We start from the raw sequence: 72,089 nt of genomic DNA, 5'->3' as shown, positions 1-72,089 counted from the left end.
ATGTCTCTACGACATCGGGAAGTTGGAGAATTAGGGGTGAGTCTGTCAGTCAGTCAGTGAGGGCTTTCGTCTTTATATATATGTAGATATAATTATATATGTACAGCTGGTATAACCTGGGTATATACTGTATATAATTACATATGTACAGCTGGTATAGCCTTGGTATCTCTATATATATAAAGACGAAAGCCCTCACTGACTCACTCACTGACTGACTGACTCACCAAAAATTCTCCAACTTCCCCATGTCCTAGAAACATGAAATTTGCCACGAGCATAGATTATGTCCAAAATAGGAAAAGTAAAGGAGTCCCAACTAGAGATGAGCGAGCACCAAAATGCTCGGGTGCTCGTTGCTCGAGTCGAACTTTCCGCGATGCTCTAGAGTTCGTTTCGAGTAATGAACCCCATTGAAGTCAATGGGCGACTCAAGCATTTTTGTATATCGCCGATGCTCTCTAAGGTTTTCATTGGTGAAAATCTGCAAAACCCAAGAAAGTGATGAAAATGACACAGAAACGGATAGGGCAGGCGAGGGGCAACATGCTGGGCTGCATTTCAAGTTACCAGGTCCCACTATTAAGCCACAATAGCGGCAAGAGTGCCCCCCTTCCCCCCCCCGCCTAACAATTTTTACTTCGGAGAAATCCTCATTAGCATGGCACACCTTAGCTAAGCACCACACTATCTACAACCACGCATAATCACTGCCTGCGGGACAAACCGCTGCCTCTTCTCCTGGGTTACATGCTGCCCAACCCCCTGGCATGACCCTCCGTCCACAGCGCACACAAAAGTGCCCCTGCCCAGCCTTCAGCTGCCCTCATAGCCACACCACCCTCATGTCTATTTATAAGTGTGTCTGCCATGAGGAGGAACCAGAGACACACACTGCGGAGGGTTGGCAGGGCCAGGCAGCGACCCTCTCTAAAAGGGGGGGGGGGGCGATAGCCCACAATGCTGTAGAGAATCAATGAGAAATTGACGCTCAATCTTCATTCCAAATCTGTGCCACCTCCGTCAGGAGCTGCAAATGTGGGCATAAAGGGAACTCAGCTGCCAGCCCAGCACTTCTCCACATCTCCACAATGCAGCAATACTCTGTGTGGGAAGTATGTGAGCAGGCCCTGAGTCAGCCTCTGTCATAGCAAACACCTTGTGTGGCCCAAGGTGCTGCGAGTGACATAGCAATGGGGAATCCATGTGTCCACACACTACTCATTCTGTTTGGGTGTCGGATACCTCATCGACAACGCAAGGGATAAACCATCTGCACTTTGCACCCTATCCAAGTCTGTCAGTGTTTTGGGGACAGACAGGTAAAATACCTCAATGGCAAGTCTGTGTGCACCCACAGCATGGGTGGCTAGCAGGAACCCACAGACGGTACATAAAGAAATCCCATTGCAGTGCCCCGGATAGCTGACCCCCGCCCCTAACAATTCTTACTTCGGACAAACCCTCATTAATAAGCCACACCTTAGCTAAGCACTACACTACCTCCAACTAAGCACAAGCACTGCCTGCGGGACACACCGCTGCCTCTTCTCCTGGGTTACATGCTGACCAACCCCCCCCCCCCCCCCCGCGCACCCAGTGTCCACAGCGCACACTAAAGTGTCCCTGCGCAGCCTTCAGCTGCCCTCATGCCACACAGCCACACCACCCTCATGTCTATTTATAAGTGCGTCTGCCATGAGGAGGAACCGGAGGCACACACTGCAGAGGGTTGGCAGGGTCAGGCAGCGACCCTCTTTAAAAGGGGCGGGGCAATAGCCCACAATGCTGTACAGAAGCAATGAGAAATCCAATCCTGTGCCACCCTCATCAGGAGCTGCACACATGGGCATAGCAATGGGGAATCCATGTGCCACACACTATTCATTCTGTCAAGGTGTCGCATAGCTCAATTGACATTGCAAGGGGAAAGCCGTCTGCGCTCTGCCCCCTACCCAAGTCAGTCAGTGCCTTTGTGCCAGACAGGTCAAACACCGCGATGGGAACTAAGTTTGCACCAACAGCATATCTGAGCGGCCAAACATGGTAGACTTGCACCGTGCCCACGGCATAGGCCTCGGCCCACATCTTCAGCAATCCTAGGCAGGAAGCGGACTTTCACTGCACCCAGGACATAGGCCTCTGCACAAACCCTCAGCAATCGCGGGCCTACAGCGGACTCCAATGCTAGCGTAGCTGTGCACGTCTCATTAGCGCTGTATTGCTCCTGTAGTTTGTCCCAATGCAGTGCCCCGGATAGTAGAGCTAACGTCAGATTAAATACAGGTGGGCTTCAGCCCACACTGCATGCCCCAGTCAGACTGGGGTTTTTTATAAGTATACACAGGCAGGTACAACTCCCTAATGTGAAGTCCGTGTGGTCCCACAGCATGGGTGGGTCTGGGGAAGCCAACGGCGATACTTAACCCCTTAGTGACCAAGCCTGTTTGCGCCTTAATGACGAGGCCAAATTATGCAAATCTGACATGTGTCACTTTAACATGGAAAAACACCAGAAAGGTTTTGCATATCCAAGCAATTCTGACATTGTTTTTTCGCCACATGTTGTACTTCATTTAGGCGGAAAAAATAGACCGACAGAATTTGTGTTTATTTATTAAAAGCGCCAAAATTGGGAAAATTTTGAAAAAAATCATCATTTTTTCACATTTCTAACTGCAATATCTTAAATATGTGCAAACATAATATAGAAATTTTTGCTAAGATTTATATTTCCACCCGTTTACTTTATTTTGGGCGCACATTGGAAAAACTTTCGTTTTTTTTTTAACCATTTAGGAGACGTGCAATTTTAACATTACTTTTTAGCATTTTGAGGAACACTTTGTCTTCCTACACCAAGCCAAGATTGGAAAGGCTCATGAGTGTCAGAATAATAGATACCCCCACAAATGACCCCATTTTAAAAACTACACCCCTTAGTGTATTCACTGAGGGGTGTCATGAGTATTTTGACACCACAGTCTTTTTTCAAGAATTAATTCAATTTAGAGGAGAAAAAGTAAAATTTCATATTTTTGCAAATCTATCATTTTAAAGACATATTTTTTTCCTATAGTTTACATGAAAATGAGGATTTACACCCCAAAATGGATACCCCTGTTTCTCCCGTGTTCAGAAATATACCCATTGTGGCCCTCATATTATATATGAGTCCACAACGGGGCCCAAAACGAAAGGAGTAGTCAGTGTCTTTCAGAACAGAAATTTTGCTTGAAGTCCTTTTAGACCCCATAGCACACAGGTTTTTTCGGCAATTCTGTCATTTTAAAATCAGCTTTTTTTGTACAGCACACATATGAAGGAAGACTTGCACCCCAAAATGGATACCCCTATTTGTGCTGTTTTTAGAAATATACCCATTGTGGCCCTAATCTTATGTCCGCATGCACAACGGGGCCCAAAATGAAAGGAGTAATCGATGGCTTTCAGAACATAGATTTTGCTTAAAGTCCTTTTAGGCCCCATTGCCCACTTGTAGAGTTCTTGAGCGCTCAAAACCATAGAGAACCCCCACAAATTACCCCATTTTAAAAACTAGACCCCTTAACGAATTTATCTAGGGGTGTACTGTGTATTTTAACTCTACAATTTTTGAATAGATCTAAGCAAAGCAGTAAGGAAAAATTACGATTTTCATTTTTTGGGCTATTGCGTCAATTTAAAAACAGTTTTTTTTGTACAGCACACATATAAATGATGACTTTCACCCCAAAACGGATACCCCTGTTTGTCCCGTGTTCAGAAACATACCCACTGTGGCCCTAATAGACTTACAGGACACATGGCTAGGCCTACAATGAAAGGAATACCCGTTGGATTTCGGGGTACAACTGAATAAATTCCAGGCCCCATTGCCCACTTATTGAGCCATTGAGCGGCCAAAACTATGAAGAACCCCCACAAATGACCCCATTTTGAAAACTAGACCCCTTAACAAATTCATCTAGGGGTGTACTGCATATTTTGACCCCACAGTATTTGAATGAATCTAAGCAAAGCAGAAGGAAAAAGTTACGATTTTCAATTTTTTGGGCAATTTTTTAAATTTAAAAACAGTTTTTTTGTACAGTGCACATAGGAATGAAGACATTCACCCCCAAATGGATACCACTGTTTGTCCCGAGTTCAGAAACATACCCATTGTGACCCTAATTTACTTACAGGACCCATAGCAAGGCCTATAAAGGAGGGAACACCCGTTGGATTTCAGGGCATAACTGAATAAATTCCAGGCCCCATTGCTTATGTGTACGGAATAAAAATTGACTCCCTAAAAATTCCCCCCCCTTCCCACCCACACACACTCTGCGCCCTTTTTGGCGTTCGCAAATCTTAGATAAAAGTAATAATGTGAACTGTGTGGTATTTCCGAAGACAGGGGTAATTACGGAGGCTGGTTGGAATGGGCCCATGGGGCAATAAAACCGGTATCCCCCCTCCTCTCATGCTTTTTGGGGGTGATTTCTTGACCTCAGTAGCGGGTATGGGGTATAAAAAGTGGCGTTCCATGAGTCTCCTTAAGCTTGAAGAGGTGCGGCGGTCTCACATAGAAGGCGCTCAACAAGCTGCCCCTGGAACTGCAGGAAGGCGAGCGTTCCCGGGGCTTCTTGTAAATTACGTATTACAGGTAGCGGTCTGAATAACGCCGGGCTCACGCAGCCGTAGGCGGTGACCCTGCGTAAGGACGTGTTATGTACTGCGCATAACTGCCTACTCACACGGGCGGTCATGCACAGTGCACCTTTTTTTTGCTTGTGTTTCCCGCACCATCACTTAGCGATGACACGGGTACCCGCAGCCCGTATAAAAGGTAGTTGCGTATGGGCTGCGGGTATATCCACGACCATGGAGCACAATGGGCTCTATGTTGCGGACATCCGCGGTAAAATAGAGCCTGCTGCGTTCTCTTTTCTGCGAGTGGATTACACAATTCCGACCCGCTAATGTGAGCAGAATTGTGTAATCCAATGCGATTGAGCTGCGTATTACCGCGGATCAGACGCATGCGGAATCCGCAATTCCTATCCGGTCATGTGAGACCGACCTAAGGTAGATCTCTACCTTTTTATCACGTGACCGGGGACCGCTCAATGAGGCCACCGGTCACTGCCCCAGCCTCTCGGCGACCGTTGATCGCTGGGAGCAAGGAGATTTTAAGTTTCCTGGGCTCCCCGACTCCTGCACATGTGTCCGGTGTTTTGCCGGCGGTCGCATGTGCAGAATCCGGGTAAGTTCACGGATGAGGATCGCGTCGGGGTGCAAATACGGAGGCCTCCGGTAAAAAGTTTCATCTCCTCTCACCGATCGCATCGGTGAGGGGAGATGAAACTTCAAATTTTTTTAAAAAACTTTTACGTGATCGCCATTATCCATTGTATAACGGCGAACACGTGACCAGGAACCGCTCCCCGTGAAATCTCCAGGCTCTTGGCTCAGTTTTGTAGCCAGGAGCAGGAAGTTTTTTAATTATCCTGGCAATCCACAGCTTTTGCGAATGCGTCCGCCATTTTGGCGACAGGCATGTGCGCAGAAGCTGGGGTAAGGTCCGCAGATAATTCTGGGGGCCTTATGTGCGTACTTTCATCTTCCCTCACGTATATGATCCGTGAGGGGAGATGAAACGTACGTTTTTTAAACTTTTTTTAAACTTTTTAAAACTTAAACTTTTTTTTTTACTTTTTCACACTTTTTTTTAACTTTACATGATCACTGTCATCCATTGGATGGCAGTGATCATGTCCCCAGTGACATCCCTCTGCTCCGGGCTACACATGGCAGCCAGGAGAAGAGGGATTTTGAATTTCCCGGGGCTCGAGCCCCTCTGTGCACGCACCCGATGTCAATCATCGGGCGCGCATGCGCAGAGGGGGACTTCGGGTCCCGGACCATTGGGACATCGGGGAGGACTTTCACCTCCCCTCATGGATCGGATCCATGAGGGGAGGTGAAACTAGCACTTTTTTTTACTTTTTAAACTTTTTCGCGATCGCGGGCCGGGAACCGCTCACCGCAGTCCCCAGAAACACCTACTGGTTCCCGGCTACCTTCAGGATCCGGGAGCCAGGAGGTTTTGAATTTGCCGGGGGCTCCCGGGCTTCTGCGCATGCGTGTGACGTAATCGTCTGGCGCGCATGCGCAGAGGGCTGCCGGAGGGTCTGGGAGGACCAGATCTTCAGCGGGCAGCTTGGAGAAGGCGGGTGAGTATTTTCAGCTGCCCTGATGGATTCGATCCATCAGGGCAGCTGAATATCTATCTTTTTTCACAGGTTTATTTACTTTTTTGCGATCGGCGCTATCCATTGGATAGCACCAATCGCAATGCCAGGGGGGGGGGGTCCCCGCAGTCCGGGATGACAGCTCCATGGTGTCGGCTACCTGCGGGCACCGACAGCATGGAGCTGTCACGTCCATAGCCCACGGGGCTTTATTCTCTGTAGGACGCATTTTTTTTTACGTCCTCAGAGAATAAAGCCCACTTGGGCAGGATGTAAAAACACTATGGGCTGGTCGTTAAGGAGTTAACTAAATCCCATTGCATTGCCCAGCACAGCTGAGGTAATGTCAGATTAAATGCAAGTGGGCTTCGGCCCACACTGCATGCCCCAACCTGACTGGGGTTTTTAATACATAGACACAGGCAGGTACAAATCCCCTATGTGAAGTCCCTGTGGACCCACAGCATGGGTGGCTCCCTGAAACCCAACGGCGGTACATAAATATATCCCATTGCATTGCCCAGCACAGCTGAGGTAACGTCAAATTAAATGCAGGTGGGCTTCGGCCCACACTGCATGCCCCAGTCAGACCAGGGTTTTTATAAGTCAACACAGGCAGGTACAAATCCCCTATGTGAAGTCCGTGTGGACAATCAGCATGGGTGGCTCCCTGGAACCCACCGGCGGTACATAAATATATCCCATTGCAGTGCCCTGGACAGCAGAGCTAACGTCGGATAAATGCAAGTGGGCTTCGGCCCACACTGCATGCCCCAACCTGACCGGGGTTTTTAATACATAGACACAGGCAGGTACAAATCCCCTATGTGAAGTCCCTGTGGACCCACAGCATGGGTGGCTCCCTAAAACCCACCAGTGGTACATAAATATATCCCATTGCATTGCCCAGCACAGCTGAGGTAACGTCAGATTAAATGCAGGTGGGCTTCATCCCACACTGCATGCCCCAGTCAGACCGGGGTTTTTTATAAGTATACATAGGCAGGTACAACTCCCTAATGTGAAGTCCGTGTGGACCGACAGCATGGGAGGGTCCCAGGAAGCCACCGGCGGTACATAAATAAATCCCATTGCATTGCCCAGCACAGCTGAGGTAACGTCAGATTAAATGCAGGTGGGCTTCGGCCCACACTGCATGCCCCAACCTGACCGGGGTTTTTAATACATAGACACAGGCAGGTACAAATCCCTAATTTGAAGTCCCTGTGGACACACAGTATGGGTGGCTCCCTGGAACCCACCGGCGGTACATAAATAAATCCCATTGCAGTGCCCAGCACAGCTGAGGTAACGTCAGATTAAATGCAGGTGGGCTTCAGCCCACACTGCATGCCCCAGTCTGACCGGGATTTTTAATACATACACACTGGCACGTACAACTCAATAATGTGAAGTCCGTGTGGACCGACAGCATGGGTGGCTTCCTGCAACCCACCGGCGGTACATAAATAGATCCCATTGCAGTGCCCTGGACAGCAGCGCTAACGTCAGATTAAATACAGGTGGGCTTCAGCCAAGAATGTTTTCATTGTTGGAGGAGGAGGACGGGGATGTTTTTGAGGCAGTACGTGTCCTGTCCCAGTGTCCGTTGTTATATGTACCTTCCCAGTGACCACGTTGCTGAAAAGTTGTCGTGCCTGGGTACCTAGTAGCTCGGCCTCGCCACCATCATGTCTTTGCCTCCGTTTCCACAACCCTGTAACATAGCAGTAGCAGCAGTATAGGCAGACCCCAGTAACAGTAACGTTGAAGCAGTATGGGCAAAGCAGCAGATTCAAATTACCTGGCAGCAGTGTAGGGAGAGCACAGCATTTGTAACATTTCAGTAGTAGCAGTATAGTCAGACCCCAGTAACATTTACGTAGAAGCAGTATGGGCAAAGCAGCAGATAAACATTTCCCTAGCAGCAGTGTAGGGAGAGCATAGAATTGGTAAGATTTCAGTAGAAGGAGTATAGACAGGCCCCAGTAACATTTACGTTGAAGCATTATGGGCAGAGCCCAGTATTAGTAAAATTACAGTAGTAACAGTATACACCAACCAAGGTAACATTTCAGGAGCAGAAGTATCGGCAGACAGAAGTAACATTTCTGTTGTTGAAGTATAGTCAGACCCCTGTAGCATTACTGTGGCAGAAGTATAGGTAGGCAGAACAGAGTTACATTTCTGTAGCAGAAGTGTAGGCCAACCCCAGACACAGTGGTGTACCATGAGTGCAGGCGTAGCCCATAAAAATTACTTGGATTACATTGTAGGCGAGGGCCCGAAAAATTGGTGTACCAACAGTACAAATGTACCCCAGAAAAATTGCCCATGCCCAACCCAGAGGGCAGGTGAAACCCATTAATCGCTTAGCGTACTGTGGCTTAATTTTTAACTAGGCCTGGAGGCAGCCCAGTCTAAAAAACAATTGGTTCAGGTGGAAGTTTCAATGCTTAAATGAGAATTGAAACAGATAAATATTATTTAGAAAAGTTATATGAGCCTTTTGGCCCACAGAAAAATTGCCCGTTCGTGGTGATTACGAGAGGTTTTAGGAGGAGGAGCCGGAGGAGGAGGACGAATACCATACACAGATTGACAAAGGTCTTTAGGTAGCGCTGCTGTCCGCTGGTGGAGAAGAGAAGTCTGGGGAAATCCAGGCTTTGTTCATCTTTATGCGTGTAAGCCTGTCGGCACTGTCAGTTGACAGGCGGGAACGCTTGTCCGTGATGATTCCCCCAGCTGCACTAAACACCCTCTCTGCAAAGACAAATAGAAGAATGAGATTAGCACTCCAATGTGAGGTGGAGAAAATGGCAGGGTGAAGAGAAGTAGAAAGAGAAGGAAAGGGAAATGCAATTGGACTCACCCCAGACGTACCGGACCCTGTGTAAGGTCACGGTGCGTTTAATGATCCTGGAAGGCAATAATATCCACGGTCGGAGCTATGGTGTCATCAAGGGGTCCTGTTCACTGGTCAAAATGACATCCCAATGGGGGAGAGCATCGCAGGGTGACTCTAGGTAGAATGTATACCAGAGGCAGCAAAGGCAGTAGACAATAAATTAGAAAAAAAACCCGTGCTCCAGTAATCGGATAGGTGAAATGAGAACGCAAGAGGAACTTACTTAGCAGGGGTGTCAGTGCAATTGACACCCCTGAAAATCCAGGTCAGCTCGTAGAAATAAGTCTTGTCCAAGTTATGATGAGAAAAGGTTCTTTATTCACAGGGTGCAACGCGTTTCGGCTGAAACATCAGACTTTATCAAGCATACAGGGTGGTAAAACATGGTTACATTTATAGTGAACATGACTGAATGAATGGAGGCAGCGTCTGCTGGTTACCGCCCCTTGCTGGTCACGCGTGCGGTCACGTGGCTTGGGGGGTGGGAGGAGGGGGGAAGGAGGATGATATAGAATGGTGAAAAAAAGAAATAACTGATGGCTGAATAAATCCCCTGGAGAAATGACAGAGGAACGCTATGTGAAATGAGCTCTAGGAGGAGCAGGGGAGTCACTGCAGGAGAACGTTGGGTGTCACATGACCGCTCGTATACTGAAGGGGCGGGTGTTGGGCCGGAGAGTGACACAGCAGGGGCACATGACTTGTCGTGTGCTCCATAGGTTCTATACACACATAAATGTATCAAGTATCCTGTATCCAGACGTGGTAACGTCAGAGCTTCAGTGTGTGACTACGTCAAGGCTGAAGGAATGTTGGGGCTGTCAGCTGGTAGGCTTTGACAGCGCATTATGCAGTCTATATGCACAGAGGATCTGATTTGTCTGAAAAAAGGTGGATTTGATGAGTAACACATGATGATAGCTTTAGAATATGCTTGGTTAGAAAATGCATGTGTTAGAAAGAAAACACTAATAGATAGGAGGTGTATTGTTTTAACAAGCATGCTCTAGGATAACGGGGGGGGGGGGCAGAAGGTGAGCTATGCTGCAAAAAATGTAATCAATGACAAGACTGCTTAGAGTAAAGAAAAATAAAAAAAAAAAATATATATATATATATATATATATATATATATATTTATTTATATATAAAACAGCTATATAGCATGTTAAGGACTAGTAAAACTGTAAATACTTATGGGTGCAGATATTAAAAATGTATATAATTACATATAGATATAATTTAAAAATTATTATACATAAAACGAATAGGATATAAAAACTACGACGCATCGAACAATGGATCCATGGGAATGAGTATGCATAAAAAATAATAATAATAATATTATTGCATAAAAGACTAAAGCTAATACTAAAGCAGGCAATTAATATAAATAATATACATCATAGTGGTAGCATGAATATAGTGGATACATATAGCTGAAATGTTACACCAAACTTATATAGATAATTAGATGGTTGGTTGTTATTAGATTTGTTCTCAAGTTTTTCTTTTCCTCAGATTCTTTTACTCTTAGATTTTTTCAAGGACCTCATTTAGGCCATGAGGATCTAACGTATTGAAATGATATATATAAAACATCTCCTTGGCTGTTAGTCTAGAGAATTCACCCTTGGGGATTTGCTCAATGGGGGTGACTTTCAATAAAGAAGGATCAGAATTGTGGTGTAAAAAGAAATGTTTAGATAAACTATGTTTGAGAAAATTTTTGTTAATATTGTGTCGATGGTGGTTGATGCGTGTGTGTAGTGAATTGATTGTCCGGCCAATGTATTTGTTCGGGCACGGGCACTCAATCAAATAAATCAGGTGCTCAGAGGCACAATTTAGATATTGTTTTATTTCAAAGGGGTTGTTCGGTTGCTCCATATCCACATGTTTTCTCCTATGGCAGATGTTCATACAGCATTTGCATCCTGAAGCTCCACACTTATAAGTCCCTTTTATGGTGGAAAAAAGTGTGGGATTAGTGTTTGCATTTCTATTTCTATTCTTGTTTCTAGGACATGATGGAGCTAAAATATTGCCCAATGTTTTGTTACGTTTGAAAATTAGGTTTGGGTTAGTAGCTAAGCTATCCATAATAAAAGGGTCACTCTTTAAAATTTTCCAATGTTTTTTAAGAATATCTCTAAGGTCTTTTTGTTTACAGTTATACCTTGTTATAAAACAAAGATCGGGGGGATTAGTCGAATGTGTAGGTGTCCCCTTTTTGGTCGAGAGGGATCGTTCTTCAAATTTTGCTCTATTAAGGGAATGATCTAGGAGAGTTCTGGGGTATTTTTTCTCCTCAAATCTTTTATATAAAATTTTGGATTGTTCATCAAATGTCTCCATGGTTGAGCAATTTCTACGTATCCTCTTAAACTGGCTAAATGGTACATTTGTCTTCCACTGTTTTGCGTGGCAACTCGTAAAATCCAGGAAGCTATTTGCATCCACTTGTTTGAAATGGGTCTTTGTATGTAGGTTTCCTTCTTTGATATATATATCAAGATCCAAAAAAGTGATTTCCGTCGGGCTGAAAGTCCCAGTGAATTCTAGGCCACAGGTGTTCGTCTTTAATGTGTGTAGAAATTGTTTGGCTTCTTCGGTGTTGCCATTCCAGATGATAAAGATATCATCTATGAAGCGTTTGTAAAGGACCATTCGAGGGTCTTTGATCTGCTGCTCAAAGTCCCCCTATGAAGAGATTTGCGTAACAGGGCGCGCATTTTGTACCCATGGCGGTCCCTTATACTTGCAGAAAAAAATGGTTATTGTATTTAAAATAGTTGTTATGAAGGATACATTCTAAACTGTCTAATAGGAATTGTTTTTGTTTGGGTAGTAATAGAGTGTCATTTTTTTAGAAATGATGCGATGGCTTGGACACCTAGAGAATGTGGGATGCTGGAATGCAGGGAGCAGACATCTAAAGTTATCAGGGTATAAGTGGCCTTCCATGTAAAGTTTTCTAGTAATTGTAATAAGTGAGAGGTGTCCTTTAGATATGCTGGTAGTTGAACCACAAATCTCTGCAATTGTCGATTGACATACTCTGAGAGGTTGCTGGTGAGGGAGCCTATACCCGCAATGATCGGTCTTTCTGGTGGTTTTTCTAGGCTCTTATGGATCTTTGGTAAGATATAAAAGTAGGCCACGTCTGGGTGAGAAGGAGATAGAAAATGTTTTTCATCCTTAGTTATGCATTGGTTGGCATAAGCCTCTTCAATCAAGAAATGCAGGTTCTTACAGAGGGAGGTGGTAGGGTCTACTGTTAGTGTTTTGTATGGTTTTTTTATCGTTCAGGATCCTGTTGGATTCTTCTTGGTAATACTCTATATTCATTAATACAATCCCCCCCCCCCCCTTATCTGCTTGTTTGATAACTAAATTATCGTTCTTGGTTAGTTTTTTGATGAGATTCCACTGTTTTCTGTTGAGGTTCCCCTCTTTCTTTATTTCGTTGTAGTCTTTTTCAGTATTTTTTGTAAGGCGTCTGAAGTCTTCTAGAACTTTATTATAGAATGTGATAAGGTATGGGCCTTTAGCATCAACTGGGTAATTTTAAGTTGGTAGTGAGTGGTTTGTCAGCAGTATTACTTGGATCTATAATGGTGATAGTATATGTATGGATCAATTTATCTAATCCCTCATTAGATGAGGCGGTGGGGTGAATTTTATTGCTGTTAATTGCAAAATACCTTTTTAGTGTGAGTTTTCCTATAAAGCGGTTTAAGTCTAGAAAAAGTTCAAATGAGTCTGGGTTGCTCGAGGGTCTCTTGATAAGATTTCTGCATCTCCAATTTTTAGAGGATAGTCAGAGATGTTAAAAATCCCCATCTTCATGGCTTGGCTAGGAGAGATAGGATTTTCCGAGTTGTTAGAGGTTTTCTTACGTTTTTTTCTCCCAGCCCGTTTCCCCCTTTTGGTGCGTCTTTTTCTATTCGGTTTGGAGATGAATAGAAGTGTGTGATCTTGGATGATCCCACTGCATGATTCCCCATTGGTCGGGGCAATGTTTTGCCTTTTTGTTGTACAGATTGCGTTGTGCTTCTGGTGATTCGCATGTTGGTTTGTACCTCGGTTGGAGTTGACCGAGGTATCTTTTCCCCTAAAAAAGGCTCCATCGTGGAAATATTTGAATTAACAACAATTTCTTCTGTGTTACTCACGGCTCGATGAGTTATAGGATTAGTGGTGTTAATTTCGTTATGGTGGGTGGAAATTTCAAAAGGGCCTATCGTTTCCGTATTCTTATCCCCAAGAGATGGAGCACTTGGATATATATTGTTGTTCAAAAATTTAATTAGATCAGATGGGCTTCCTGGAGTATTGTCAAAAGCTGGTGCAATACAATTAAGGGTTGGTATCAATGGTGGTTGTACAATGATTGGTATAGGCATATCTAGGAAGCCCTGAGTAGTCTCCTGTGTGGAGAAAATGGGGGCTATATTATGGTTATTGGCTAGCATGGGTGTTATTGTAGATAGAGGGGAAAGAGGATTCGAGGTAGGTGGGTGGCAAGGCTCAGTGGAAGAGCTGGTATTATTTGTAGAACCATTTAAAGAACCTGTTGTAGTCCTGGGGTTCCTATTTGTAGGAGGATTCTGTGTGCCATGTGATCCTGTGTTTAATCGATTATTATTGGTCGAGTGTTTTGACCAAGCTTGAGACCTCAGTTGGGCTCTACGAGTATATTGATTTCTTGGTGTCCAAGAGGAGTTGGTTCCATATGGAAAATCCTGTTCATAGATTCCAAGAGGAGTAACAGTGTGATTATCGAATTGGGGGTGGGGGTGGGGGACATAAGGGTATTGATTGGCCCGGTAGGGGGGTAGACAATCACGTCTAATATTCATATAGTTATATTCTGAAGGATAGACCTGTCTATTGTTTCTCAGATGTGGATAATCATCCTTAAGGGGACGATCATGTCTTCTATTCATGGGATGATGCTTGGGGAAGTTGTTCCATGTCATATCTTGTGATGTATTGTTCATGTGAGTATTTTTGCGTGGGTTGGATTTGTATTCCCATGCGAAATATTTTTCACTTTTTTTATCATTCCAATCCCTCTGAAGTGTTTTTATTATCCTAGTTGTAATTTCTTTCTCTCTTTCTAAAAAATGACACTCTATTACTACCCAAACAAAAACAATTCCTATTAGACAGTTTAGAATGTATCCTTCATAACAACTATTTTAAATACAATAACCATTTTTTTCTGCAAGTATAAGGGACCGCCATGGGTACAAAATGCGCGCCCTGTTACGCAAATCTCTTCATGGGGGCTTTTGAGCAGCAGATCAAAGACCCTCGAATGGTCCTTTACAAACGCTTCATAGATGATATCTTTATCATCTGGAATGGCAACACCGAAGAAGCCAAACTATTTCTACACACATTAAACACGAACACCTGTGGCCTAGAATTCACTGGGACTTTCAGCCCGACGGAAATCACTTTTTTGGATCTTGATATATATATCAAAGAAGGAAACCTACATACAAAGACCCATTTCAAACAAGTGGACGCAAATAGCTTTCTGGATTTTACGAGTTGCCACACAAAACAGTGGAAGACAAATGTACCATTTAGCCAGTTTAAGAGGATACGTAGAAATTGCTCAACCATGGAGACATTTGATGAACAATCCAAAATTTAATATAAAAGATTTGAGGAGAAAAAATACCCCAGAACTCTCCTAGATCATTCCCTTAATAGAGCAAAATTTGAAGAACGATCCCTCTCGACCAAAAAGGGGACACCTACACATTCGACTAATCCCCCCGATCTTTGTTTTATAACAAGGTATAACTCTAAACAAAAAGACCTTAGAGATATTCTTAAAAAACATTGGAAAATTTTAAAGAGTGACCCTTTTATTATGGATAGCTTAGCTACTAACCCAAACCTAATTTTCAAACGTAACAAAACATTGGGCAATATTTTAGCTCCATCATGTCCTAGAAACAAGAATAGAAATAGAAATGCAAACACTAATCCCACACTTTTTTCCACCATAAAAGGGACTTATAAGTGTGGAGCTTCAGGATGCAAATGCTGTATGAACATCTGCCATAGGAGAAAACATGTGGATATGTAGCAACCGAACAACCCCTTTGAAATAAAACAATATCTAAATTGTGCCTCTGAGCACCTGATTTATTTGATTGAGTGCCCATGCCCGAACAAATACATTGGCCGGACAATCAATTCACTGTGCACACGCATCAACCACCATCGACACAATATTAACAAAAATTTTCTCAAACATAGTTTATCTAAACATTTCTTTTTACACCACAATTCTGATCCTTCTTTATTGAAAGTCACCCCCATTGAGCAAATCCCCAAGGGTGAATTCTCTAGACTAACAGCCAAGGAGATGTTTTATATATATATCATTTCAATACGTTACATCCTCATGGCCTAAATGAGGTCCTTGAAAAAATCTAAGAGTAAAAAGTCTGAGGAAAAGAAAAACTTGAGAACAAATCTAATAACAACCAACCATCTAATTATCTATATAAGTTTGGTGTAACATTTCAGCTATATGTATCCACTATATTCATGCTACCACTATGATGTATATTATTTATATTAATTGCCTGCTTTAGTATTAGCTTTAGTCTTTTATGCAATAATATTGTTATTTTTTATGCATACTCATTCCCATGGATCCATTGTTCGATACGTCGTAGTTTTTATATCCTATTCGTTTTATGTATAATAATTTTTAAATTATATCTATATGTAATTATATACATTTTTAATATCTGCACACATAAGTATTTACCGTTTTACTAGTCCTTAACATGCTATATAGCTGTTTTATATATATATATATATATATATATATATATATACTTTTTTTTTACTCTAAGCATTCTTGTCATTGATTAAATTTTTTGCAGCATAGCTCATCTTCTGCCCCTCCCCCCCTCAGGTTATCCTAGAACATGCTTGTTACAACAATACACCTCCAATCTATTAGTGTTTTCTGTCTAACACATGCATTTTCTAACCAAGCATATTCTAAAGCTATCATCATGTGTTACTCATCAAATCCACCTTTTTTCAGACAAATCAGATCCTCTGTGCATATAGACTGCATAATGCGCTGTCAAAGCCTACCAGCTGACAGCCCCACCATTCCTTCAGCCTTGACGTAGTCACACACTGAAGCTCTGACGTTACCACGTCTGGACACAGGATACTTGATACATTTATGTGTGTATAGGACCTATGGAGCACATGACAAGTCATGTGCCCCTGCTGTGTCACTCTCCGGCCCAACACCCGCCCCTTCAGTATACGAGCGGTCATGTGACACCCAACGTTCTCCTGCAGTGACTCCCCTGCTCCTCCTAGAGCTCATTTCACATAGCGTTCCTCTGTCATTTCTCCAGGGGATTTATTCAGCCATCAGTTATTTCTTTTTTTCACCATTCTATATCATCCTCCTTCCCCCCTCCTCCCACCCCCCGAGCCACGTGACCGCACACGTGACCCGCAAGGGGCGGTAACCAGCAGACGCTGCCTCCATTCATTCAGTCATGTTCACTATAAATGTAACCATGTTTTACCACCCTGTATGCTTGATAAAGTCTGATGTTTCAGCCGAAACGCGTTGCACCCTGTTAATAAAGAACCTTTTCTCATCATAACTTGGACAAGACTTATTTCTACAAGCTGACCTGGATTTTCAGGGGTGTCAATTGCACTGACACCCCTGCTAAGTAAGTTCCTCTTGCGTTCTCATTTCACCTATCCGATTACTGGAGCACGTTTTTTTTTTCTAATTTATTGTCTACTGCCTTTGCTGCCTCTGGTATACATTCTACCTAGAGTCACCCTGCGATGCTCTCCCCCATTGGGATGTCATTTTGACCAGTGATCAGGACCCCTTGATGACACCATAGCTCCGACCGTGGATATTATTGCCTTCCAGGATCATTAAGCGCACCGTGACCTTACACAGGGTCCGGTACGTCTGGGGTGAGTCCAATTGGATTTCCCTTTCCTTCTCTTTCTACTTCTCTTCACTCTGACATTTTCTCCACCTCACATTGGAGCGCTAATCTCATTCTTCTATTTAATGTTCATAAATTTTATGGTAACAGTTGGCCACTGAAACTATGGTGTTGTATTGTTTGGACACGTGACATAAGTTCTAGAGATGAGCGTGCGTACTCGCTAAGGCAAACTACGCAAGTGAGTAGCGCCTTATGCGAGTACCTGCCTGCTCGTCTCTAAAGATTTAGGTGCCGGCAGGGGAGAGTGGTGAGTTGCGGGAGTGAGCGGGGGGGGGGGGGGGAGAGAGAGTGATAGAGGGATCTGCCCCCGCCGCTCCCCGCCGATACCCGAATCTTAGAGGCGAGCAGGCAGGTACTCGCATAAGGCACTACTACGAGTACGCTCGCTCATCTCTAATAAGTTCGCCTTAGTTGTCAGACGCATCCCCATACATGGATGTTCCATACAGCAAACTAGTGCCAATTTGAGATTTGAGAAACAATTCCATAGGCACTTCTGTTCAGCATTGTAACTGTAAAATATTCTACACTGTTGCAGAATAGAATGGGCACACGTAATGAGCTGCAGAGAATCCAACATATTGGCAAACTTATCGACGCACGCCATGATGTTGAGGGGCCGACATGGCCAGATTCCACACTGTGACTTTGTGACTCTTCTGCTGAGACATTAAAGTTAAAAAAACATTAGCCACAATTCACACAAGAGCAGCATGCTTGTAATAACATGTTAAAGGAAGGACTTGAAATATTCTGCAACATACAGACACAGAGTATGTGGCATGCCTTTTTTCCTACCTTCTCCAACATTGGCAACGTGTGTATCAAGCAACGTTGTTTTTACAGTAAAAATGTAACATTTTAGAAGAACCCTTTAAAACCCTTTAAAAGTTAAAAACCCTCCCATGGGCAGGGGCATGGAACAGTCGTCTGACATTCGCCTCTAATATTTGCTGCATACACACTCCATGGCTTCCCACACTTCACACTCCATGGCACAGAGTGCATCTCAAAGTCTGAGCAAGCATGTCCCTGTAGCAAATATTTAGTTTTTTTTCTGTGTTGAACTAGGGCTAAAGCTCATAATCCACAGCCTAAATATTCACATAATTGGGCGAACTAAAGCTCTGCTTTTTGGCAGGTGTTGTGCAGGTCCTCTAATTTGATGTCGCTCCACCTCTTTTGCAATTGGAGCAGGCTCCGCACAGTCCCATACTTGCGCACCATCACCCGAGTGATCTTCCTCAAAATGTTTTTTTTATGCCTGTTGGGGTACAGGTATGACCCGTGTTTGCCATCGTAATCCAGTTTGTCCATCCTCTGTGTATTGCACCGCCCCAGTGGTGAGGTGCAGCCAGATATGGTTTTTGCTCAGATTAAAGATCCAAAATGGCGCTGCCCAGGCACTTTCCAGTGCAACAGGCACGCAGGGGACACAATGTTAGTGTGCGGGGTTGGGTACGCACATATGACGCAAGACGCACAGTTGACTCCTCCTATTACATTTGTCTCCTACTCAATATTTGCCTGTCAGCTAAGGCTGGTATACATTTGTGCCACATGGTTGTCCAAAGAAGCGAAAATAAGAGGGGTGTGGGGGAAACCTTTAGAGGGAGATGACTTTAGAGGGAGATGTCTGCGTCCGTTTCTCTCCCCTCAACATCCGCCCTTCATCACACAAAGTCACATCCATAGTTATCTGTAATGGGGGGGAAATATTACAATCCCCACGAGCGGGTCGCCACCCAAAATGTTCTCGAGAATATTCCCTCACCCCGGCCATCAGATATTGGAACCAACTCTCATACATTGCCTTACTGGGGTGTCTCCCCCTGCCATGGAGGCGCCAGTGGTCTAAAAACCAGAGGTCCTTCATTGCCAGCTGGTCCTCAGGGGTGGCATCTAGCACCGTCTCCACGTCAACCTTCACTTTCCCCTGTAGCTCAAGGGCAGCTGGCGCAATCGGCTGGCAATCGACCAGCCAAACAAATCTGCCCAATTATAATCCATCTGAAATTTCAAATATTGCAATATAGCATGCTCAGTATCTCTGGACAGATGATGATGGGGCTGCTCTGCTCATTGGGGTTGAGGGGGGAGACCTAGGGTGACCCCTAGGGGGCCGCCATGGGGATTGCCGAGGGGTAGTTTAACAGAGAGTCCTACGGGGACTCTGGTGGAACTTGTAGGGGGACACCTAGGTGGACTCCTAGGAGGACCTGTAGGGGGACACCTAAGGGGAGTCATATGGGAACTCATGGTGATACCCCTAAGGGGCTGCCTAGGGGGAGTCCTACGGAGATTCCTCGGCAGAGCATTGGCTCCAATATCTGAGGGCTGCTGCTGAGGCCTCCTCTCAAACACAGGGTGCTGCTGAACCTAATTACACATTGAGGTACTAAGAGATGGTGAGGATGCCATCTCCCGGTCCTCTTCCTCCAAATCCCCCTGCCACGAATCGTCTTCATCAACATTGCTGTATCTCCCAAGGACATGAAAGGGGGAGGAAAAAATTTGTCTCAGCATAGCCTCAACATTTTGACAACTCACTTAAACAGGCCTTAGCTAGTGACACTAATTAGCTGAGTCTAATTTGTAGCCTCCATTGTGCAATAGACAAAACGGACCTTGCTAGAGGCAGGTGTATTTTTTCCTACGTGGGTCATGTGGACTTATGTTTCCCAAAACAAACCCCTTCTAAAAAGTGCTAACATGCAGCAGAAAGAGGTAGGTTTATCAAAAGAGCCATTAGCCAGACAGCGCATGACCCTTAAATATGGGCAAAGAGTATATGGCCAGGTGGCTGAAACATTAAATGAGTAGCATTTCTGAAGGACTTAAGCAGACTGCCACAAAGTAACAATTGCCTGGAGCAATTTTTAAGGCACACAGAAGCCTATTAGGGTGGGACGTCTAGTCTGGGACTATAGACACTGTGGGAGGACAAACCATGCATTTAAAGGGGTAGGCAAGCAATGTAAGTTGTTTAACCCCTTAAGGACCAGGTTGTTTTGTACCTTAAGGACCAGACAGTTTTTAGGGATTTAACCCATGTGGCGGTTTTACTGCTCCATTTTTTTTGCTTTAGCTACCAAAATTATTTTTGCTGCGTTTTTTTTTCCGTGACATATAGGAGTACTTTTTAAATATCTTTTTCACTGACTTTTTTTCCCATTTTTTAGCTTTATTGGGGGTAAAATGCTAAAAAAAAAAATGATTTTTTTAACATTTATAGTTTTTTTTTAAATTATTTTTATATTTACAATAAAATAAAGTATGGAAATGGGTTCCTCTATTTATTTCGGACGTTTTGATATATAGTATGTATGGTTTTGATTCACAGGGCGCATACGGCGACGGTTTTTGTTGGCGTCTGCTTTGTGTTATTCTCTTTCTTATGTATGTATTGTTGTTTTATTCTGTTGTTTTGTTTTACTGATGTATGTAATTGTGTTTTTTACTGTCTGTGTCCCCCATGACGTCATATAAGACCTCTGGGGGACATTCACTTTTTTTTTTTTTTTTAACTTTATTTGACACTTTCCACTATAGCTGGGGCGTCCATAGGAGCCCTAATTATAGGGGAAAGCAACCCCTGTGGTGACATTAGTCACCTGCAGAGCTGCCAGGGTCTAAGTCTGACCCTCCAGCTCTGCATAGCAGGGAATCCCGGGAGGTCACATGACCCCCCGAGGCTCCCATAGTGAAAGTAAATGTTACTTTCAGTTTCCCCACTAGCCGCGTTAATCGTCGCAGCAAAACGCCCGTCTGACCGGCGAAAAAAATGATTTTGGTGCGCACATAAAACGCAGAACGCAGATAGGCGCGATCTGCGAATCGTCGTGTCCTATAATTTTTCGCATATGCGCATAAAAAGCGGACATGTGACCGATACCATAGCGAACCATTGGTTGTATATATGCGCAAATCGCATGCGCATGCGCAAATCGCGCGAAAAAACACCCGTCTGACTAAGCCCTGAGGAAGCAGAAGGCAGGAAGGGTTAAAAACCCCTCCTGCCTTCTGCATCGGGTTATCAGCTGTCACTAACAGCTGATAACCCGTACCTGCTCTGACTGATTGCAGAGGGAGGAGGCTTAGAGCACCGCCGTATTTTTACTATCGGTGGTCCTCTAAGCCCAGGACCAGCCGCCGTATATATACAGTGGCTGGTCCTAAACGGGTTAAAGTGTAGAGTACCTAGGTCTTTACCGGAGTGGTTTATACTTATTGGTAGTAGCTAAAGCATACATACTATTAAACTTTACAACACGTGTGTATTAGGGGGAAGCTCCATAATAGGCCGCAGAAAATCCAACATGTTGGCAATCTTATAGCCACATCGCCAAAATGAACAATGCTCTTTGGCTTTTTGAAGTGATTTTCGGAAAGCATCCCGAATGGAGTGCCACAAAAAATATATATATACCCACCTCTCTGCAGCTGCCGAAGCTCAGGTGCATCCAGCTGGGTCTTCTCCTGCACTGCTCTGAAGTGCTTTTAGCAGGCAGGGACTTAAAGTCCCCGCCTGCTGAAAGTGCTGTTTCTGATTGGCTGAGCACTGTGACCAATCAGAGGCAGCTCTCAGCTATTCATTGAATTCAGCCATTGATTAAGTTCAATGAATGGGTGGGTGCTGCCCCTAGTTGGCTGAAAGCAAGGGACCAATCACAGGCAGCTCTCAGCTGTCATTTAATAGCTGAGAGCTGCCTCTGAATGGTCACAGTGCTCAGCCAATCAGAGGCAGCCCTTTCAGCAGGCGGGGATTTTAAATCCCCACCTACTAAAAGCACTACAGAGAAGTGCAGGAGAAGACTTGGCTGGATGCGCCTGGGCCTCAGCAGCTGCAGAGAGGTGAGTATATATATTTTTCAATTTTTTACACATTTTAGGGATGATTTTCAAGGAAGGGCTTACATGGGCTTGCCTGAATTCAATGGGAGAACATTGCAATCCTCTACCACAGCTGTCACAGCTGTGCCAGAGGATTTCTTAATCTCTGCAGGGAGTCCCATTGTCACTGCTGTCACAGTGTTCAGTGACAAGGGGACTCCCCGTGGAAATGAAGAAATCCTCTGCCACAGATGTCACAGCTGTAGCAGAGAATCGCAATGTTCTCTGTATGCCAATGGGGCCGCCTCTACTGCCGCTGGCCCCATTGACCAAAGGTGAAACCCTTGGATGTGACAGCATCCAGGGATTTCACATCCAAGGAATCCCCTGCTGTGGCTGTCACAGCCACAGCAGGGGATAGCGGTCAGCGGACTTTATGTGCAGAAAAATGCGGCTAAGTGCGTTTTTTTCTGTGTGCTGCCCGCTTGCGTTCTGCGCACAAAAAATTTGCACATTAAAATGCCCGTCTGACTGAGCCCTGATAGTGACAATTGATTTTTTTTCAGCTAATTGGTTGAGAATATCTTGTTATCAATATTATTGTTTTTGATAACTGGTTTTAATATATCCATGGTAATTTTTGGCTATATTTTTTACAATTTTTTTAATGAATGGTTTATAGGCAATTTTTTTAATGCACATAATCAAATTATTAGATAATAATATGAATGGAAAAATTGTAAAATATCATTGAATTATGCATTACAAAGAGCTTTTTTCTTTTTTTATTATTATTCCAGTATGTCTTGAATTACTGTACCAATATTTTATAATAATTTTATGTTAATGTTTTGTATGAATTGCCATATATTTCATTTCATTTATTGTATTCAGACTCCTATAATATATTTACTTACTTGATTCATGCAGTTGTTTATGGGTATTTGTTTTTAAGGCATTTAGGCCTCATGCAAATGGGAGGATTTGATGCGCAGAAGATCCACAAATCAAGCCCACAGGGAGACATGGGTGCCCGCTGAACAGCTAAAAGATTGGCGTATTCCTTTCGAAAAGTATACAATGCAAGCTGCGAATAACCTGTAGAAGGGCATGCACTTTGAAAACTGCCTTAGCCCCTAGTAATCTAAGAACCATTAAACCTCACCCAGCATGGGATCAGCATTTATTTCCTAAGCTGGTTGGTTGCTTCTGGTGTGGATAAAAGAACTGTAAGTGCTGTAGCAATATTTGCCACAATAAACAAAGTTTTACAAGCTGCATGACCAAAGAAACATTCCAAATCAGGTCGTTTGTTAACTGCTCTTCCATATTCATAATTTACTTAGTAGAATGTCCCTGTACATCCAATATGTTGAATGCACTACCCGGATCTTGAGATGCCGCATAAATAAGTGCAGATCAAATGCCACTAATGGTTTCCTGAACCATAGGCGTAGCGTCAGGGGTCGATGGGGTCACCGTGGCGACCCGCCCCTTGCACTCAGGGGGCCCAGAGGCCGCCCTCCGCCATCCATATATGCACTTTCAGTGCATTAATGGTTAACCGCTCTGCCTGCCGCACGGTACAGATCACGCGGCAGTCAGAGTCACATGGGCCGGCAGGGACTGATCATGTGCTGCCCCTCCTTCTTGCTGAATGGAAGCTGCAGTGTCTCCCTGCTGCTACCACATGGAGGAGAAGTGGTCCGGCCCCAGGGTATGTGTATATCTAAGAAGAACTGGTTGGTAAATCTCCGATCAGTGCAAAACAGTTGCCGAAGAAAAGGCTTGTTTCAAGGCTTGGAAGGTAGCTTACGCCTTTGGTGACCATTGCTTGGCATCCACCCCTTTATGGGTGAGGGGAGAGATAGATGCCGTCAAAGTGGAAAAGTGGTGAAAAAACATTTGGTAATAGTTTGCGAAGCCCAAAAATTGCCCAATAGTATGAAGACCAGAAGGACGAGGCTAGTTTAGCACAGTAGATACTTTGTCAGGGTCCATTTGCAGGCTCAGATTAAAAACTATATACCCTAGATAAGGAATAGAGCTTTTTTCAAAGACACATTTCTTGAGTTTAGCATAGAGTCAGCTCTCCCTTAGCCACTGGAGTATTCTACCGAGGTGTCTGCAATGTGAGTGGATATTTAGCAAGAAGATCAGAATATCATCAAGATACATGACAACACACTCATAAAGGAGGCCCCTGAAGATACAATTCACAAGATTCTGAAAGACGGCTGGAGCATTACTCAGTCCAACAGGCTGAGGTGAGGGGAGAGATAGATGCCGTCAAAGTGGAAAAGTGGTGAAAAAACATTTGGTAATAGTTTGCGAAGCCCAAAAATTGCCCAATAGTATGAAGACCAGAAGGACGAGGCTAGTTTAGCACAGTAGATACTTTGTCAGGGTCCATTTGCAGGCTCAGATTAAAAACTATATACCCTAGATAAGGAATAGAGCTTCTTTCAAAGACACATTTCTTGAGTTTAGCATAGAGTCAGATCTCCCTTAGCCACTGGAGTATTCTACCGAGGTGTCTGCAGTGTGAGTGGATATTTAGCAAGAAGATCAGAATATCATCAAGATACATGACAACACACTCATAAAGGAGGCCCCTGAAGATACAATTCACAAGATTCTGAAAGACGGCTGGAGCATTACTCAGTCCAACAGGCTGAGGTGAGGGGAGAGATCGATGCCGTCAAAGTGGAAAAGTGGTGAAAAAACATTTGGTAATAGTTTGCGAAGCCCAAAAATTGCCCAATAATATGAAGACCAGAAGGACGAGGCTAGTTTAGCACAGTAGATACTTTGTCAGGGTCCATTTGCAGGCTCAGATTAAAAACTATATACCCTAGATAAGGAATAGAGCTTCTTTCAAAGAAGCATTTCTTGAGTTTAGCATAGTCAGCTCTCCCTTAGCCACTGGAGTACTCTACCGAGGTGTCTACAATGTGAGTGGATATTTAGCAAGAAGATCAGAATATCATCAAGATACATGACAACACACTCATAAAGGAGGCCCCTGAAGATACAATTCACAAGATTCTGAAAGACGGCTGGAGCATTACTCAGTCCAACAGGCATTACTAATTACTTATGGGGCCCTTCTTAAGGGTCAAAGGTGGTCTTCCACTTGTCCTCTTTATGGATTAGATTGTCAAGTTTAGAAAGATACATGCACCACCCAAGGGGTCAAATAGCTAAGGGATTAAAGGTAACGGATATTTTTTCTTACTAGTAATAATGTTCAAGCTCCGATAGTCTACGCAGAGCCAGAGTGACTCATCTTTCTTTTTAACGAAGAAGAATCCAGTCCCAATAGGAGAAGGATTGCAAATGAATCATCTGGCAAGATTATCTTTGATGTATTCTGCCATAGCTTGGGTCTCAGGGAGCAATAGAGAGTATACCCTGCCTTGAGGAGGTAAGGTACCTGACAGCAGATCAACCGCACAGTCATAGGGACGATATGGAGGCAGACTTTCTGCCTCCATCTTGTTAAAGACATTAGAAAAACCATAGTAGGCCTCCAGTAGACCCTGGAGATTCTGAGGCACCGGAGGACATCGAACCAGCTGTATTGGAAGCATGCACTTGGAATAGCAGAACTTCCCCCAATGTAAAACCTCTCCAGACCTCCAATCCAAGGTGTGATTATGTAGATGAAGCCAAGGCAGACCCAACAAAAGGGAACTGGTGGACCTCGGAAGGACCAGCAAGTAAATCTTCTCTGAGTAGAGAATGCCCATGACAAACTGAATGGTCTCAGAAAGGGTACTTCTATTCACAGTTGTCACAAAAGGTCTCAAAAGGTGTTGAATAGGAATTCAGTTGCGGTCCACCACGTCCTGATGCAAGAAGCCCCCTGCTGAACCAGAATCCAGGAAGGCCGACACAGTGAACTGAGACAGACAAAGTCACAGGTAAATTCAGTCTTGGAGAGGACTGATGTTCACCTAGGGTAGCCTCAGTTCCATGGCTTAAGAGGACAGGTACGGATCTAATGCCCCTGGGCTTCATAGTACCTACACATATTGGAACATCTGAGCATGTGCTACTTCTCTGTTAGCTTGAGCCTATTGACCTGCATGGTCTCTGGACCAATAGTCAAGGGAATAATCGGAGAGGTAGAAAGCAGCCTCTGGAACTGGGGTGCAGAAAGATCTCTTCTCCTGGGCCGCCTCTTTGATCCTTTCCTGGAATCGAAGATCAATTCTTTAAGCCAGACAGATCAAGTTGTCTAGGGAAGACAGACTCTCATGATCCACAAATTCATCCTCAATGCGACTTGCCAGACCCTCCCAAAACGCCGCCACCAGGGTCCCATGGTTCCATTCCAACTCTGAGGTCAGGGTTCGAAATTGAATGGCATATTGGCCCAGCATTCACATTGTACAAGTACAACAGTATTTTCTCCTGGCGATCATGTTGTTGAGGTATTATCTGGAAACATTTCCAAGAGTCCACTACAGAAGGGATTAGTGAGGTCCATGGCCTGAGTGTACTGTTACAGACAGTGAGTGTGGACCCACTGTGCCAACCAACCGGTTTGGCATTGGGCTAATCCTAATAACAATGCAGGCAACAAATAGGAGAAGTTTAAAAACATCCTAATGACCTTGTCTGAGCAGTTCATACCCTTTAAAAATAAAAGAACTACAAGTAGAAGGAAATCAATGTGGCTCGACAAAACTGCAAGGGCGGCAATAAGTGGGGGAAAAAAAGCATTTAAATTAATTAAACAAGATAGAAGTGTAGAAGCACTAAAAAACACAGGGAAAAAACAAAGTATGTAGGGAAAAGATCAAAACTGCCAAGGAGGAGGCAGAAAAGACTGATCACCAAAGACAGCAAAAATAACCGTAAACTATTTTTCAATTATATAAATTGTAAAAGGATTTGCACTGAAAGCACCGCCCATTTAACAAATAATACAGGAGAAACCATAGAAGATGATGAGGGAAAGGCAAATCTATTAAATAGTTTTTTCTTAAGTGTATTCACAAACGAAAAAGAAGTGTCACACGAGATGCACGTGGATAAAACAAACCCCTGTAAAATATCACCTGCCTATCGCAGGAATAAGGGCAGAGCAGGTTAAAAAAGATTAAAATCGACAAATCACCGGCCCGAGATGGAAAACACCCAAGGGTTCTAAGTAGAGATGAGTGAGCATACTCGCAAAGGACGAATACTCAAGCGAGTATTGCCTTTTGCGAATACCTGCCTGCTCATCTCAAAAGATTCGGGTGCCAGCGGGGGAGAGCGGGGAGGAACGTTGGGGGGGGGAGGTCTCCCCCCCCCCCCCCGCTCCCCCTGCTCACTCCCGCAACTCACCGCTAACCCCCGCCGGCACCCGCATCCTTTGAGTGCACTTTCGGGTGCAATTTCTTATATTTATTGACTCTATTGTGAGTGGGGCTCTACCAACGGATTGGCAAATTGACAATATGGTTCCAATATACAAAAAGGGGTCTAAAAGAGAGCCTGGTAACTACAGACTGGTAAGTCTCACTTCAATAATTGGAAAAATATTCTAGGGATTTCTAAGGAATTCCACCCTGGAATACCTCAAGAAAAAACAATGGTATAACTCCTCATAAGCTTGGGTTCATGAGGGATCGATCAAGTCAGACCAATTTGATCAGATTCTACAATGAAATAAGTTTTAGGCTGGACATGGGAGAGTCTATTGATTTTGTTATTCTGGATTTTTCCAAAGTATTTGACACCGTGACACATAATAGGTTAATATACAAAATAAGACAGCTCGGTCTAGGTGAAAATGTGTGTAGCTGGGTGAAGAACTGGATCGGAAATAGAAAGCAAAATATTTAATACAACGGTGGACAATATACATTGCAAATGGATATAGATAAGCTGGGGGCTTGGGTAGAAAAATGGCAAATGAAGTTCAATATAGTTAAATGTAAAGTTATGCACATGGGCAGGAGAAATGAATGTCACCAATATACACTAAATAGGGTACTGCTGGGGGAAAAGAGATATGGAAAAAAAACCTGGAGGTACTAGTTGACAGTAGACTTAACTGGAACAATCAATGCCAGTTAGCTGCTGTAAAAGCAAATAAAGTCTTGGGGTGCATTAAAAGAAGTATAGGGACGAGAACATTATTCTTCCATTATATAAGGCACTTGACAGGTCTCACATGGAATACTGAGTACAGTTCTGGACTCTAGTACTCAGGAAAGATGTTGAGGGGGTTCAAAGAAGGGCAACTAAATTAATAAATGGAATGAGAGGACTGGAATACCCAGAGAGGCTATCAAAATTCGGGTTATTCACCCTGGAATAAAGACAGTTAAGAGACGACCAAAAACTATGTATAAATATATTAACACAAAGATCTCTCACATGATCTGTTTATACCCAGGACTGCGACAGTTACAAGAGGGCATCCCCTATGTCTACAGGAAAGAAGGTTTTATCCCCAACACTGTAAGAGCAGTGAAACTATGGAACTCTTTGCCGGAGGACGTGGTGATGGAAAAATCGATAGAGGAGTTTAAAAGGGGACCAGACATCTTTTTAGAGTGCTTTGATATTACAGGGTATAGCCATTAGGTGACCAGCGGGGTTGTTGGAATTAGGTATAAACTTTCAAACGTTGATCCAGGCATTATTCTGATTGCCATTATGAAATCGAGAAGAAATTTTTCCCCCAATTGGGCTATATTAGCTTCAGCCTCATTGTTTGTTTGTTTTTTTTGCCATCCTCTGGATCACCAAGGAGGGGGATGGAAATAGACTGAACTAAATGGACATTGTGTTCTTTCAGCCTGACATACTATGTTACTACGCTGACAGTTCCCCGATATTTAACCTTTAACCCCTGTACAGGGATCTGGACTTCGATGTGGAAACCGAGCAGGCCGCTACCTCTTGGAGTAGTCCTGGTGTGGTTGGCAGCTGACCCATGGGAGTCAGAGGTACCACAAAACAGGCTGATCTGTAATCAGATTCTGGTGCAATGTCGGGGCAGGCAGAGAAGAAACATTATCCAGGTAAAATTCCAGGAATCAGGCAGACACAGAAGTCAGAGACAGAAGACCTTTGCTGGGTGCCTGAGGCAAACTCACACAAGCACTCAGGCAAAGGAGGAGGATTTCCAGCTCAGCTAAATAGGAGGGCCATAGCCTATTACCCTACAGCTGGGATGAGAGCACTGGGGAGGATTAACTCCTGCAGTGCTGATGAAAGTACAGAGGTAAGAGTCCATTCATACAGAAGGAGCAGAGCGATGCCAGTGTCTGACCAAAATAGCAAGAGGGTGGAACACGTGGGTAGCCAGCCTATCAATATACATATGTTTTGTTTGTTTCTTTCCCTCATACATTTACACATCACAGATTTCTTTCTTTTTTTTGAACATTCGGTTTTTATTGAAACATTTTTCCAGATGTTTACAAAATATGGAAATATACATTCGCTAATCATTGGTGTGGTGTACATCAGGAAATCATATATAAAGCATATAAATTGCAAAACTTGAACATAATATATGTAAAAGAAAATAAATAACTAAACATATAAACTGGTGGATCAGGTCACCGAACCAAAATACATAATTGCATAGTTAGAATAATTAAAGTAAGAAGCTGGTATATAACTGAAGTTGTTTTGAATCTAAATTTCCCAATCCTTCATATATTTCCCCTTTTTGTTGGAAGCACAAGAGTGCATATACTCGAACCAGCTGTTACTATTCACGACTTTAACCCCTTAGTGACAAAGCCTGTTTGCGCCTTAGTCACGTAGCCAAATTTTGGAAATGTGCCATGTGTCACTTTGACATAGCATAACTCCGTAAAGGTTTTGCATATCCAAGTGATTCTGACATTGTTTTTTCACCACATGTTGTACTTGATTTAGGTGGTAAAAATAGACCCATAGAATTTGTGTATATTTATTAAAATATCAAAATTGGGAAAATTCACATTTTCAATTGTAATTAGAGATGAGTGAACCTACTCGGCCATGCCCCCTTTTCGCTCGAGCGCTGCGATTTTCGAGTACTTCTGTACTCGGGCGGAAAGATTCGGGGGCGCCGTGGGTGAGTGGGGGTTGCAGCGGGGAGTGGGGGTGGGGAGAGGGAGAGGGCTCCCCCCTGTTCCCCGCTGCTACCCCCCGCTCTGCCACACCTCCCTTCGCCCCCCGGCGCCCCCCAAATCTTTTCACCCGAGTACGGAAGTACTCGAAAATCGCGGTGCTCGATCGAGTAATTACTTGAAACGAGTACGTTCGTTCATCTCTAATTGTAATATTTCAAATATGTGCAAGCATACTGTACATACTGTTTGATAAGATAGATATTTCCATCTGTTTATTTTATTCTGGACGCACATTTGAAAAACTTTTTAACCATTTAGGAGGCGTACAAATTTAACATTGATTACACTGTGCAACAAATTTTTAACACATTTTTGTCACAGAAAGTAATTGATATGGTTCTATAAAATTAAAACATGCTGATTACACTGGTAAAACTGAAAAATAACAGCACGTCTCATTTTCTAGGTAGTTAACCCCTCAGTGACCAAGCATTTTTTTCGTTTTAAAAAATCGTAACTCCCATTATTTATTTATCAACATAGCTGTATGACGGCTTGTTTTTTGCAGGACGAGTTGTCTTTTTCATTGGCACTTTTTAATGTACCATATAATGTACTGAAAAACTTTTACAAAGTTCTAAGTGGAGTAAATTGAAAAAAAACTGAAATTCTGCCATTTTTCAGTGCATCTTGTTTCTATGGCCCACAAACTGCAACAAAAACGACATGATAACTTTATTCTATGGGTCAGTACGATTACTACAAGACCAAATTTATGTAGTTTTTTTTTTTGCTGTACTACTTGCATTTTTTTTCAAAGACATTTCTTTTTTTTGTATCATTTTCTGCCGCCATCTTCTGCACGCAATAACTTATTTATTTTTCCGTCCATATAGTTGGGCTTGTAATTTTCATTATGTTTTATTTTTCATCTTTAATAATTTTTATTTCCATATTTGGGATTTCATTTGTTTGGATACATGCTTAACATTTTATCTTAGACCTTTTTTCTTCTATAGTTTTTACTATTGTTAGACTGGCTCCACACGTGCGGATTCCTATTGCAGAATGCATATTTTGCTGCGGACAGGCTCCAATGTAGTCAGTGGAGGTCAATGGAAGTCAACAGGCTTCAATGAAGTCAACCCGTATGGGCCGCAGGTTCCTGCGTCATTGCTAAGCGACGGTGCAGGAAATACAAACAGTTTAAAAAAGACTACTGTGCATTCTGCTAATTTTATTTGTTATGCTTTGATATCTCATAAAAATGTGTTTTATTTTTTAATTTTTTTTCTCCTTTCATCTATTTTTTACAGCTAACTCTAACTTTATCCCCTATTATTTATTGCTTAGTTTCTATATTTTATCCAGCTAAACTGATGAAAATGTATTGGCCCAAAACATGTTTTTCCATGCTTGCTATTTACTTAACTAAATTAAGAAGAAGTTAACATGTAATCATTTGTATTCATTGTGTCTTTGGAGTGTTGCGCCAAATCACCATTTTTTTAGAGTTATCCCTTTGCTCATCTGTGCCCACTCAGGTGGTGCGCAGAGATGAGAGAGCGTACTCGGCCACGCCCCTTTTTCGCCCGAGTACCGCGATTTTCGAGTACTTCCATACTCGGGCAAAAAGATTCAGGGGGCGCCGTGGGTGAGTGGGGGGTTGCAGCGGGGAGTGCGGGGGAGAGGGAGAGAGGGCACCCCCCTGTTTCCCGCTGCTACTCCCCGTGCCGCCACGCCTCCCCCCGGTGCCCCCCGAATCTTTTTCACCCGAGTACTGAAGTACTTGAAAATCGCGGTGCTCGATCGAGTAATTACTCGAAACGAGTACGTTCGCTCATCTCTAGTGGTGCGTCATCTGTAGGCAGCACCTCTTTTATTTTTTGCACAATCTGATTTTCTATAGTCCATGCCTCCTTTCTGGACCAATCACAATCATGCAGGTTTTGCTCCACCCCTTTTTCTCTTTTTTGCATTTGCTGTGGCTCGAGTTTTGCTGCCCCCATTACTGGTGTGGTATTCTAGGGGGCCATCGCATACAACAGTCAGTCACCCCTAGTTGTGATACGAGGGACAATAATATTTCTGTGGCTGTCCATTCACCAGATTTATTGCCAAAAGAAGATGTATGGAACCATCAGGGATGGAAACTTTGACAACAGCTTACGAGTTTGCACAATCTAGAGGCTGTTACAGCAAATGTGGAGTGATATGCTGTAGGAAACCATACAGAACCTGTATGCCTCTATGATCACTTGTATTACATCTTGCATCCAAGCTAGAGGTGGAACAACCGGGTATAGGAGCCTCCATTCCCCCCACCCATATCACATCTTGTATCCAAGCTAGAAGCGGGCCAACAGGGTACTAGAGCCTCCCTTCATGGAGTCAGCTTTCTGCTATAAATGATCCTTGCACTGACATTATAATTACTTATATGAATGTTACAATCACACAGAGAATGTTTAATTAGATTCTGACAACTCCTTCTGGGTGCTTGACGTTTTACAGTGAGTGTACATACACTATTTGGACAAAAGTATTTGGACACTGCATGTTTTTCAGAAAAAAGTGCTTTGTTATTCTATTTAGTAATGTGTCCGCCCTCCTTTTGTTTTGTAGTATAGCGGCAACACGTTAAGGCAGACTTTCCACAAGCTCTCTAAGTCTGGGCAGGAATAGCTCACCATTCCTCATGCAAGGCTGTAGGAAGAGATTGTTGTGAGGATGGGCGTGGGTGGCTGTGTCGTACCCATCTCTCCAGTGCGTCCCACAAGTGCTCGATCGGATGAATAGTTATTACAAAATGAGCAGGATTTCATTTTAGCCATACCCTTCCCAGCATACCATTCGGCAAACTCAGTATTTTCTGATTTTCTGCAGTGTCTGAATACTTTTGTCCATATTGTTAGTGTACATTATTGTGCAAAAGCTTTAGGCGGGTGTGGAAAAAATGCTGTCAAAAACATGTCTGACTCCAAATTTTTTTCTGCTGCAGATGAATGACAGCTGAGAGCTGCCTCTGATTGGTCCCTGCGCTCAGCCAATCAGAGGCAGCACTCACTCACCCATTCATGAATTCATGAATGGGTGAGTGAGAGCTGCCTCTGATTGGTGAGGGCTGTGACCAATCAGAGGCAGCCCATTCAGCAGGCGGGGATTTTAAATCCCCGCCTGCTGAATACTACACAGAGCAGTTCAGGAGAACTGTCGGCCGTACGTGGCTGAACTCCGGCTGCAGGGAAAAGGTGAGTATACTTTTTTTTTTTTTTTACACATTTTAGGATGGTTTTCAGGGAAGGGCTTATATTTTTAAGCCCTTCCGAAAATTCATCCCGCGCTCGCCGGCAGCCCATTGCTTTCAATGGAGCCGGCTGTATTGCCGGCTCCATTGAATTTAATAGGCGAACATCGTTCTCCTCTGCCACAGCTGTGGCAGAGGATAGCGGGCAGTGCGGGGCGGTTTCACTGAAAATGCTGCTAGGTGCAGCTTTTTCAGCGAATCATCAGCCCCGGTCACGCAATTTGCGGATGCGCATCCGTTATGTGATCCGCAAATCGCGGGAAAAAACGCCCGTGTGACCGAGGCCAAAAGAAGAACAAGGAGTCCTGGAAGTGATGATTTGATCTGACCATCTTCAAGTCTGTCTGGGATTACATGAAGAGACAGAATGATCTGAGAGAGCCGACATCCACAGAAGATCTGTGGTTAGTTTGCCAGGGTGTTTGGTGATTATATTTTAGACAGCTTTCAGAAGAATGTGGTGCCGACCTTCATTTCTACAGTTCACCTTGTATTATCAGTCACACAGTCTGAAATGGCTGATAGCAGGCAGCAATGGATAACATTTAACAAGTACCTCCTTGTAGTCTCTCCATCCATTTCTGTGCTGCACAGTTGTCCATCCAGGATAAACTACATAAGAGTTTTTGCACTGGGAGCCGCCATCTTGATGTTCTGGACCACAGTCAGCACAGAAGCCACAGAAGACCACAGAAGCTGAGCCCGCATCATCCACAGCAGGAGCCAGATGAAAGGCCAACTGCACACGGGCGGAAATCCCGCGGAGGGATTTCCCTCGGGATTCCCGCCACTGAAAGCCTGCATAAGAGTGCATTACAATACGCACTCCTATGCAGACGGCCGTGGTTTGGCCGCGCGAAATCTTGCGCGGCAAACAAACCGCAGCATGTCCTATTTCTGTGCGGGGCTCGCAGAGCCTCGCACAGAAACGTCACTCACCCGGCCGCCGGCTCCAGTCTGCGCATGCGCCGGCTTCCCGGCAGCCGGCACATGAAAGAGCCAGGGCCGCCAGGCGCGGGTGAGTACGCGCTGCTCCCTGCAGGCGCTCGGGTCGGATCGCGCAGCGAGAATCCTCGCCGCCGGATCCGACCCGCTCGTCTGCAGGTTGCCTAACTGTGGGGATTTCTGGGAGCACTGATTCCCGCAGTTAACCCCTTACATGCCACAATCAATGTTGAGCACAACATGTAAACGGTTTACAGGAGGGGGGTTTTCTTTATGACACATCATTTGCCCTCCACTATGTAATTTTGGAGGGATAGTCCAGTTTTGCTATGGGCTATGATTGCTATTATTTGCAATAATACAGAAGTACTGCAATGTATTATCATAGCGATCATAGCTTCAAAGGTTCAAGTCCTGGGGCGTGGCCTGGCATCTGCAGAGCAAGGACACACAGTGCATCGGCTCCGGAGGAATCTTACATCTCTCCTCCTTTCCTGCTCAGTTTAAAACTCCTTATCAGCCCCAGTGACTGCCCGGCATAGGAGGTATGTGGAGGGTGTCTGCCGAGATCCTGAGGCAGCGCTGAAGGGCCGCGGCCCATTCACCACCAGGGACTGCACACTCTTCCGAGGCGCCGGCAGGGCTCCACTTCCAGTTTGCGGGCTCCCAGGAACTAGCGGTGTTTTAGAGGTGCTTCCATCTGCCACTGGGGAGCCAGAGTGACCTGTCAGAGGTTCCAATCCCCGTTGTGCAAATTACTGGGCCCCAGCAGAGGATCTCATCAGGGCAGCGGCTGCCATCTTTGTTGCTCCTGGCAGCGGGGAGAGACTGTGGGACACTGCCTGATAGAGGGAGACTTGAAGCCCTATAAATTAACCCCCTGTGGTCTGGAGGCCTAGAGCTGGGTCATGGGAGAGGAATCCCACAAACCATCACAGTCAAGTGCCCTCATAAGCTGCAGCCCAAAGCTCCTGTACTGTGACTACAAATTACACCTCTGCAGTAACACAGATTCAAGGAGTCAGCAAATAAAATATTAACTAATAAAAGAAACCAGCTACTAAGCACAACAGCCTAAACTATTATTGGTTGCCTTCCACAAATCTTACAAAGTTTTATAAAAACAGCAGCAACTCTCCCAACTCTGCTACATACAACCTTTATTAATAACAACTAACCAATCAGCTTTAGCACCACCTAGTGTCGAAAAGTGAAAATTGCAACTTGGCAGCCATTGTGAGCAGATACGTCTCTTTCAAGCGCCTGAGGAGAATCAGATCCCCCATCCGGGTAAAAGTGTTCCTGCTCTGAAGGCACAAGATCTGGCGTGAGTCCTACCCTACACAGACGAGGGGTGTAAACTGCAAACTAAAATCTATCAGACCCTATTACGGAACAATGCTTAATACTTATGCATAACTTAAACTAATGCGGGGCGAGCCTCCACAAGACCTCTGCGCAGGCTTCCTTTATCTTAAAAGGGGTTGTCCAGCAGAAGCAAGTGCAGTTATGCACTTCTGTATGGCCATATTAATGCACTTTGTAATATACATCGTGCATTAAATATTGGCCATACAGAAGTTATATACTTACCCCCTCCCGGTGCTGGCGTCCCCGTCTCCATGGCGACGACCAAACTTCTCCTCTGGTCGCCGGAACAGTCGCGCTTGCGCACTGAAGATTCCTCTTCTTGATGGTCTGGGCTCACGAGCTGCGTCCTGGCTCCTCCCTCTTCTCCGCATCATCGCGTAGCTCTGTCTCAGTCACGTGGTGCCGATCAGCCAATGGGGTGGCTGGAATCGGCAGTGGAGCGCAGACTGCAGAAGAACATCCATGGTGCACCGTGGGAGAAGATCAGCGGCAGCCATCTTGGACAGAAGATATTTTAAAGTTGCTGAACGGGGATTCAGGTAAGGGAATTTTTTTTTTTTTTTTAATAACACATGGCAGCGGTATTCCTTTACAGGTACTGGGGGACTGGGCAATTCACTACTCCAAGGTGCGGGTCTCCCTAAGCAAGCTCTCGAGGCCTTTATCACCTTGATCCCAAAAGAGGGTAAGGACTCAGAAATCTGCGGTAACTATCACCCTATCTCACTACTAAACACAGATCTCAAATGGTGGGCAAAGCTTATTGCACAGCGCATTTCCCCAGTAATCTCCAGACTTATTCATCCGGAACAAACGGGATTTGTCCCAGGTTGAGAAGGTAAATTGAATACAACCCGAATCATTAATGCCATCCACTTTGCTAAACCTAATGGAGTCCCTCTCACCCTCCTCAGCACAGACGCTGAAAAGGTATTCGATAGAGTGAATTGGACTTTAATGACTCACACTGACCAAATTCAGCTTTCTGGCACACTTTATAATGGCTGTATTAATTTATCATTATACTCTAAACCCTCAGCTAGAATCCGGGTAAATGGCTTACTATCGAACCCCTTCCCCATCAATAATGGTACTAGGCAGGGTTGCCCATTGTCACCAACCCTCTTTATATTATTTATGGAAACACCTCTACAGAAGATTAGGCAAACTCCAGACATTAGAGGATTAAAAGTGGGGAATAGCACCCTCACCACAGCCGCATTCGCAGATGATCTCCTCATCTTAATGTCTAATCCTAAAGAAGCACACCCCAAAAGCCTAGAAATCTTCGAACTATTCGGAAAAATCTAGAATTTTAAAGTGAACTATAGTAAATCTGAAGCCCTAAACATATCATTCCAAAATAACATAACTAACTATGTCCCTCTCCTTAAGAAAGTCTACTCTCAGCTACATCAATGAAATGTTCCGTACCTTTCTTGGATGGGCAGGAAAAGCTTGATCTCTACCTACATACTACCCTACATTCCCTACACCCTACAGACAGTGCCAATAGAAATACCACTATGTTTCTTCACTAAACTTAACCAAACCTTTTGCAACTTTATTTGGAATAAACGTAAACCTCGCTTAGCTTTCACATACCTAACTCAGAAAAGAGCATAAGGTGGCTTCAACCTTCCTAACATTCTACTCTATTACAAGGCCATACACTTAGCCAGATGGTTATTGTCTAACTTGGACAAAAACCCACCAGACACAAGGCTCGAAAAAATGTCTTACAGTCCCAAGATCAATATCTCCTCTGGTCAGATGGTCCCCTTACAACCACATTTTCAGAACTCAGCCCTACAATGAGAGCTACTATTAAGGTAGACCGTTCCCTACGCCTCGTTACAGAACCCCAGGCAAAACTGGCCACAATTATTCCAGCCTCGCTAATCCCAGCAATATTAGCTAATAAACCAATGGAGATATCAAGAGTCTGGACACACCTCAGCTCCACAACTATCTCCGATATATTGAAAGGTCGCCACCTTACCAACCCATCTCAAATGAAAACATTAATTCCAGATAAACTACTTAACTTTATCGAGACCCTAGATGTATTCAACTGCTTATTTATCCTTTACATCTCTTCCGAAGAAAAATATGACCCTCTTCTACAAAGGCTTACTACTTAACCAGGCTGCAGAAAAACCCTAGTTCATTAGGGAGTGGGAAAACGAACTAAAAATCTCCATAAATAAGAAAGAGATTCAGAGGGTTCTTTGTAACTTACATGGTTTTCCAGATGCGTCCGGATTCAGGAAAACTCTTTCAAAATTCTTACCAGATGGTATAAAACACCTGACTCCCTATACAAAGCAAACCTCTCGCCAACCAATAGCTGCTGGAGATGTGATGCCGACAAAGGCTCTCTATTACACATCTGGTGGCACTAACCAGCTATAAAACCCTTTTGGGAACAAATTACCGACCAAATAAATAAAATATGCAAATCTACGTATGTTTTTACTCCAGAGGAGGACCTTCTATGGAAACCTTCTCCACAATTCTCATCATCTAAGAAACCCCTTCCGACTCTACTTTTGTCAGCAGCCAAACTAATTATCCCCCTCCTAGGGAGAGAAAAAACTACCCCCACTCTGGACCTTGTGAGGGACAAAGCTTCTCAAATCTACAGGTTTGAGAAGTTGGCGGCTTGGGAGACAGCAAAAAGAGAGAGTTTTCTGACAATCTGGAACCCCTGGATCCACTACTTTGCATCAGCCTAACTAGGATCAAAGCTCCCCAACTGTAACTCTGATCACTGTTAAGTCTCAATTTGGTTTTCTTGCTACCTCTCTCAGCGTTATAAACTAACATCTCGTCGTTGTTCTTTGTTTTCTGTCTATATTGATTCTCTTTTACCTACCTTTTTTTTTGCAACCTAATGTTATTCTGCTGCGCACAATTAACAGGGCCCAAATCCATGAGCCTTACCTACTTGGCCGGCAACAGATATCCAGCCTTGTGGGTCAAGAGCATTGTTACTATGTATCTTATTTATAAAATGATCTTTCTCTGTGGATACATGTTTCTACCATGTCAGTAGCCCTGCGAGGCTCATTTCAATATCTTTCACATGTACTATACTGTGATGCGGATTTCTTTTCACCGTGAAATAAATACAAAAGAGATTGTTTAAAAAAAAGGTTCATGTCCCCTACAGGGTTGTAAAAATATATATACATTTTTTGCACACTTTTCCCTCTTCAAGTAAAAGTTAGAACAATTTTAAAACTCACGCTTCGTGTTGTAAAAATCCGTAACAACCTGTACAATAAATTGAATATACTTTTTATCCCACACAGCAAAAATCAGTGAGGGCTTTCACATTTGTATATACTTTATATATACAGATGTGAGGTTGATTCTCCTCAGTATATACATATAAGGGCTTCCTCACATGGGTGTGCTTTAGTCCCTTTATCCGGTCATGGTAATCATAACAGGACGAAAAGAAACCATTGATTTTAACGGCTTTGTTTTCATTAGCAGTATTGCAATCCGTTAATAGTTCGAGTGAGAAAAGATAGGACTTGCCCTACCTTTCCTGCATGTAGAATTAACTGTGTGTGAGAAAGATAGGGGAGGATCTATCTTCCCGCTGTATTTTTCAAACTTACGCGCTATGGCACAGAGTTTGGATGACCCGATAAAACAAGAAAACCATCATTCATGTGCAAACGGTGCTAGTTGCACATGCACCATGTGTTTTTTTGCCCAATAGGTAAGGTAGATTATCCTCAGTATATGCAAAGAGAGATGGGGCAGATTCTTCTCAGGATATACACATAGAGGTGAGGTAGATTCTCCTCAGTATATACATATAGAGGTGAGAAAGATAATCAGGTTGCAACCACTTTATTTTTCCTATTTACATACCAAATTACCAAGATTCATGTTTTGGTTGCAAATTATCGTGGTTCGACAATGAAATTCTCAAAAAGGCCTGCTTAGTATGCCTCCAGTGTGTGTGTGTAAAAAAACATTTCCCTCACCCCCTCCATGCCGCTTCCCTCTCCCACTCCCTCCTCTCAATGCTGCTTCTCTCTCCCTCTCCCCCCTCTCCCAGTCTCTCTCTCTGTATGACTCTCTGCTTCAACTGTTATTTTCCTTCAGCACTGATCCTCCGCTTCAACTGTTGCTCTACTTCAGTGCCAACCCTCCACTACAACTGTTCCTTTCCTTCAGCATCGACTCTCCACTTCAACTGTTCCTTGTGCGCTGCCTCTTCGTCTTTTAGCCCCTCTCCATGCCACTTCACTCTCCCACGCCCCGTCTCAATGCCACTTCTTTCTCCCTCTCTCTCTCTATGCTGATTCTCCCTCCTTCTCCCCACCTCTCCCACTCTCTATCTCTCGTCCTCTCTCTTTTCATTCCACTTCTCTCTCCCTCTCTTTCCATGCCGCTTCTCCCTCTCTCTCCCTCTATGCCCCTTCTCTCTCCCTCTACCTTTCCCTATATGCTACTTCTCTCTCCTTCTCTCCTCTCCATCTCTCTCCATGCCACTTCTCTCTCTCTCTCTCTCTCTCTCTCTCTCTCTCTATGCTACTTCTCTCTCCCCTCCATCTCTCTCCATGCCGCTTCTCTGTCACTCTCCGCTCCGCTCTTTCTCCCTCTCTTTCCAGGTCACTTCTCTCTCCCACTCCCCCCTCTCAATGCTGCTTCTCTATCCTCCTCCATGCTGCTTCTCTCCCCCTTTCCCTCTCACTGTCTCACTCTATCTCTCTGAGCCTCAGCTTTAATTGTTTCTCTCCTTCAGTGCCAACTCTCCTGTTCAACAGTTCCTTGTCTGCAGCTTCATCGTCGCTTAGCAACGCTTCACTATCTATAGCGGGGCAGCACAGCAGCAGTCCCATAGACTTAATAATGTAACTTTCAACTGCCTTGACTGCTCACTCAATAAATCAATCTCAAATTTTATGATTTTATAGCAGTGGTGAGCATGTCATGAATTTAATGACACCAAAACGATCCACCAAGGGACAGGCAAATGTGTCAAAGTGTGGTGCAAGAAAAAGCTGTAGGCTTTTTTATATTTATATTGCATGTCACTTTAAAAAGGACACAAATAATAAAAATCTTAAACACTTAGATTGAGCATATAATAAATATTGTTCTAAAAACTTATGAATAAACTAATATTCAATAATCAAACATTCATTGCAGATTCACTAGTGGTTCACCAACGGAGAGAAAAAAATACATATAGCAAAAATATTCTAAACGTACATGGAAGAAAAGTGGGATGAACTGAGCTGAACAGCAATCTAAGCCACATACTGATGAAACCTGTTTGTAACTTGAGGACCAACTAATTTTTTTCATCATTTCATTTCAAGAACCATAACTTTTTAATTTTTCCATCGACATAGCTATAATAAAGGCTAGTTTTTTTCCGGACAAATTATATTTTCAAGGGCATCACTTTTGGGTGCATAGAATGTATTGTATAACTTTTATTTTAAAAAAAAGTTTGGGGGAGGATTTGGGAAAAAAAAGAAATTCTGCCATTTGCTTTTTTTGGATTTCATTTTTACGACATTCAGTGTGCAAAATACGTAACGTTATAACATTATTCTCTGGGTCAGCATGACTCAGGCGATAAAGCTTTTACAGTTTTTTTTTTTTTTACAGGTACCAGGCAGTCATCCAACAGCCAAACACCTGCTCTCCCTGCCATTGGAGACACACGCCAGGCTTCTGATGCAGCCACTGTCAAAAGACAACGCTGCAAAATAAAGCCCCTTAACAGCCACCATAAAAGATGTATGGTCGGTCATTAAGGGGTTAAGACACGAGTTGATCGAACATACTCTGCCGAGCTTGATGCTCATTCGAGTATTAGCGTACTCGATGGTGCTCATTACTCGGACGAGCATCAAGCCGTGTTCGACCCCGCCCCAGTTTTTGGCTCCTCCCTGCTGTGACGTGCCTATTTTGGCCCCTCCCTGCCGTGGAAGTGTGCGTCAATGGCAAATTTTTTGTCTGGCAGGCAGGGGAGAGAGAGAGAGAGAGAGAGAGAGAGACGAACCTAGAAAAAAAAAAAGAAAGCTCGGCACCCGGCGTCCCACATAGAAAAATGCTTGAGTCTCACATTGTGGTCAATGGGGTTCGTTATTCGAGTAGAGATCTCGAATTTTACAAAAAGCTTGACTTGAATAACGTGGACCCGAGCATTTGGGTACTCGCTCATCTCTAGTGAAGATGTTTTCTTTTCCAGTATTTACAATTGTCTTCTATTTAAGACTAAAATGAAATTAGGGAGATGAAGAAGAAAATGTAATTTTTTTTTGTGGACGTCGGAGAGGGGTATTTTTACAAATTATTATTGAATTATCAATGGAAGCCATTTGAGAAGAAAGAGTAAAATTAGAGAATAAAATGCAATAAATACAGCAAAGGAGTGTTTATTAACCCTTTCCAATTCACTGTCTGACGTCTGAAGACATTATGATTTAAAGCTGTACAGCTCCGATGTTGGAAGAAGTCCGTCGGGGTTCTCTTACTGTATATTGCCTGCCTCTCTGCTGTCGGAGCCTATCCAATGTGTCACCTCACGCAGTACTGGCTTTAGCCAGCAGATAGCGCCAGTGTATAACGGCAGAAAGAGAGTAGGCCCCCTAGGAAAACCGGGATACAAATTGGATTGGAAAGGGTTAATGTATTAGCTAAGATATTTGGCAGATTATTGGAAACAAAAACCTGACAACAGAAAGGAACCCTATAAAATATTCCATCCTGTAAACTTCTCTAGTTTCAGGATCCCTTACAACTGTTAGAGAAACAATTTCAGCAGTAGAAGACACAGAATGGCTGGAGTCAGGACGACTTTATGGGCACTTATGCCGCCACTGGTGCAGGTAAATGTAACTTCTATTGTTAATTCTCCAGTGTTATAGGACTGGCTGCCAAGATCACAGATGGACTTTGTTGCGCATCCTCGCATGGCTCCCGAGAATAATCCTGAAAAGATAGACAAAGATTTTATGTACCACAAGATGAGACCTTATAAATTATCCTGGAAATAAAGCTTTGCTGCGATTTTCTGATGTCTTTTATAAATGGGGTTTATCAAGTATGTTTTCTACCCCGCTTAAAAACCCTATAAGCCAGAAGATGTTTGCATGTGAAAATGGAAAACATTTTTCTTCAACTGGCCATACTGTAACAGCTAATACTTTTACTGGCCCCCAAATGGGCAGTCGAGGACTATTTAGTTAACTAGTTTAATACTGGTAAGAAATCTTATGTAGAGATCAATCATAGTCAAAGGTTCTCAATAAAGTGAAGTAAAAAATGAGTTATTGAAACCTGTTATTTCTGTTGTCTGGAGAAGACACATATTCTCATCTGCTGTACATTGGATAGTATCTGAGGTGTAACACCAAGTAGATTGGTTAGAAATGCAGGTTTGGCAGATCACTCCATTGGGGATAGAGCTTTTTGTTGGGACTAAAAGAGAACAGGAGAAAGAAATAAAAAGAGGACTTGTCTTCATAGCACATAAACCCAATGAAGAACCTTCATCACCCACCCTTCTAAGGCCGCCTGCACACGGGCGGAAATCCCGCGGCAGGATTTCCCGCGGGATTTCCGCCACTGAAAGCCTGCATAGGAGTGCATTACAATATGCACTCCTATGCAGACGGCCGTGGTTTGGCCGCGCGAAATTTCGCGCGGCAAACAAACCGCGGCATGCCCTATTTCTGTGCGGGGCTCGCAGAGCCTCGCACAGAAACGTCACTCACCCGGCCTCCGGCTCCGGTCTGCGCATGTGCCGACTTCCCAGGAGCCGGCACATTAAAGAGCCGGGGCCGCCGGGCACGGGTGAGTACGAGCTCGTCCCTGCAGGCGCTCGGGTCGGATCGCGCGGCGAGAATCCTCGCCGCCGGATCCGACCCGCTCGTCTGCAGGCGGCCTAAGTGATGAAGCGGTTGCCCCTCTGTTAGAGGCTATTAACATCACAATCAGGACATGTCTTGGTCACCTTCTCTATACAGTAGAAAGAAATCAGTGATCTTCCATGCAATACACAGACACAAGAGGTCCTTCAGAAAAAGATCTACTCAATGCAAGCAGTCTCTGACCTATCAACAGAGACCTTGAAAACCACAGCTATTCCTAATGTTGTAGATTTCACAAGGTGCTTAAACCATTCTGTAGGAAGATTAGCCCACACAGACAGAAAGCTTCTTGTAGTTGCCCAAATTAGATAGAGGTGCTGACAGACTCTGAATAGCTGACAGGAAAGGTTCATTGATTCATGCTGCTTGCAGCAAATTCTGACTTCTCATCAGCACGGTGCAACAGAAATCTGGATTCATCTGACCAGGTGATGTTTTTCCACTGCTAAGTAATAACATTCTCATTTACACCCTGGAGTCCTGCCTTTCTGTTTCTCATAGACAAATTGGCGCTGGAACTTGTCATCTGCTGTTATAGTCCACCCGTGCTAAAGAACGGTGAGTTTCGCATTTGGACAGGTTCGTTGGAGCACCAGTATTGTTTTTGGCTGCTCTTGACTGTGCTGCACCTGTTCATCAGAATAATTCTTGACATCCTCTTCTGGCCCATTTTGGCGATGAGTTGTTTTTGCCCACAGGATATCTGTTCCCTGGATGTTTTTACTCAATCTCTTCATTCTCTGTATACGCTGCACACTGCTATACAAAAAAACCCCACAAGGTTGGCAGTGAAATCCTGGCCTTGGTGTCACGTTGTGCTCCTGGGACCTGTAGTTTTATGGGTTTTCAGGAGTACACTGCCACAGGTGTGGGATAATTGAATTGGCTGGGTATGAAGTTATCCTGTCAGCCAATCACCATCGGTCTGCTGCACATAAATTCCAGAGGTTGCTGGTTTTCTCATTTCCCTCCCAGTACCCTTGTGTTTGCATTTATGCATGTTTGTCTGTAGGTGTGAATAGTGGCATGTTCTGTGTGTCTGAGCAGGTAGCCAGACTTGTGGTGAACAGTCCTGTTCAGTGTGTGTTGGTGTGAACAAAATGTGATTGTTCCCAGCAAGAGAAACAAAGTAATCTTGAAGAAATTATAGCTTTTAATGGCTAACAAAAGTATATGATATTGCAAGCTTTCAAACCTCTCAGGGTCCTTCCTTGGGCATTGTATTCTGTGTGTTTGAGCAGGTGGCCGGACATGAGGTGAATAGAGATAAGCGAGCATGCTCATCCGAGCTTGATGCTCGTTCGAGCATTACCATGCTCGAGAGTATTCGTTACTTTCACCCTCTCCTACCCACATGTTTAGCAGCTTTTTTAAGCCAATGAACATGCAGGGAAGGCTGTGGCACCTCCTGCTATGATGTTAAACTCTGTGCACGTCTAAAACGGTGATTGGCTGGCCGGAATAGGTGACTTGGGATCATAAAAACTCAGGTCAACTGATGCTCGCCTCACACAGAGGCTGGATTAGCTGAGGGACAGAGCTGCTGTTAATGAGGGAAAGCATTTAGGCAGGGAACTATCTTAAAAGAACCCAACAGTCCTTTTAAGGACTACAACTCCACTTTTGTCTCCATTTTTGGTCTTTTTTTTTCTATGGTGTACGCAAAATACCCCAGTGTGCGTCCTGTCGATCCACACTATAGAAGCAGACTGTACGCATTTCTCGCGGTCTTTTTTTTTCCTATAGTGTACGCAAAATACTCCAGTGTGTGTCCTGTCGATTCACACTATATAAGCAGACTGTACTAGAGATGAGCGAGCACCAAAATGCTCGGGTGCTCGTTACTCGGAACGAACTTTTCGCGATGCTCGAGGGTTCGTTTCGAATAACGAACCCCATTGAAGTCAATGGGCGACCCGAGCATTTTTGTATTTCGCTGATGCTCGCTAAGGTTTTCATGTGTGAAAATCTGGGCAATTCAAGAAAGTGATGGGAACGACACAGCAACGAATAGGGCAGGCGAGGGGCTACGTGTTGGGCTGCATCTCAAGTTCACAGGTCCCACTATTAAGCCACAATAGCGGCAAGAGTGCCCCCCCCCCCCTCCCAAAAACTTTTACTTCTGAAAAGACCTCATTAGCATGGCATACCTTTGCTAAGCACCACACTAGCTACAACAAAGCACAATCACTGCCTGGATGACACTCCGCTGCCACTTCTCCTGGGTTACATGCTGACCAACCGCCCCCTCCCCCCCACAGCGCACACCAAAGTGTCCCTGCGCAGCCTTCAGCTGCCCTCATGCCACACCACCCTCATGTCTATTTAGAAGTGCGTCTGCCATGAGGAGGAACCGCAGGCACACACTGCAGAGGGGTTGGCACGGCTAGGCAGCGACCCTCTTTAGCCCACAATGCTGTACAGAAGCAATGAGAAATATAATCCTGTGCCACCGCCATCAGGAGCTGCACACGTGGGCATAGCAATGGGGAACCTATGTGCCACACACTATTCACTCTGTCAAGGTGTCTGCATGCCCCAGTCAGACTGGTAATATGTACCTTAACAGTAACCGCGTTGGTGGTAATGTGGTGGTGACTGCGGACATAGTAGCGCGGTTTTATTTTGTTGGTTTTCGGAATGTGGCCAGGATTAAGTGGGCCGTGGCGGGGGGATGGTGGGGGGGGCTCTCTTGTAGTGTCGGTAAAGGTGAAATTCTTGGACTGCCACCAGACGAACCAATGCAAAGGCATTTGCCAAGAATGTTTTCCCTGTTGGAGGAGGAGGGGGATGTTTTTGAGGCACTACGTGTCCTCTCCACGTGTCCGTGGTTATATGCACCTTAACAGTAACCGCGTTGGTGGGAAATGGCCTCGCCGCCATCATGTCTTTGGGAAGCCTCTGTTTCCACACCCCAGAGACATACCATTAGCAGCGGTATAGGCAGAGCCCAGAATTCGTAACATTTCAGCCGTAGCATTAGGACAGGCCCCACTAACATATCACTAGCAGCATTATAGGAGGAGCGCAGTCTTCGTTCCATGTCAGCAATAGTAGCACTCAAGACAGGCCCCAGTAACAATTCCGAAGTAGCAGTATAGTGGGAGCGCAGTCTTAGTTCCATTTCAGTAGCTGCAGTATAGCCAAGGCCCAAATTACATTTATGTAGCTAAAGTGTAGGCCAACCCCACACACACTTCTGTACCATGAGTGCAGGCAAAGAACATACAAATTGCTATGATTACACTGTAGGTGAGGGCCCCAAAAAATTGGTGTACCAACAGTACTAATGTACCTCATAAAAAATTGGCCATGCCCAACCAAGATGGCAGGTGAAACCCATTAATCGCTTTGGTTAATGTGGCTTAAGTGGTAACTAGGCCTGAAGGCAGCCCAGTTTAATGAAAAATTGGTTCAAGTTAAAGTTTCATCGCTTGTAAGAGCATTGAAACATATAAAAATTGTTTAGAAAAATTATTTGACTGAGCCTTGTGGCCCTAAGAAAAATTGCCCGTTCAGCGTGATTACGTGAGGTTTCAGGAGGAGGAGCAGGAGGAGGAGGAGGAATATTAGACACAGATTGATGAAGCAGAAATGTCCCCGTTTTGGATGGTGAGAGAGAACGTAGCTTCCATCCGCGGGTGCAGCCTACGTATTGCTTACGTATCGCTGCTGTCCGCTGGTGGAGAAGAGAAGTCTGGGGAAATCCAGGCTTTGTTCATCTTGATGAGTGTTAGCCTGTCGGCACTGTCGGTTGACAGGCGGGTACGCTTATCTGTGATGATTCCCCCAGCCGCACTAAACACCCTCTCCGACAAGACGCTAGCCGCAGGACAAGCAAGCACCTCCAGGGCATACAGCGCTAGTTCAGGCCACGTGTCCAGCTTCGACACCCAGTAGTTGTAGGGGGCAGAGGCGTCACCGAGGATGGCCGTGCGATCGGCTACGTACTCCCTCACCATCCTTTTACAGTGCTCCCGCCGACTCAGCCTTGACTGGGGAGCGGTGACACAGTCTTGGTGGGGAGCCATAAAGCTGGCCAGGCCCTTAAAGACTGTTGCACTGCCTGGGCTGTACATGCTGCTCGATCTACGCACCTCCCCTGCTACCTGGCCCTCGGAACTGCGCTTTCTGCCACTACCGCTGTCGGATGGGAATTTTACCATCAGCTTGTCCGCCAGGGTCCTGTGGTATAGCAACACTCTCGAACCCCTTTCCTCTTCGGGAATGAGAGTGGGAAGGTTCTCCTTATACCGTGGGTCGAGCAGTGTGTACACCCAGTAATCCGTAGTGGCCAGAATGCGTTGAATGCGAGGGTCACGAGAAAGGCATCCTAACATGAAGTCAGCCATGTGTGCCAGGGTACCTGTATGCAACACATGGCTGTCCGCACTAGGAAGATCACTTTCAGGATCCTCCTCCTCCTCCTCCTCAGGCCATACACGCTGAAATGATGACAGGCAAGCAGCATGGGTACGGTCAGCAGTGGGCCAAGCTGTCTCTTCCCCCTCCTCCTCATCCTCCTCATGCTCCTCCTCCTCCTCCTGAACACGCTGAGATATAGACAGGAGGGTGCTCTGACTATCCAGCGACATACTGTCTTCCCCCGGCTCGGTTTCCGAGCGCAAAGCGTCTGCCTTTATGGTTTGCAGGGAAGTTCTCAAGATGCATAGCAGAGGAATGGTGACGCTAATGATTGCAGCATCGCCGCTCACCACCTGGGTAGACTGCTCAAAGTTTCGAAGGACCTGGCAGATGTCTGCCAACCAGGCCCACTCTTCTGAAAAGAATTGAGGAGGCTGACTCCCACTGCGCCGCCCATGTTGGAGTTGGTATTCCACTATAGCTCTACGCTGCTCATAGAGTCTGGCCAACATGTGGAGCATAGAGTTCCACCGTGTGGGCACGTCGCACAGCAGTCGGTGCATTGGCAGATTAAAGCGATGTTGCAGGGTGCGCAGGGTGGCAGCGTCCGTGTGGGACTTGCGGAAATGTGCGCCGAGCCGGTGCACCTTTACGAGCAGGTCTGACAAGCGTGGGTAGCTTTTCAGAAAGCGCTGAACCACCAAATTAAAGACGTGGGCCAGGCATGGCACGTGCGTGAGGCTGCCGAGCTGCAGAGCCGCCACCAGGTTACGGCCGTTGTCACACACGACCATGCCCGGTTGGACGCTCAGCGGCGCAAGCCAACGGTCGGTCTGCTCTGTCAGACCCTACAGCAGTTCGTGGGCCGTGTGCCTCCTATCTCCTAAGCGGAGTAGTTTCAGCACGGCCTGCTGACGCTTGCCCACCGCTGTGCTGCCACGCCGCGCGACACCGACTGCTGGCGACGTCCTGCTGCTGCTGACACATCTAGATTGCGAGACAGAGGTTGAGGAGGAGGAGGAGGGTGCTTTAGTGGAAGAAGCATACACCGCCGAACATACCACCACCGAGCTGGGGCCCGCAATTCTGGGGGTGGGTAGGACGTGAGCGGTCCCAGGCTCTGACTCTGTCCCAGCCTCCACTAAATTCACCCAATGTGCCGTCAGGGAGATGTAGTGGCCCTGCCCGCCTGTGCTTGTCCACGTGTCCGTAGTTAAGTGGACCTTGCCACTAACCGCATTGGTGAGGGCGCGTACAATGTTACGGGAGTCGTGGTCGTGCAGGGCTGGGACGGCACATCGGGAAAAGTAGTGGCGACTGGGAACTGAGTAGCGCGGGGCCGCCGCCGCCATCATAGCTTTGAAGGACTCCGTTTCCACAACCCTATACGGCAGCATCTCAAGGCTGATAAATTTGGCTATGTGGACGGTTAACGATTGAGCGTGCGGGTGCGTGGCGGCGTACTTGCGCTTGCGCTCCAACACTTGCGCTAGCGACGGCTGGACGGTGCGGTGCGAGACATTGCTGGATTGGGCCGAGGACAGCGGAGGTGAGGGTGTGGGTGCAGGCCATGAGACGGTCGTGCCTGTGTCCTGAGAGGGGGGTTGTATCTCAGTGGCAGGTTGGGGCACAGGGGGAGAGGCAGCGGTGCAAACCGGAGGCGGTGAACGGCCTTCGTTCCACCTTGTGGGGTGCTTGGCCATCATATGTCTGCGCATGCTGGTGGTGGTCAGGCTGTTGGTGGTGGCTCCCCAGCTGATCTTGGCGCGACAAAGGTTGTACACCACTGTTCGTCGGTCGTCAGGCGTCTCTGTGAAAAACTGCCAGATCTTAGAGCACCTCGGCCTCTGCAGGGTGGCATGGCACGAGGGGGCGCTTTGGGAAACACTTGGTGGATTATTCGGTCTGGCCCTGCCTCTACCCCTGGCCACCGCACTGCCTCTTGCAACCTGCCCTGCTGCTGCCCGTGCCTCCCCCTCTGAAGACCTGTCCTGTGTAGGCGTTGCACACCAGGTGGGGTCAGTCACCTCATCGTCCTGCTGCTCTTCCTCCGAATCCTCTGTGCGCTGCTCCCTCGGACTTACTGCCCTTACTACTACCTCACTGCAAGACAACTGTGTCTCATCGTCATCGTCCTCCTCACCCACTGAAAGGTCTTGAGACAGTTGCCGGAAGTCCCCAGCCTCATCCCCTGCACCCCGGGAACTTTCCAATGGTTGGGCATCAGTTACGATAAACTCCTCTGGTGGTAGAGGAACCACTGCTGCCCAATCTGAGCAGGGGCCCGAGAAAAGTTCCTGGGAGTGTTCCCGCTCCTGAGCATGTGTCATTGTAGTGGAGTGAGGAGGCTGGGAGGAAGGAGGAGCAGCAGACAGAGGATTCGGATTTGCAGCACTGGACGGCGCAGAACTCTGGGTGGATGATTGCTTGCTCGAAGCACTTTCTGCCATCCAGGACAGGACCTGCTCACACTGCTCATTTTCTAATAAAGGTCTCCCGCGTGGACCCATTAATTGGGCGATGAATGTGGGGACGCCAGAAACGTGCCTCTCTCCTAATCGCGCAGCAGTCGGCTGCGACACACCTGGATCAGGAGCTCGGCCTGTGCCCACACCCTCACTTGGCCCTCCGCGTCCTCGGCCGCGTCCACGTCCTCTAGGCCTACCCCTACCCCTCAGCATGCTGTATTACCAGTGATTTGATTTCCCAGGCAGGAAATAAATTGGCGCAAGCCTGCAGGCCAAATATAATTTTTTCCCTGCTTTTTTGCAAAGGGAAGGCCCCACTGCGGATATTCAATGAACAATACGTTTAATTAATAACTGTGGTGTGGCCCTGAAAAAGTGTCACACAACTTTAGTGTAGCAGAGTTATTAACTCTGGCAGAGCAGGTATTTGCCAGTCAGGAAAGACAATGGCGCAAGCCTGCAGTAAACCGTAGCTGGTTGCGTTTGATTTTTGTACGTTGTCCACGCAGCACACACGTACACGGAGACCTTAGGACTGACACAGGCAGGCCAAATATAATTTTTTCCCTGCTTTTTTGCAAAGGGAGGGCCCCACTGCGGATATTCAATGAACAATACGTTTAATTAATAACTGTGGTGTGGCCCTGAAAAAGTTTCACACAACTTTAGTGTAGCAGAGTTATTAACTCTGGCAGAGCAGGTATTTGCCAGTCAGGAAAGACAATGGCGCAAGCCTGCAGTAAACCGTAGCTGGTTGCGTTTGATTTTTGTACGTTCTCCACGCAGCACACACGTACACGGAGACCTTAGGACTGACACAGGCAGGCCAAATATAATTTTTTCCCTGCTTTTTTGCAAAGGGAGGGCCCCACTGCGGATATTCAATGAACAATACGTTTAATTAATAACTGTGGTGTGGCCCTGAAAAAGTGTCACACAACTTTAGTGTAGCAGAGTTATTAACTCTGGCAGAGCAGGTATTTGCCAGTCAGGAAAGACAATGGCGCAAGCCTGCAGTAAACCGTAGCTGGTTGCGTTTGATTTTTGTACGTTCTCCACGCAGCACACACGTACACGGAGACCTTAGGACTGACACAGGCAGGCCAAATATAATTTTTTCCCTGCTTTTTTGCAAAGGGAGGGCCCCACTGCGGATATTCAATGAACAATACGTTTAATTAATAACTGTGGTGTGGCCCTGAAAATGTTTCACACAACTTTAGTGTAGCAGAGTTATTAACTCTGGCAGAGCAGGTATTTGCCAGTCAGGAAAGACAATGGCGCAAGCCTGCAGTAAACCGTAGCTGGTTGCGTTTGATTTTTGTACGTTCTCCACGCAGCACACACGTACACGGAGACCTTAGGACTGACACAGGCAGGCCAAATATAATTTTTTCCCTGCTTTTTTTGCAAAGGGAGGGCCCCACTGCGAATATTCAATGAACAATACGTTTAATTAATAACTGTGGTGTGGCCCTGAAAAAGTGTCACACAACTTTAGTGTAGCAGAGTTATTAACTCTGGCAGAGCAGGTATTTGCCAGTCAGGAAAGACAATGGCGCAAGCCTGCAGTAAACCGTAGCTGGTTGCGTTTGATTTTTGTACGTTCTCCACGCAGCACACACGTACACGGAGACCTTAGGACTGACACAGGCAGGCCAAATATAATTTTTTCCCTGCTTTTTTGCAAAGGGAGGGCCCCACTGCGGATATTCAATGAACAATAACTGTGTTGTGGCCCTGCCTACACAATTCTGTCCCTGTAGTATCAATGGAGGGTGCAATGCTCTGCACAGACGATTTTTAGAAAGAAAAAAAAATGCAACACTGCTAACAGCAGCCAGCACAGTACTGCACACGGTTAAATTTGGCCCTAGAAAGGACCGTTGAGGTTCTTGAAGGCTACACTCACTCCTAACACTCTCCCTGCCTAAGCACCACTTCTGTCCCTAATGCCGGGTACAATGCTCTGCACTGCCGATTTTGAGAAAAAAAAAAAAAAAAACCACTGCTAGCAGCAGCCTGCACACAGGTAGATGTGGCCCTAAGAAGGACCTTTGGGGTCCTTGAAGCCTACACTCACTACTAACACTCTCCCTACAGCAGCTCAGGCACCAGCAGCACTGTCCCTCAGCTAACTCACAAGGCATGTGTGGCGAGCCGTGGGAGGGGCCGATTTTTATACTCGGGTGACACCTGATCTCGCCAGCCACTCACAGCAGGGGGGTGGTATAGGGCTTGAACGTCACAGGGGGAAGTTGTAATATCTTCCCTGTCTTTCAATTGGCCAGAAAAGCGCGCTAACGTCTCAGAGAGGAAACTGAAAGTAACCGGAACATCGCGTGGTACTCGTTACGAGTAACGAGCATCCCGAACACCGTAATATTCGCACGAATATCAAGCTCGGACGAGTACGTTCGCTCATCTCTAGACTGTACGCATTCATCAGGGGGTGTGTTACTATAGTGTATGCGAAATACCCCACTGTGTCTCCTCTTGATTCACACTATATAAGCAGACCGTACGCATTTCTCAGAGGGTCTTTTTGCTATAATGTACGTAAAATACCGCAGTGTATGTCCTGTTGATCCACACTACATAACCAGACTATACGCATTTATCACAGTCTTTTTTTGCTATAGTGAACGCAAAATACCTCAGTGTGTGTCCTGTTGATCCACACTATATAACCATGCTGTTCGCATTCATCAGGTTTTTTTTTTGCTATAGTGTATGCAAAATACCCTAGTGTGTGTCCTGTCGATCCACTCTATTAAAGCAGACTGTACGCATTTCTCATGTTTTTTTTTTTTTTGCTATAGTGTACACAAAATACCCCAGAGTGTGTCCTGTCCATCTGCACTATTTAAACAGTCTGTACGCATTTATCACAGTCTTCTTTTTTTTGCTATAGTGTATGCAAATACCTTGCAGTTTGCATAATATTTTCACGCAGTGCATTATACAACATGATCAAGACTAGGGGTAAGGGTCGAGGAAGAGGACAGGGACATGAGAGTCTGAATAAGGGTGTGGGCAGAGGCTGAGGTCCTGGGCGGAGTGAGACAGTGCCGGCTGCTGAGGGAGAAGTAAATCGCCGCGTATCTACACTCCCTAGCTTTATCTTACAGTTTTCCGGTCTGCATGGTATACCATTATTAACCCCTTGAGTGGCGGGTTTCCTACCACCCTGTCGTGCCCACCAGGACAGGTTTTTTAAAATGGTCTAATCATTGATTTTCAACTAATTTTGCAGTTGCGTCTCAAGAGCCATAACTTTTTCATTTTTCCATTGACATGGCCATATAAGGGCTTGTTTTTTGCGGGACAAGTTGTGATTTTTTAAACAGGGGGGAGGAAAAAAAGAAATGGGGAAAAAAGAAAAAAAGGGGCCATGTCATTAAGGGGTTAAATAATGTATTAACTTCCTTCTCTGGGTCATTACGACGCATCGATACCACATGTGTGATTGTATTTTTGATATTTTTTTTTTTTACAAAGTAAAGGGAGACAAGTGTTTTTATAATTTTTTTCCTTTTTTTTTAAATTTTTTAAATTTTTTTTTTGTCCCTTTAGGGGACTTCTACAGAGACCCATCAGGACCCCCTGATCACATTCTGGGGGTCCGATGGTGACAGCCCTTTACATGCTGCAGTGACAGCCCTTTACATGCTGCAGTCACATAGACTGCCGCAAGTAAAGGGTTAACACAGCAGAGATCGGAGGTTATCTCTGATCCCTGCTGTAAGAGCAGGTACCTAGCTGTCCTCTCACAGCCAAGCACCAAGCTCTCCCTGCCACAGAGACCATCGGCTTGCTTCTGACAAGCCGATGGTCTCTATGGCAACCTGTAAACAAAGCAGGAGATTGCCGGCATATCGACAATATCTTCTGCTGGTTTTTCAAAGCCCTTGCTTTGTTCTCTGTGGGACTGTGCAGGCAGAGCACACTGTCACAGCTTGTGGCATTGTGCTCTGCAGTTCCCATAGTGATACATAGCCTGGAAATCTTCCGGGCTATGTCGCTATGAGCAGTGGAGCTCGTCCGGAAAATTTCCGGGCGTGCCACTCAAGGGGTTAAAACCACAACAGTGCGATCAGGTGATCACGTGGATAGCAGATAACGCGTCCAGTAATTTTTACACCACCCAGTCTTCCACGCAGTCCACTCACACTAGCCAAGAGATTGGACCTCTGAATCCTCACGCTGATCCTCCTTCCTCTCAGCCTGCTCACTCCAGGAAAAGGAGAGATTCAGAACAGGAATACTCACAGGAACTGTTCTCAGGTCCCTTCCCTGAGTGGCAAACAATGGTTCATAAATAGAGATGAGCGAGCGTACTCGTCCGAGCTTGATACTCGTTCGAGTATTAGGGTGTTCGAGATGCTCGTTACTTGTGACGAGTACCACGTGATGTTCGAGTTACTTTCACTTTCATCTCTGAGACGTTAGCGCGCTTTTCTGGGCAATAGAAAGACAGGGAAGGCATTACAACTTCCCCCTGCGACGTTCAAGCCCTATACCACCCCCCTGCAGTGAGTGGCTGGGGAGATCAGGTGTCACCCGAGTATATAAATCGGCGCCTTCCGCGGCTCGCTACAGATGCATTCTCACATAGTACAGGGAAAGTGCTGCTGATGCCGGAGCTGCTATAGGGAGAGCGTTAGGAGTGATTTTAGGCTTCAAGAACCCCAACGGTCCTTCTTAGGGCCATAGAAATCGCAGATCGCACCTATCTGCGATCTGCGATTCCTGTTCTCTTCTCTATATGCGCTCAATGGGGCAAGACAAATCATTCTTCTCTGCCACAGCTGTAACAGCTGTGGCAGAGAAGAACAATGTTTGCCCATTGAATTCACACGTCATTCAATGACATCATTGTCATTGGCTGTGATTGGCTGAAGGCACGTGTGTTTTCTGGAGGCGGGGATTTCAAGCCCTTCGAAAGCAATGCTCTGCCGGGGACCAGGAGGGAGCGACAGCCTGCAGCAGTGCCGCAGAACGCCCGGGGAAGTGAGTAATGATTTTTATTCTTTGCTCCGCTGTATTCCCGGCGTATAAGGTGACAGTTGGGGGGTCGTCTTATACGCCCCGTCGCCTTATACGCCGGTATATACGGTATATATTTTTATTGTAACACATTTCTGGATGAATTGCAGGGAAGGGCTTCTATATTTAAGCCCTTCCCGACAATTCATCCCGCGATCGCCGGCAGCCCAACGCTTTCAGTGGAACCTGCTGTATTGCCGGCTCCATTGAATTCAAAGGGCTAACATCGTTCTTCTCTGCCACAGCTGTTACTGCTGTGGCAGAGGAGAACGATCTTTATGCTGACAGTGCAGGGGGGGGGGCCCACTCTTGCCGCTATTGTGGCTTAATAGTGGGACCTGGGAACTTCAGATGCAGCCCAACATGTAGCCCCTCGCCTGCCCTATCCGTTGCTGTGTCGTTCCCTTCACTTTCTTGAATTGCCCCGATTTTCACAAATGAAAACCTTAGCGAGCATCGGCGATATACAAAAATGCTCGGGTCGCCCATTGACTTCAATGGGGTTCGTTACTCGAAACGAACCCTCGAGCATCGCGAAAATTTCGTCCCGAGTAACAGGCACCCGAGCATTTTGGTGCTCGCTCATCTCTATTCATAAACCACCTGAGGATTTTGTTGCGACCGTTGCACAAAATTTGGACCTTTCACAGTCTCAGGGTGATGAAGGTGGGAACTTCCACGTAGTGTCTCAAGAGGTCTTTGTTGATGATGATGAGACACAGTTTTCTGTCAGTGAGGTTGTTGTTAGGGCAGTAAGTCTGAGGGAGGAGTAGACTGAGGGTTCAGAGTAAGAGCTGGTGGATGATGAGGTGGCTGACCCAACCTGGGTTGGTAAGCCAACTGAAGACAGTGCTTAAGAGGGGGAGGCAAGCGCAGCAGCAGAACAGGTTGGAAAAGGCAGTTGGGTGGCCAGAGGGAGAAGCAGGGCCAGAGTAAGTAATCTCCCAACTGTTCCCCACAGCACCTGCTCGTGGCAAGCTCCTGTGCAGAGGTCTAGGTGTTCAAAGGTCTGGAGGTTTTTTTAATGAGAGTGTGGAGGACTGACGAACAGTGGTGTGCAACCTGTACTGCACCAAGATCAGTAGGGGAGCCACCACTACGAGCTTGACCACCACCAGCATGCTGAGGCATATGATAGCTAAGCACCCGATGAGGTGGAACGAAGGCCATTCACCGCCTGCGGGTCACACCACTGCCTCTTCCCCTGTGTCACATGCTGTCACCGAGATGCAATCCCCTCCCAGGACGCAGGCATGAGCTTCTTCCACCCTGCATTCACCCCTTCACCTGCCCGGTCCTTCACTGCCTCCACCAATGTGTCCCAGCGCAGCATTCAGCTGTCCATAACACAAACAGAGAGAAGCGCAAATATGCTGTCATCCACCCGCATGTACAATCGCTAAATGTGCATATCTTCAAACTGCTGAACCTGGAGATGCTGCCATATAGGCTGGTAGAAACTGAGGCTTTCCCCAACCTCATGGTGGCGGACGTCCCTCGCTACTTGGTCCCCAGTTGCCACTATTTTTCCAGCTGTGGCCTACATTCCAGCTGTCTCCGCCCTACATCAGCATGTGTCACAGAATATCAACCGTGTCCTCACCAACGCGATTACTGGGAAGGTCCTCTTAACCACCGACACGTGGACAAGTGCTGCGGGCAGGGATACTACATCTCCCTGACGGCACATTGGGTTAACCTGGTGGAGGCTGGGACAGAGTCTAACCCTGGGTCCACTCATGTGCTAACCGCACCAAGGATTGGGAGTCATACCTCAGTCATGTTTTTTTCCAGCTTATTATGCCACCTCCTCCAAGCCCCCTCCTCCTCCTCCTCCACCTCTCAATTACCATCTGTGAGCACGTCACCTTCAGTCGGTAGCTCGAGGCGCTGCAGCACTGCCGTAGGGAAGCGTCAACAGGCCCTGCTGAAACTCCTGAGCTTAGTGACAAGAGGCACACCGCCTAAGAGCTGTTACAGGGTTTGACGGAGCAGACCGAACTCTGGCTTTCGCCTCTGAACCTCCAACCAGGCATGGTCGTGTGTGACAATGGGCATAACCTGGTGGCAGCTCTGCAGCTTGGCAGACTAACACACGTGCCATGCCTGGCTCACGTGTTCAATCTGGTGGTTCAGCCCTTTCTTAAAAACTACCCTAATTTGTCTGCGCTGCTCAGCAAGGTGCGTTGCATGTGCGCACATTTCAGAAAGTCCACCACAGATGCTGCCACCCTCAGGACACTGCAACAGCGCTTCCAGCTGTCAGTTCACTGACTGTTGTGCAATGTGCCCACACACTAGAATTCAACTTTGCACATGTTGGCCAGGGTTTAAGAGCAGCGTAGAGCCATTGTTGAATACCAGCTGCAACATTTCCGTTGGAGTGGTAGTCAGCATTCACACTTCTTCACAGAGGAGTGGGCATGGATGGCTAACATCTGTCAGGTGTTAGGAGACTTTGGGGAGTCAACACAAATAGTGAGCAGCGATTCGGCCATTATCAGCGTAACCATCCCGCTGCTTTGCCTGCTGAGAAGGTCACTGCTAAGCATAAGGCCAACGCTTTGCGGATAGAACAGGAGATGGGGGATGACAATACATCACTTGATAGCCAGATTACCCTCAGGTCAGTTTCTCAGCGTGTATTGGAGGTGGAAGAGGAGAGGGGAAGAAACAGAATGAATTGTCCTGGTTTGGCCACTCTAATTTCCCCATAGTACATGCTGTCTTTCCCTGAGGCACTGATAAAAAGCCCATCAGGGGGAGGCAGAGGCTGGGACAGGCAGTAGCTTGTCTGCCGGTCAACCGCCGCCTGAATCCCATTAAGCAAGTATGAGCTCTATGTTAAAAAAATATTTCAGAGGTTCACCTGCATTCTGAGTAAACAAATCTTTCTGGGGTACACCTATACTCTTGGTACACAAATTTTTCAGGGGTTTGCCTATACTTTTGGTAAACAAATCCTTTTAGGGGTTCGCCTATACTCTTGGTAAACAAATCTTTCAGGGTTTCAAATGCACTCTTGGTAAAAAAATCTTTCAGGGGTTCAACTGCACCCTTAATAAACAAATCTTTCAAGGGTTCACCTATACTCTTGGTAAACAAATGTTTCAGGGGTTCACATATACTCTTGGTAAACAAATCTTTCAGGGGTTCACCTATACTCTTGGTAAACAAATCTTTCAGGGGTTCACCTATACTCTTGGTATACAAATCTTTTAGGGGTTCGCCTATACTCTTGGTACAAACATTTTTCAGGGGTTCGCCTATACTCTTGGTAAACAAATCTTTCAGGGGTTCATCTATACTCTTGGTAAACAAATCTTTCAGGGGTTCACCTGTACTCTTGGTATACAAATCTTTTAGGGGTTCACCTATACTCTTGGTACAAAAAATTTTCAGGGGTTCGCCTATACTCTTGGTAAACAAATCTTTCAGGGGTTCATTTATTCTCTTGGTAAACAAATCTTTCAGGGGTTCACCTGCACTCTGGGTAAAAAAAATCTTTTGTTTTCTAATGGGTTGTTGAATTATGGAGATGTGTAGAAGTACTGGCACCTGAGTCCCCTTCATGCCCACATTTGTGGCTCATAAAATTTTGTTATGGGATTGGAATTATGGTCATACATTAAATTATCAGCAATTCTCATCAGCATTGTGGGATATCGCCCACAATTTCAAAGAGGGTCGCTGCCAGGCCCTGTCAACCCTTTGCAGTGTGTGTCTCCTGTTCCTTCTCATCCAATATGCACTTATAAATAGACATGAGGGTGGTGTGGCTATCAAGCTTCCATGTGGCATGAGGATAGATGAACACTGCACTGGGAAAAATTTCAGTACGCTGTGGATGCAGGCTCGTGCCTGTGTCCTGGGGGGATTGGACAGCAATGCCAGCATGTAACACAGGAGAAGAGGCAGTGGTGTCACCCGCAGGCGGTGATTGGTCTTCGTTCCACCTAGTGTGGTGCTTAACTAGAATGTGCCTTGCTGATTATGCTTTGGCCCAACTAAATTGTTAGGGGAGTGACCACCAGGCTCTTGCCCACAATTTAGCTTAATAGTCTGTGAGAAATGCGTACAGTCTGCTTATATAGTGTGAATGGACGGGACACACAGTGGGGTATTTTGCATACACTATAGAAAAAAAAGACAGTGAGAAATGCGTACAGTCTTCTTATATAGTGTGGATCGACAGGACACACAGTGGGGTATTTTGCATACACTATAGCAAAAAAGAAAAACTCTAAGAAATGCAAACAGTCTGCTTATATAGTGTGGATCGACAGGACATACACTGAGGTATTGAGTGACCTGGGAGCCTCAGATGCATCCATACATGCTGCCCCAGCTGTGACCTATCCAATTCTGTGGTGTTTCCATCACTTTCTGATGTTTTCAGGTGAATCACACACCCTCCCCTATGCAGAGCATGGGTCACCTTGAAAAATGCTCGAGTCTCCTATTGACTTCAATGGAGTTCGTTACTCGAAATGAGCTCGCCAGCATTACGAAAAGCTCGACTCGAGTACCGTGCACCCGGGCATTTTGGTGCTCGCTCATCTCTAGAGGTGAGCAGTCATGTTCAGGCTGTATTGGTGTGAAAAACAACGTGTTCTGTGTCTCTGTGTAGCTGTCCAAACATGTGGTCTGAACAGTCCTGTTCCGTGTAGTGTGCATTCATTTGTGTGTTGGTGTGAACTGTGTCCTGTGCTGCTCGGATCGTTTACCATCTAGAGCAAGCTAGGTCCTTAGGTTCCAGCATGGCGCCATCCCTATTCAGATAATCACCCCGCTTGCAGGCAGGACTCATGGAGTAAGTTGTCTAGTGAGAGTAGGGACCCACTAGACAATGAGGACCCTTGTCATGGGCTAGTGGGCTTGAGTATATTGGCCACAATATGAATCACCACCTCGTACCATAGCATTTCCATGTGCTTATGCGTGCAGGTATGTCTGGTAAGTGTTTGGGGTGTTTGCCAGTCATTATGCCAAGTCTGCTTACGAGTCCTGTTTGTAGTTCATTGGTTAACGTATGAAGAAGATGTGACACTCGACTAGCCTAGTACCAATGATCAGGCCTTTTTAGAAGTCGCTTATGTCCCATTTACATGGGACGACGCTTGTTCAAATGAGCATACAAGTGACATCACCGCTAGTTGTTTGCGCTCGTGAAGAATGTTTAGACAGGCAGATCATCACTGAGAATCACTATTTTCATGCTCACTTCTCCCTCAGTGCTTTATATTCTATGCAATGATTTTTATGCAGGCTGGAACTCAGTGATGAAAATGAGACAGAAACAGTGGACGAAGGCTTCGCGTTTACATGTAATAATTATCGGGCACTTCCCTTTGAACAAATTTGGCACAACAATTATTATGTGTAGGTGGGCCTTTAGATTGTTGGATTTTCCCATCTAATGTGGAATCTCACTGAATCTGATCTACAGATAACTTGTCACTTGATTTTATGCTGCACTCTGGGGTCCCATGTCTAATATCCATACAAGGAGGCTCCAGTTATGAAAGGACAGAGGACTCTAAAAATGGGGCCATTCTGTGTACACTCAATGTGATCACAAAGCATAGGTGGTTCCAAGTAAGGGAATATAGTTTATGGGGTCACTCTTTATTATAGGAGAGAGCTTTTACCCTTATGATACTATCTTATGATTTTCACATGTTTTTAATTAGTCTGTCATTGTTTATATGTGTTGACAATAAAATTGGTTACTATTTTCGTATTTTTCTTTAGTTTTCTCTTATATAGTTTAATTGTGCCTTCTTGTACATTTTTTTGAGCTAATAACAAGACAGTGCTAATAACAGATTGACATGCCACCATTGTGGCCAGTGATTGGCTGCGGTGGTGATGCGTGAAAATGAAACATGACTGCTGGAGTAAACAGATGGGTGGGGATTGAACAAACCATTGGCATGGGAGCCGTGGGGGATTTTGAAAGAGTACAAAACTTTGGGCTATTGTAACTAACTCAATATTGTGCAGACCTGAGTCATAATGTGCCACGTTTCTGAAGGCATCTTTAATTATACGACATGAAAATTCAGCTGCGTTAGTAAACTAGGAGCTGTAAAGTCTATGAAGAATTTACCAAACCACATTTGTATGTAGAACAAAGCAGAAATTGATGACTTACCTGTTGGAAGAGTGGGAGTACAGTCGTCAGAGCTGCAGCATGAAATGCCAACTGCAATTCGTCCTTGCGTTTTGCTCATGGTGCCACTGAAGTTGCATTGAGAGGAAGGTACACATCCCCTCATCAAATATTCAATTCCCACTCCCTCTACAAATAGAAAGATCAAACATTTTTTTTTCTTTTCGAAATTTCACCCTTCCATTGGAGAATAGCAGAATCTGTGCATTTTGCACCTCCAGTATTCAGGACAACTTTTAGATTTTATTTGTTTATTTGTATAGCATCCCACACTCTCTACGTTGCCATACCATGTAAATCTTCAGCCATTGTACCTTCTATATCATCCGATTATTTGTAGTTTGTAAGCTCGTTGGAGCAGGCCCCTCACCCCTACTATTTCCATCAATTGATTACTACATGTAATCGTGGTTTTGTTTCTGTTACCCCTGTCTTGGAAGCGCTGTGGAATATGTTGGCGTTATATAAAGATTATTATTATTAGCATTATTAAATTTAAACTGATAAAGGAGACTGAGACAGATAGTATTGACTAGAAATAACCAGAGAATTTTGTTTCCTAATGGTATCTCTCCTCATATCTTCCCTAATCTCTCCCTTATACTGTCCCTAAGACCAGACACCCCTGTCCCTAGGTAGCCCTCAGTTTTCTTTATCTGAAATATTGTTCATGAAAACAAGAGGGCACTAGGAACAAGGTAAGAAATCAAACAAGCAAGCAGAATTATAAACCAAGGGAGGGCAGAATCAAACAGGCCACAAATTTAGCAAACAAGATGGGTCCAGACAACCATAGGAACAAATCAACTGACTAGAACAAAACAGACTAAAACAAGGCACTAGAACTAAGCAAGAAATACTTAATAAAAATGCATATTGTTACTGCGCAAGATTACATAGAATGTACTGCACTCATCGGACTATGACAGAGCTCCTCAGCCACCCCTTCGAAACCACTAAGAGAGTGCAGGCGTCTTCCAATTTGACGTATATTGCAGGGTTTTGGCATCACAAACAGGATCGATACTTCTTTGACCTTTTTGCGCAATTTTGAAAAGGTAAATGGCCAGCATCCATATTTCAAAAATAACCTAAGTGGGAGCTATTCTACTCCCATTCCTTCTGGAGCTTAGTTGAGCTCTATAGCACCTTGTAAATGAGAGATTCAGAGGAACCAGGAACCAGCAGTCCCAAGTGGTCCAAACTAATAAGAAGCAACGGTCAGGGAAATGCCTTCAGAACTATGCCCTCTCCCTTCAGGAAGAGATGAAAATCGTAATTCATGCTCATCTGCGAGAAGCTGACACTGCTGACCAAATGCTACTGGAGCAATTTATTGAAGGGGTGACCTCTGAAGACCTCCGGATGAAACTGAAAATGTTAGCAGTCCAACACCCAGGTGACAGTTTCCTAGATTTTAAGAAGTTAGCTATTCAGATGATGAGTATCGAACCTATAGTTGCAGAGATGGAAATTCCTGCCACCTCTGAAGATTTACTGAAATAAATCAGACTCCTACGACGCACCAAACCATGGAGTTCATTCCAGACCACCCAAGCAACTGAATCTGAGGAGGATGAAGTTCCCCAGAGCCCACAAATGGGAATAATCCAGAAACAACTGGCAATAATGACATGGGGAGTGGCGACTCGTGGGCCTCACCGAAGGGACAAAGGGTTTCAACAAGGACTTGTGGAAAACCCTATGCACTTTCCACGTGGCTGGCAACTCAAGTTCGTAAGCGAGCGGGTTAATTACATGCGTAATGGTAAAAGGCCCTACAAAACGCGGCGCAAGCTTTAAGGACGGGACCTTCAATCTTAGGTTCCTGGAGGACAGATACACTTTCTGACCCACCCTGTAAGGTTCAGAAACTGAGAGGCTTCTCCCACTGTGCAGCTGCATGCGAGACCCCACTGCCTCTAGATTCTTTTGCACTTCCTTCCATACCCCCTGCAGCACATCAGTGGCGACATCAGCTGCAGGACAGGCAGACGGGTAGGAAGAGAAGTCAGGAAATGGGGATGCTGGCCATAAACGCACAAAAATGGAGAAAACCCAGTGGAAGAACTGGTACGGTTGTTCAGCGCAAACTCAGCCAATGAGCCTTCTCGCTCGCAAACAGCCTTAAGTATTGCACCAAATCCTGGTTCTTCCACTCAGTTTGACCATTAGTCTGCGGGTGGAATGCTGAAGAGAATGAAAGCGAAGTCCCAAGATTTCTGCAGAAGGCCCGCCAAAACTGCGCCACGAACTGAACTCCGCGATCGGACACAATGTTCTCAGGAACTCCATGGAGGCGAACAATTTCTTTAACGAAGACCTGGGCAAATTCAATCGCCGAAGGGAGTTTCTCTAATGCCACAAAATGGGCCATCTTAGAGAAACGGTCCACCACCACCAGAACGGTGGTGAACCCTTGTGACTCTGGCAAGTCAGTAACAAAATCTACCAAAAGGTGCAACCAGGGGGACAACGGCACAGGCAATGGTCTCAGAGGACCCTACGGATGCCGCCGGCGATTCTTGCCGCGAGCGTAAATAGAGCACCCCCTTACGAAGTCACGTATCTGACGAGACATACCAGGCCACCAGTAGAGCCTGGAGCACAGATCCAGAGTCCCTTGCACTCCCGGATGACCCGCGAAAACTGACGAGTGGGACTCTTCAATAACCGTGAGGCGTAAAGATTCTGGCATAAACCATCTGCCCTCTAGCTCCCCTGGTGCAGCGTCCTGCTGAGCACTCTGAAGGCGGGGAAGGAGACCAGAGTTCACAGCCGCAGCCACAACCCCAGGTTCCAGGATATTTTCGCGAGGCAGCGACTCACATTCTGGCACCCCAAAACTCCGCGAGAGAGCATCAGCCTTGACATTCTTAGCTCCCGGGAGATACGTCACTACAAGGCTAAATCTAGAAAAGAACAAAGCCCACCTGGCCTGAGTGAGTCGTTTAGCGTTGGCGAGATATACCAAGTTCTTATGATCAGTGTACACCGTGACGGGATGTCGAGCGCCCTCAAGATGGTGACGCCACTCTTCTAAGGACCACTTCATTGCCAATAGCTCTCGATTACCTACATCGTAATTAAGCTCTGCCGAACTGAACTTTCGTGAGAAGAATGCACATGGACTGTAGCCTGACCTCCTGCTAACCACCTGAGACAACACAGAGCCAGCCCCCACCTCAGATGCATCAACCTCCACGAAAAAGGGGCGTTGTGGGTCAGGCTGGACGAGCACCGGGGAGGCCGAGAACGCCCTTTTGAGACGATCGAACGCCTCCAGGGCCTCAGGTGACCATCTTACCAAGTCAGCCCCCTTTCTGGTAAGATCGGTCAGCGGTTGAGCGATGACTGAATAGTTTCTGATGAACTTGTGATAGAAATTCGCAAAACCTAAGAACCGTTGGAGTGCTTTCAGATTATCTGGTCGGACCCACTGGGAGATAGCTGCCACTTTATCCTACTCCATTTGCACAGAAGTCGGAGAAATTACGTACCCCAGAAAGGACACTTGTTGAGTGCCAAACAGACATTTCTCCAATTTGTCAAACAACTGGTACTCACGTAACCGGGTTAGTACCAACCTAAGGTGCTGCACATGAGAGTCCCAGTTAGGAGAATATACCAGGATGTCGTCGAGGTAGATGACTAAAAACACCCCCAAGACGTCGTGAAAGACAGCATTCATAAATCCCTGAAAGACCGCAGGGGCATTACACAGGCCAAAAGGCATCACCAGACATTCAAAGTGTCCCAAGGGGGTATTGAAAGCTGTCTTCCACTCATCCCCTCGCGGATATGGATCAAATTATAAGCCCCTCTTAAATCTTGTTTCGAAAACCAGTGGGCTCCCACCACCTGATTCAGGAGGTCCAGAATCAGAGGCAGAGAGCACTGGTTCTTAACTGTGATCTGATTCAAGGCCTGATAATCTACACAAAGCCTCAATGTCCCATCCTTCTTCTCGACAAAGAAGAGACCCGCCCCAGCAGGGGAACAGGATGGCCTAATATGATGTTTTGCCAGGGACTCCATAATATAGACCTTGAGAGCTTCGTGCTCCCACCTTGATAAGTTAAAAATGGCTCCCTTAGGAATGGGCTTATTTGGAATAAGGTCTATCCCACAATCCCACTCTCTGTGGGGAGGCAGGGTCTCTGACAGTCCTTTAGAAAACACATCCCGGACGTCAGACAGGTATTCCGGAATGAGTGCGGTATATACTGAACAGAGAGGAAGGGGAGCAAGGTGGCTATGGCAGGATGGTCCCCAATGAGTCAGCTCCCGGGTGGTCCAATTGAATTTGGGGTTGTGCAACGCCAACCAAGGCATCCCTAGCACCATGTCTACTGACATTTTCTCCATCACCAGGAATGATAGTTCTTCTGAGTGGAGAATCCCCACTGTGAACTGTAACACTGGGGTCCTCCACCGCACCAGGCCCGTAGAGAGAGGGGTAGCATCAATACTAGTAAAATGAATTGGCGTCTTCAGCACCACCAATTCAGCCAACAGGGGTCTAACGAAACACATGCTTATCAGGTTAGTGGCTGCTCCAGAATCAATAAACGCCTGCCCTGAGCGGGAAAAATTCTGGAATCTAACCTGACAAGGTACTTCATCAAGTCAGCATCTTCATCCCTCCGGTTGGTTTCTGCAGAGAATGAGGTTCCCAAGTTCAGATCTTCATCTTCACCAAGTCTGTCCTTCCCGTGGTCCTTCAGCTTCTTCATGTCCACCATCCCTCCAGTGTTCATTTTGAAAGGGTCATCCACCAATACGGCTTCTTCTGGCAAATTCTTTCCCACTAATAAAGCTGCGGCGCTGACACCATTGAGTCGCTTTCTGAGACTCTGCACTTCTTTAGCTTCTTCTAGTTTCATTCTAACCTCTCTAGCCACCCCTTCATCTTCCTCCTCGTCGTCCGAGCTGGAGGCTCTTCTTCTGCGGAACATTTTACCGGCTGGCATTGTGGATTCCGTACGATATTCAGCTTCCCATGTAAACAGTAAGGCGAACGCGCGCACTTCCGGCGACCCACGTCGCCGGGACAGCCCCGACCCCAGAGCTCCAGGACGCCGGAGCCGACGCCGGAGCGGCGCGCGCCGACCGCGGGACCCCGCGTCGCCCTGCATGGTAACACTGTTCCTTAGAAGAAATCTGTTTTGTAGACAAATATTGATTCACCGGCAAGATGCAAGCATTATTTTAACCGCTTACCATGACCAGTCTGGACACTTTGGTGTAAAAAGACTGAAGCAACTATTCGTAGATGTTTCTATTGGATTGGCATGAGAGCTGACATTGAGAAATGGTGCCAAGATTGTACAGTGTGTGAAACCAGAATATGAGTCACAGCAAAACAAAGCTCTCCTCCACATCTTATCGAACCCATGTGGCCCCTTAAGATTTTTGCCATTGACCATCTAAAGATTGACCCAGCAGGACCAGCATTATTTATTTTCTCACCATGATCGATTACTACCTGAAATACACAGTTGCTGTCGCTGTGAAAGACTTGACTTCAAAAACCACTGCCCAACTGGTGTGGAAGAATCCAGTCTTATTTCCCTACCAATATCTTTTAAATCAGGCAATCATGTCACGTTCACCTAGTTCCATTGTTCGTCCAAATCCTTTGGTCTACCTTCATTTGTGTGCAAGATTACATAGAGCGCAATGCGCACATCGCCACCATGACACGACTCCTCAGCCACCCTTTAGAAACCACTCAGAGAGTGCAGGCCTCTTCCTACTTGTCGCACATTGCAAATTGACAAGGTTCTCCAGCCCTTAGTGAATTAAGGTCACTTAGCAACAGTCTGTGGAATGGTTAGCCAGGTTTAGCAAGAGAAGACAGCTTAGAATTGGTAGAATAGGCCCCTTTACAAGCTGAGCTACAGTGATAGTATAAATTGGAGGAGTAGGCAGAGCTACAGTCAGTCTAGAGCTGAGTCTGCTCCATAGCAGAGTCGAGTGACAACATCTAGGATCAGCCAGTGTGGTGGGAAGGAGAAAATATCTAAAGTGTGAGTACCAATTAACAAGAATTGTTAGCAAAGTCAGAAGACAAGTGAGAGAGGAGAGAAAAAGGAGTTCTAAGCCAAAGAAGAAGAAAGTCAGGAAAGAAAGGAAACTAAGTTGGCCAGTCATAGGCACAGTCAGGGAGAAAAGATGAAAGAAAAAATGAAGTGTACAATTGAAGTTTACTTGCACTAATCCCCTGAGAAATGTTCAGAAGTAATAAATGTCTACAACTGTAACTGTTCATTCTAAAGTCACTTTATGCAAAGTGTTGGAAGCAAGTCAATCTGCAATCTCCTTTTCTCACTGAAAATAAATTCATTTATGGTTTACATTACAACCTGAATCCTGGAGTTCCTTCCCACCAACATAAGATCTGCACTGAAGTACCACACCACGTGCTCCAGGGGAAAAGAGGTTCTACCCCTATTTTTATTTAGTTCTCCACTTTTTGTAACTTATTATTCACCACTGTACCCTATTTGACTCCACAGGTAGCACCAAATAAGAACTGCCAAATTTACCACTGCGCAGTGCACGAGCCAAACCACATTCCTCCACAGGAGAGGAGTAGCTGTGCCATTGTGACTAACATCATTTTTATGCCCCCCTCCATGGGCTTGGCCGCTACAACTGTTATGACCAGCAAACCCACTGCAGAAGCCAAGGAAACATAATGGGAGTCTAGCCAATGAGGAACTACTGTAGTCCCTAAACAACTGACTAAGCAGTGAGGTTAGAAAACAGGACATGATGATCCAGTAGGCGAATTTCTGCTGATTATAACACCAGTGTGACAATTTTGGAAGATGCCTGAGTATTGTGATCATTTTGGTTCATTCTGATTCTCTGGTTCTCAACATTTGACTATTCTAACTATGTTCCTATCTCTACTCCTGACCATGGCTCCTTATACAGACCACACTACTTTTCACTGCCAGCCTTGATCTCTGATGTGATCTCTGGTGTGTCCCTCATAAAGAAGTGTGCCCGACCAAGAGTCTTGGGAGGCCCATAAGGCCTCTCTTCTCCATATAGGGAGCCAAGTACTATGAATACAGCATTATAGTTGGGGCACCTTGATAGAGGTTTTGCATTGTGGTCCAGGAACATCAAGTTATGCCACTGTGTTGGGGTGCGGCTTGGACAGGCATCGGGACGGCAGCTGCAGCTTAGGCTCCGCTCGGTGAAGGCACTCTGCAGTGGTTTGTAGTGTTAGCAGAGAAGGGGAAATCATCCTACCAGCTGTGGGAAAGCTTCAGGAACACAGCGATGTTCAGGAGGAGGTCTATTAAAAACAAACCGGTGAGACTGGAGGAATTCTTCGAGGAGTGTGGCTCCCACTCAGAAATGGCCACGGAGGACACCCCCAACCCCGGCTCCCCGGCAAAAAAGCAGAATGGACGGCTGGAGCCTGCCTCTAAAGAGGATGCAACCCGATGAGACACTGAAGAGGCTGCTGGAGCAAGCAGCAGCAGCCAGGAAATGGAGGTCCCCTCAGAAAGAGAGAGGTCAGTAACAGCAGGGGACACTGACATAGGATCCCTAGAATCCAAGATGGCGACAACTAGCTCCTTGCCCACTAGCAGCTCTGAAAAGCAGAGGCAACAGCTATCAAATGCAGAGGGCACTGGAAATTCTGCTATATATATGTCTGAGAGAGAGGGAGAGGAAGGTCTGCAGAGCCTTTATGCTACGAATAAACCAGCATCAGAACTATACATTAACAAGGCTATAGTAGCTCTCAGAAACACTATCCAAACAGACCTTGGAGAGCTATCATCAAAAGTAAACACATCTGTCATGGAAGTTAAAGGGGTTGTCCCGCGCAAGCAAGCGGTGTTAAGCACTTCTGTATGGCCATATTAATGCACTTTGTAATATACATTGTGCATTAAATATTGGCCATACAGAAGTTATACACTTACCCCCTCCGGTGTTGGCATCCCCGTCTCCATGGCGCGACCGAAGCCATGCGCAGAAGACCTGTGCGGCGCGAGCCAGCCGGAGCGGCCCCATTCAACAGAACAGAAGAGGAGACTGCGCAAGCGCTTCTAATTAGAGATGAGCGAGCACCAAAATGCTCGGGTGCTCGTTACTCGAGTCGAACTTTCAGTGATGCTCGAGAGTTCGTTTCGAGTAACGAACCCCATTGAAGTCAATGGGTGACTCGAGCATTTTTGTATATCGCCGATGCTCGCTAAAGTTTTCATTTGTGAAAATCTGCAAAACACAAGAAAGTGATGGAAACAACACAGAAACGAATAGGGCAGGCGGGGAGCTACATTTTGGGCTGCATCTCAAGTTCCCAGGTCCCACTATTAAGCCACAATAGCGGAAAGAGTGAGACACCCCCCCCACACACACACACACACACACACACATGACATATTTGCAAAAATATGAAATTTTATTTTTTTCTCCTCTAAATTGAATTAATTCCTGAAAAAAACTGTGGGGTCAAAATACTCATGACCCCCCTCACTGGATACATTAAGGGGTGTAGTTTTAAAATGGAGTCATTTGGGGGGGGTATCTATCATTCTGACACTCATGAGCCTTTGCAAACTTGGCTTGGTGCAGGAAAACAAAGTGTTCCTCAAAATGCTGAAAAGTAATGTTAAATTTGTACGTCATCTAAATGGTTAAAAAAAAACACTAAAGTTTTTAAATGTGCATTTAGAATAAAGTAAACAGATGGAAATATATATCCTATCAAAAATTTGTACAATATGTTTGGACATATTTGAGATATTACAGTTGAAAATGTGAAAAAATGACAATTTTTTCAAAATGTTTCCAATATTGGTACTTTTAATAAATATACACAAATTATATAAGTCTCTTTTTACTACCTAAATGAAGTACAATATGTGGCGAAAAAACAATGTCAGAATCACTGGGATATGCAAAACCTTTACGGAGTTATGTTATGTTGAACGATGCATGTCATATTTCCAATTTTGGCTCCGTCACTAAGGCACAAACAGGCTTCGTCACTAAGGGGTTAAAGGGTTAATAGCCATGATCGGCGGAACGATAGTGGTAGTGAAGGAAAATGTAGTTTACTTACCTGCAAAATTCCCAGAAAAGACTCATAGGAAACTAAAGTAAACAAATAGTGGGAAAAAGTGTATTTTTCTCTGTCTATGCCCATTTATCACTATGGATAACCTATAGAATAAAAAGATAACTACTCCAGTTTGGAAGAATTAGAACGTACTAAGTGTCCCACAGGAAAAAAACCAAAACATATATATATATATATATATATATATATATATAAAGAGAGACTATATTTATTTTTAGAAGATTAAGAAACTCTATTAAAAGTTCTATATCAAATTCGGCATTCCAGTGTGTGAAATTTTACTCTGAACATCAAGACCCAAAATAGCCCTGGTCATGAAAGGGTTAGACATAGAACTCACCGCCAAGACCTTTTGTGTATGTTGATCCACACACAGATCCTGCAGGACAAGTAATGCTGTCGTCTGAGCATGTCGAGGATTCAGATGTACACTTCGTACACAAGAGAGCAGAACCTAGAGAGATGTCACACAGCACACAATCAGCACATTTATCACTAATTACACTCTAGTTTTCTGCTGCAAAGTAACTGAGATCAGCAGCATCAGAGACAGAAGTCTAAAAGCTCATCTCCCACTATGAAAGGATGAGAGGTAACAGCTGTCACACAGACTTATACTGCTATAGTAGAAGTATTAATATGTCTTATTACCGCCACAATTCCTGCTATTTATTATTTTCTATCATTATTAAAGGTACCTGCACACGGATATTTCTGGTCGATTTTCGGATCCAAATGGGACAGAAGTAGCGTCCATTCATGTAAATGGATATATGCAGCATGTCCTAATATTGTCTGATGTTCAGATGAGAATCTCACAAGTAAATGTACAGCCCCCACACATCAGACAGCACACGGACAGGATGTCCGATCAGAGTTGTGCCAGAGAATCTTGGGTGCAACTTCTTTAGTGCCCGTGTGCGTGTACCCTAAGGGTGTAGTTACACTTCCATTACTCAGTTGTAATTCCATCTCTTTGCTCCATTTTTTGGAGCAGTAATACAGAATTAAATTGGGAATAAACATTTGTTTTTTCTCCATTGTTTTCAAGGGGTTTTCAAAAAATACGTAAGGCTTTCAATTTTCTTCCTTTCCATTAGTTCATTTTGTGCCATTTGTTCCATTGAAACACGGAAACCTAATAGAGTAGAAGCGGACTAAAAACTTTCAGTTTTCTTCCTTTCTATTAGTTCCATGGATTGCACCATTTGTTCCATTGAAATATGGAAACCTAATGGAGTAGAGGTAGACTAAAAACTTTATTTCTTTCCATTT

At 45.3% G+C, this 72,089-nt stretch overlaps 1 protein-coding gene across 1 annotated transcript; it reads right to left on the bottom strand.

The window, feature by feature from the left end:
* Positions 1–41,749: 41,749 nt before the first annotated feature.
* LOC136632005 (phospholipase A2 inhibitor 25 kDa subunit-like) lies at positions 41,750–71,224 on the bottom strand. Its single transcript, XM_066606538.1, has 4 exons — positions 71,155–71,224; positions 61,679–61,825; positions 43,047–43,187; positions 41,750–42,698 (listed from the first exon to the last, which is right to left on the bottom strand). Exons 2-4 carry the CDS (start codon positions 61,800–61,802, stop codon positions 42,511–42,513), a joined length of 453 nt encoding a protein of 150 aa, XP_066462635.1. The 5' UTR covers positions 61,803–61,825; positions 71,155–71,224; the 3' UTR covers positions 41,750–42,510.
* Positions 71,225–72,089: the final 865 nt, after the last annotated feature.

This window comes from Eleutherodactylus coqui, chromosome 6 (assembly GCF_035609145.1).
Source record: "Eleutherodactylus coqui strain aEleCoq1 chromosome 6, aEleCoq1.hap1, whole genome shotgun sequence".
Classification (NCBI taxonomy): domain Eukaryota; kingdom Metazoa; phylum Chordata; class Amphibia; order Anura; family Eleutherodactylidae; genus Eleutherodactylus; species Eleutherodactylus coqui.
This window is presented reverse-complemented; position numbering and strand designations above follow the sequence as displayed.

Coding starts and splice junctions, on each gene's coding strand:
- LOC136632005 (XM_066606538.1), bottom strand. CDS start 61,802: ATGAGGGGATGTGTACCTTCCTCTCAATGCAACTTCAGTGGCACCATG. Junction 43,188..61,678: donor TACTCCCACTCTTCCAACAG/GTAAGTCATCAA, acceptor GTTCTCTTTTAG/TCCCAACAAAAAGCTCTATC. Junction 42,699..43,046: donor CCAGACAACAGAAATAACAG/GTTTCAATAACT, acceptor CTATCTTTTCAG/GATTATTCTCGGGAGCCATG.